Source organism: Neoarius graeffei, chromosome 17 (genome assembly GCF_027579695.1).
Source record: "Neoarius graeffei isolate fNeoGra1 chromosome 17, fNeoGra1.pri, whole genome shotgun sequence".
NCBI classification, from domain to species: domain Eukaryota; kingdom Metazoa; phylum Chordata; class Actinopteri; order Siluriformes; family Ariidae; genus Neoarius; species Neoarius graeffei.
The window spans coordinates 42841263-42913351 of record NC_083585.1 but is presented as its reverse complement, the minus strand read 5'-3'; the positions used below and the strand labels follow the sequence as shown (position 1 = coordinate 42913351).

The 72089-nt window shown below is 41.3% G+C and overlaps 2 protein-coding genes across 3 annotated transcripts in view; one reads left to right on the top strand and one right to left on the bottom strand.

Moving 5' to 3' along the window:
- Window positions 1-11217, bottom strand: part of lsr (lipolysis stimulated lipoprotein receptor) — an 18161-nt gene extending 6944 nt beyond the window's left edge. The window contains exons 1-4 of one of the 2 annotated variants that reach the window (XM_060944245.1): window positions 10981-11217; window positions 7156-7482; window positions 5921-6040; window positions 5557-5613 (exon numbers count right to left, since the gene is read on the bottom strand). In XM_060944245.1, coding sequence (XP_060800228.1) covers window positions 5557-5613; window positions 5921-6040; window positions 7156-7482; window positions 10981-11023 — 547 coding nt within the window. In that variant the 5' untranslated portion in view covers window positions 11024-11217. The remainder of the gene's footprint in view (window positions 1-5556; window positions 5614-5920; window positions 6041-7155; window positions 7483-10980) is intronic. The other variant, XM_060944246.1, reaches the window with a different exon arrangement.
- Window positions 11218-27174: 15957 nt separating this feature from the next.
- On the top strand, window positions 27175-68093 carry tmem106ba (transmembrane protein 106Ba). The gene is made up of 8 exons (XM_060944244.1): window positions 27175-27558; window positions 45832-46032; window positions 47120-47183; window positions 49068-49227; window positions 55466-55606; window positions 63849-63898; window positions 64035-64088; window positions 67077-68093. The coding sequence occupies exons 2-8, from the start codon at window positions 45834-45836 to the stop codon at window positions 67195-67197; spliced, it is 789 nt and encodes a 262-aa protein (XP_060800227.1). The 5' UTR covers window positions 27175-27558; window positions 45832-45833; the 3' UTR covers window positions 67198-68093.
- Window positions 68094-72089: the final 3996 nt, after the last annotated feature.

Sequence of the window (72089 nt, the reverse complement as noted above, 5' to 3'; positions counted from 1 at the left end):
TATTGCAAACTCATTCTCTTATTGTGACTTTTCAGTTATAATTATTGGTCAAGCAAGTATTTCAAAGAAAGTTTAAAAAAAAAAATTTAAATTGCTGCTTGCATTCAACCCTCCAGGTTGTAGAAACTCCAGATGAAAGATATCGTCTTAACGAGAAGACAGTAGACTTGGGGTGTTTTCACACCTGGTCCCCTTTAAAGGAACCAGACTCAGTCCTCTTTAAGTGGACCAAAAAGTGGACCAACAGAAAAAGAACTCAGTTCTTTTTGTGTTCACACTGAATTTATTACAAAGAGGACTGGGTTCTCTTTCTGGTCCAGTTAAGCTTTGATGGGGCCTCAGTCCTCTTTCTGTTCACACCAGGTCCTCTAGAGCCCTCAGACCCCCAGTGCACGGAATTCTGGGTAATTTTCTCTTGAATCAAAATGTCTGCTTGCCCTGCTGTATTCTTTGATCAAAATAGTGCGGATTAAGGAAAATAAATGTATATTATTGTGGCCGACTCATCAGCTAGTAAGTTCAGAGAACTGTAAAGCGGCTGTGGCAAGTTCCAAAAGGAAGTTGAGTTTCCCTGCTACAGTCACGTGACCAACTACGGCAAACGAAGAAGGTTAAACTACAGTGAAAAAGGCGAAGTGAACCCGGTGCGCTTTTTGTTCACAATGCGCAGATTAGGCGAACCGTACCGTTGATTTTTAGCGAACCGTACTGAGACCACCTCCTGAGGTAGTCTCAGTTCGGTTCGCTTTAAAGGGGTCTGGGTACGGTTGGAGTGTTCACATATGCGCAAAAAATGCTGAGTCATCGATCTGAGTTCGGTTAGATGGCTGAAAGGGACCAAGTGTGAAAACACCCTTATAAATCAGCCTTCACCTGTGAAATACTACAACAGCTCCTGTTTCTGGACAAAATCCAGATCAGTGAAGAGTCTGTCAGTCAGGAAAAGGGTAAAAACTAAGACAAAGGAGCATTCTATGGAAGTTAAAGATAACGTAGGGGAATTTTGTAACTTTGGAATAGGGTGTAAAATTATATCTGAAAGGTTTGCCATCCCTGTAATCACTGCTGAATCGATAGTGAGGACGTGAAAGTTGCATCACACCCACGCACGAGCTCGAGAAAGGTTGTGTCTGAAATCACTCACTACTCACTATATAGCGAGTTTGCCATTTTGTAGTGCTGTCTGAATGTATAGTGAGAATTATTACATCCTATATAATGGACTCAGTGTCCCACAACGCACCGTGAAAAGTAGTGTACAACCGATGGTCACTAACCAAGCAATATATACACCATCATGCATTGCGGTCGCGCGAAAATGGTAATAATATTGTAGCGTGCTGGGGCGAATGGATGGAGGAAGAAACATTATAAATGGACATTCAAGTACAATTGAAAATAGTAACAGAATGGAAAATGAGCTAAACTAGAATAAGACAAAATACAAGAATAAAAGTTACAGTGCAGAATGAGGAATGAATCAAAAGCCTCAAATTTGAGTGTAACAACGTAAATAACGGCGCAACGGAGTAGTGTCTGAAAGTGTTTTTTCATTTTAACAATGAGCTCACTCTAAAGTCCTCTATATAGAATTCCCTACAGAGTGAATAAGTGAGTGAGTGAGTGAGTGATTTTGGACACAGCTAAAGCCTTCCCTCAAATACAGAGACTGGTGAGGGAATCACAGTGGGGCCAAGTCACTCTGCCACTGTACTCTAACTCCATCAGGGAGTGGCGCGAAGGAGCACCAGACAACCATTTCAAGAGTTCTGCATTATTGAGGACTGTATGAAACCGTGGCTAGAAAGAAACCTTTGCTGAAGAGCCATATAAAAGCATGAGAGTAACCCAGGTAGTTTCAAAGTACTGCATGTGGCACAAATGTAAGCCATTTCTACAGTGAAATATAGTGGTGGTAATATCATGCTCTGGGGCACTTTCATCCTCAGAAACTGGGCTTCTTGTAAAAATTGAAGGGACAATGGCTGGAGACAACACAGGGGATATTACAACAGAACCTTTCTCAGTGTGCGCTATATAAAAGATTGCGAGCAACGGCACCTTTAGCAGGACAACAGTACCAAACACAAGGGCAAAGCAATGCAGGAAAACCAAAAAGGTAAATGTTCTACACAGGCCAATTCAAAGTCCAGATCTGAAACCCACCAAGAATCGAGGTAGTGTTTGGAAATTGCTCACAACAAACACCACCCAACCAAGCGGAACAACCCGGAGCAAACCTCCAGGGAAGAATGGGTGAAAAATCATTCTAAAACAGTGCACAAAGCTGGTAAGAACATACGTATCCCAACAGACAGCTGGTTTTGCAGCAAAAGATGACCCTATCAAGTATTAGTCTGAAGGGGTTGAGGTTTTTTTTAATCTTAAAATAATAATAATAAAAACCAAATCAAACTTTTACTTCAAAATCTTTCTTTAGGAGCATATTGGTTTGGGGGGGGGGGGGGGGGGGGGAGAAATGGCTAGAACAAACTTTTGTAATTCACACAAATCTAATGACTACTTTTGCAAGGCACTGTATAGATACTTAACTACACATTAACGTCATCTATTCTGCCTACTCAGAACTACGTGGGCATGTCAGATCGCATCATGATGGACAGTGGCGTCTCTCCTCTAACAAAGAACTCGAAGTGCTAGTACTAGAAAAGTACGCAGGAATGACCTGGAAGAACTTAAACACTGACCCTCTCAGCACAGATTTATTTAACAAATATAATCCAACTACTCAAATCTAAAGGCTCATTATTTATTCATGCACTTTCCTCTCACACAACAGATTTTTAGTAAAAATGAGATTAATCTTAATTACAGGCCTACTTGTTAACGCAAGTCTCAGAACTCAATAACAAATATAATAATGGGTTGTGAAGAAGACACAAGAGCGTGTGTAATTTTATATGCAGAGATGCCTACCCCAAATTTTGAATTTCAGTATTCTTGAAAACATTTTTCAGTATTTTGGAATGACTTTCAGTAACATTAATTTATGCGCATTTCCATTATAAAGAGGTGTATATACACCAATATGTTTAACATTTAAATTATTAAAAAGAACTGTTTTGTGTGAACTGAATAAACAAAACGCGAGCAGCCATCTCAACTGAATTTCCACTCAACAAATTTCTAGAGCATACAATATATCACGACAGCACGGTGGTGTAGTGGTTAACGCTGTCGTCTCACAGCAAGAAGGTCCGGGTTCGAGCCCTGTGGCCAGCGAGGGCCTTTCTGTGCGGAGTTTGCATGTTCTCCCTGTGTCCGCGTGGGTTTCCTCCGGGTGCTCCGGTTTCCCCCACAGTCCAAAGACATGCAGGTTAGGTTAACTGGTGACTCTAAATTGACCGTAGGTGTGAATGTGAGTGTGAATGGTTGTCTGTGTCTATGTGTCAGCCCTGTGATGACCTGGCGACTTGTCCAGGGTGTACCCCGCCTTCTGCCCGTAGTCAGCTGGGATAGGCTCCAGCTTGCCTGCGACCCTGTAGGACAGGATAAAGCGGCGAGACAATATATCACCTTTTTATAAATACAATAGTGTTCCCTGTTTGCAGACATTACGGTTGACTACCAATCATTGGTATTGAATGTAACTCCTCAAAAGTATTATATTATATTACCTGGCAAAATGTTCTACCTGTTAATGGATTCTAATAAAATTAAAAAAAAAAAAAATTCTTATTTCATGCCAAAGAGAGTCCGACATTGTTATCTTAATGTCCCAATATATAAATACTTCAGCATAATGCTTCAGATGACACATTGAATAAAATGACATTTATAATTGTATTTAAAACAGTGGAATGATCAATTTTTTGCCACAATCCCAACAGCACTAATCATAAAATTCTGTTTTTGATCATACTACATGTACATTTGCACTTGCAACACTGAAAAGACTTTGAATTAAAGAAGTACAGCCAGTGTTTGATATTTCAGTGAATAAAAATCATACATGTAAAAAGAAACTGAATAAGTTTAACTCACATTTCATGGCACTAATTGGCAAGTTCAACTCCAAGCATAGGGTCAACCATCACCGCTTCAGCACGGGTCACGTTCCGTGTCTTTTCATCCACAGATTTCGTAAAAAACTGCTGGATACCCCCAGATTTACTTTCCGCCTGACTCGCCATTTCAGCATACTCCATATGTTTTTTGTAGTTGACATGCCGCGTGCAGTCATCGCGACCACCATGAGTGATGTTAATGTCAGTTCTACACAGTTTGCAGTGCGCGTATCCATTGCCCTTTTGACTGGGTGTAATGCACGGCCATTCTACCGTATCGAAAATAGCGCGAACAAATGTGCGGAATCTGCGCATGTCACACACAGCATGTGCGGAATCTGCGCATGTCACACACAGCATGTGCGGAATCTGCGCATGTCACACACAGCATGTGTGGTTGTCATAAAAATAAATAGCCGTGAATCGCGCATGGATTGAAAAAGTCGCTTGGACATTTAAAAACAACTCACTGGAATTTAAGACTTTATAATAATTCCGTACAGAATAACACTGTTTGCCGTAACATCGTATTTACGTAACTTTTCCGTACAAAATACGGCCAATCCGTACTAGTAGGCATCTCTGTTATATGTATTTCTATATAAAACACTGAGAACCATGTGCATAGATGCCATGCAACTACTCTGAGCACTTTTTCTGCATCAACTGACAAGGCTCAGTAGCCCCAAAATTTAAGTAAATGCATACTTTAATAAGCTGCTTAGTATATTAAAGCGCTCAAATGGAGTTGTTTTTAAAATGCTTAAAATGTGAAATATTTGGAAAAAAAAAAAAAAGCTTTTAAAATGGTGAAGCTAATTCTGAGGCCATAATAGAAATGCATTATGCACTCTGATTTTCATGATGGAAAACCATTATGATGTTCGGTTTTTTAAAGAAACCTCAAATTTAGACACAAGGTGTCTAAATCAGATACTGCCAAGACAGAAAAAGAAAGGATGCTTATGCGAGATTGCGCCCCACCAATGACATCTTTAGGGTAAGAACATGTGGAAAAATTTGTGGACATTCATTTTATAATGGAAAAAGGGGTCCGTGTCCATTTTCCATTGCAATGAACGGAGTACACCACAGTACGGTGCTAGAGATCATGAGATTTAAAAAAAAAAAAAGAAAAGAAAGAAAGAAGAGAAACAAGCTTGACAGGTCTGTCTCATCAGTTGTTCTGCCAGCAAATAACAACTATTTCAATCACAAACAGCATGCGCACATTAAGGGACAGACTCATGCCTGAACATTTACACTCTCAATCCCTGATGTAAGCAACTTCAACTGCAGGCTGAGCTGTTTCCTGGAGTTTAAGGGCATCAACCTTCCTTTGTCCAGACCAATTTTGCCTTCTGAAACTTTCATCATCATCTAAGCAGCTTTTGTATCCAATTTGCAGATTTTTGAGCGTTTCAATGACCTTTAGCTCATTTTATCTGAAAGTAGCTTCCCTGGTGAAGGAGGTAAATGTGCATAACACAAGTGGGTTTCTCGGACTACAGAGGTGCACTTAGTGTACCTTCCATGATCAGTAAGTCAATGCCAGGCAGCAGGTCTGTAGTATTTGACTTTCTCTCTGTGAAAGAAGGAGGACAAAGCCATGATTGAAAAAGGTTTTGCTGTAACTATCCAAGCAGAAAAGTTCTCTCTCCTCTTAAAATGTTCTACTCTACAACTCAACCATGCGACTGCTCAATGCCAGCTAGTATGAACGTCTCCACAGAAGTAAGAAAGCGACTTCACCTCCTCTATAAATGTTTTAAGACACCCTATCACATCAACAGAAAGAAAAAAAATGCATAGGTGGCAAAAAATTACAACCTAAGGTATAGGTGTGTGTGCAGATATTAACTTAAATAAATATATACATCAATGAACCTTACCCAAAACAATGAGTTCAGTATAGTCCTCGCCATTTCCTGAGAGGTCTTGGGATGAAGCAACACTGCACACATACACACCACTATCACCCCATGCGGTCTGAGCAATGTTGAGATCAGCATCTGAAAGTAAGAAAAGCCATGCTATTAGTGAAACTGCATTATTAAAGGGGAACAGAGGGCAATATATAGAGTAAATATAACAATAAAACACACATTAACGAACCTTATTCAAGACTTACAAAAGTTTTTTGTTCTAAGGTTGGAAAGTTATAGTGTTTTGAAAGTAGCTCGAGCAAACTATTTCCGCAGTTTGAACAGCCCGCCATGATATTAATTTTATCCAATCAGAATGCACGTTCATTTTCTCTGCGTAACACTCATGACGTATGTATGTGCCCAGCTGTGTCGGCTCATTGAGGTTGGGAATAGCACGTGTGAATCGGAAAGTAGGATGAATTGTAAGTGATCGGCTACTCAATGCCACAGTGTGTTGCTTTCGGGCGTAATAACAGGACCGATGGAAAGCAGAACGATCCTCCAGATGTGTCTTTTCACTCGTTTCCGCTGAAAAACACCAAGCGAGTTCGAGCTTTCTTCTCTTCTTTCGTCATCACCGGAGTCGAGAGTACCTCTCCTAGGTTCAAACTGGTACCCTTCTAAGCCATAGCCTGCTTGCAGTGTGTCTTGCGGGATCTCTTTGTATGATTCGACAGAGCTGTCGCTTTCACTTGATGCGCCCGACGCCATGATTACACGCTTCTCTCCTAGTGCAGTGGGTAGGGCTGACGTCATGGTCTTTTAAAAATGGCGACTCTTGTGCCGTTTAGCGTACCGACTGTTATATTTACAATTACCAAGATATTTCGTTGTTTTCTAGTATATAAATTTGATAGAATACGTTACTTTGTCACATCAGCAACTGTATATATTATATTTGGTACCTCTTTAAATTCGTGAACATATCTGGATATTCGGTACTCGAGTAATATTTATCTATCAGCTTAATCATTTTCTTCTAAAGCATGCTGAAATAGTTATACTGCATTTTTTGTTTCTTAGTACTTTAATTATATAGCCTATACATTTAATTGCGTCACCTGACTGCATTTTCTTAACGTCCAAATGTGTATAGTTCTAAACTAAATTAGCGTTTTACCATTACAGTGACAATGACGCCATTGGGGGTGGGGGGTGTACTTCTTTTGAAGCCTCATATCACAGTCATTGTTTCTTACTGTTAATGATGCTGATCTTGCGACCCTGGTATTCAGTTCCCAGCGTGACTGCAGTCTGCTTCGAAGCCACAATACGTATAGTCCTTGAAGTGTCTGAGCACTCGATGTTGGGGTTGTAGTTGGGGTTGGCCTCGGCCAAGGCGTTCTCAGCACTGCTTGGGTTCAATGCAGCTTGGATCGGATCTCTGCAGAAGGACTTGTACTTCCAGGTGATAAGAGGGGGCACTGTAGATGTGGTAGTGTAATCACACCTAAGAGTGACCGGCTGGAACAGGATGACCACATAACGTTTCACTGGACAGATGACATTGACCCCCGTGGTGAAGCCTGTAGGAAAACAACAACTTTATTCATCACACGCTTGTGAAATTCCTCTCTACATTTAACCCATTTGAAGCAGTGAACACACTATAGCAATCCGAGGATTAAACCTTTAAGCACCCATTCTCATTCATACATCATTATTAAGCATGATCTCACAACCAAATCATTTCAGGAAGCAAAAATATGTGACTGCTGCAATCATAAAACAAACACTCAGGAGTGATATGCAGGGAACTTTAGCAGAAAACTCTAAGGCAGAGTTTAAAGGGGGGGGGTTAATTTATTTTGAACAAGAATATTATTGGCTATACAAAGGGTAAGTTCCTTTACTTTGAGCACATATTTAGTAAGACACATTAAGGTGATCACTGCTGAAGGCTACTAAAATGAAGATAATGTACAATAAACCTGTTTATTATGAATAGTCAAATCAAGCTTTATATGAATAGACTACTCATAGACATCTTAAACACTACTACTACAATAACTTTTATATACAGATTGACCTTATAGACGTCATATACAAAAAACAATTTGTGTCAAATAGCACGCAATCACCAAGTAGAAAGTAATATTACGTGAACTGTAGAGACACAAAAGCCCTTGAGGTGCTGCACTACAGCCCCCAGACAGACACATCTGTATATTCATTAGAACAAACACAGCTTTTCTTTTCAGGCATGATGGCTTCATGAATGGATATACAGATCACTTAAATGGGTAGTGCTTGTTAGTTTACCAAGTTTTAGGTGGGGTTTACATTAGACCGTATCAGCGGATCATCAGATTAATGTTTTTAAAACGATTAGCGTGCACATAGCAACACCAATACACGGATACGCTCGGCTCCGCAGGCATCCTGCGCTCCAAATCACTCCGCCCTGAACAGCGAGTGCCCTCTGGAGGGTGCGCACTCCGGCCCTGCGCAGCTCAGAGAGCGCGCGAGTATAGCGCACAAGCAGTGATTCGGGACTGAGCCGCTGTGTGTGTGATCCCAGCGCATATCACTTACCACTTGCAAGTGGAAGGATGGCAAGCCTAAAGACAATCATAACTACACAATGGGCAGTATTTGCATCAGTATTTTCATACTTTTATACTCTTTAATGAAAGGTGATACAAGGCGGAAGTCTGCGCCATTTTTCAGCAGTCGCGTCACATGACCAACGCCAGCGAATCAGGAAGGTGGATGTCACAGTGACGTTGTCCAATGACGACGCCAGCTAGAGTTCAGCACAGCGTATCCACGTATTCTCAATGTTTACACAGCACCGGAGCTGACACGATCTGGATTGAATACGTGGACCCTGACAGATTCCCGTTTCCCAGCATTTCAATGTAAACGGACAGTGCATCCGTGAAGAAAACGAGACAGATACGGTCTAATGTAAACTTGGCCTTAATCTTGCAGGATGATTTCATGGTGCATAAATATTGCAAGTCACGTCACAAAGGTGAAAAAAAAAAGTAGTAAATGTGGGGATTTCTTGAAAGACTGTGGTAACTGAAACTAGGTAGTAACTATGACTCACATGCTTAAGACAGAAACCACTGAATGGGTCATGCAGCAAGCCTCTTTCACACGAGCTAATCTTAGAGGTTGGAATGTACCACATTTGTCAACATATAATAAATCTCAGAATTTTTAGTGTCACTTTGTCAATCATATAACTTTATGTAATTAGCAAAAAAAAAGGTTCCACTTGAGTAAGTTTGAGTTTGCTCTTATAGCCTAATATAGTCACTACTTTATGATTTATTTACACTGTGATTGTAAGGAAAGGTTAGAAATAATAACATAGGACCTAAGATTAAAAACTAAAAAACACAGTAGTGACACACAACATACATTTTACACACACACACACAAGGGTGCATCAGTTGCCCCCTAAAAATGAAAAGTTCCTCCGATCATGATGCATTTTTGTTTTTATGTTCTTTTGGTAAGAAAACACACTGGGCGAAATATTTTGACAAAATTCAAAAGTTTAATGGTGGCACCAGGAGTTCAAAGTTATGGAAAAAGTTGCTATTTTATGACTTTTATGACAAAATTTTCGATCACTTTTCATGAAACATTATGGCACCTTATAGAGTATACCAAATATCTTAGATACACATTTTTAGTACATATTCTAAATATATTATCAAGCACAGTTTGAGTTTTAGCTGTTCATTGAATCATTGTTCAACTACTTTTAAACAATACAGATGTATTATGAATCACATTAACGCTTCTCAATCCCTTGCAAAGGTTCTTAACATGATCTCTGGCTCACAAGAAATCAATAAATGGAGTCCAACATTGTGATTCAAACCTTACGCGAAAACATAAAATAAGCATTTTTTGGCAAAAAAAATGAACCTCATGGTGCCACCATTAGACTTTTGAATATGGTCAAAAAATTTTACAGGATGTCTTTATTGGTGAAAAGGAACACCCAAACAAAAATGCATCAGATTTTATGAAAGTGAGGGCAACTGATGCACCCTAACATACATACACACGTTGTGTGTGTGTGTGTATATATATATATATATATATATATATATATACACACACACACACACACACATACATATATACACACATTCATACACACTACTGTTCAAAAGTTTGGGGTCACTTTGAAATGTCCTTATTTTTGAAAGAAAAGCACTGTTCTTTTCAATGAAGATCACTTTAAACTAATCAGAAATCCACTCTATCCATTATAATGTGGTAAATGACTATTCTAGCTGCAAATGTGTGGTTTTTGGTGCAATATCTCCATAGGTGTATAGAGGCCCATTTCCAGCAACTCTCACTCCAGTGTTCTAATGGTACAATGTGTTTGCTCATTGCCTCAGAAGGCTAATGGATGATTAGAAAACCCTTGTACAATCATGTTAGCACAGCTGAAAACAGTTGAGCTCTTTAGAGAAGCTATAAAACTGACCTTCCTTTGAGCAGATTGAGTTTCTGGAGCATCACATTTGTGGGGTCGATTAAATGCTCAAAATGGCCAGAAAAATGTCTTGACTATATTTTCTATTCATTTTACAACTTATGGTGGGAAATAAAAGTGTGACTTTTCATGGAAAACACAAAATTGTCTGGGTGACCCCGAACTTTTGAACGGTAGTGTGTGTGTATATGTAATATATGTTGTGTTTATATACACACACACACACACACACACCTCAAATGTGGAATTAATAGCAAATCAAAGGGGTCAGTCTTAAAATAAAAGTATTAAAAAGAGGTATACTGAATAAATAATAAATATCTGCTTGAACAGGTAGAAAACAGAGTTATTAATGTTGCACTGAATAAACATGAGCTGATCTCAGGCCTAGAAACTCACTGCATGCCAAAGTCAGTCAAAATAACCTTGTCAGTCGGTTAAAGAGTTCAAAACATAAAGCAATAACTTATTAAAAGAAGAAAATGGTGGAAAAGACAGAGGAAAATAAAGCGCAGAGCTGTGAAGAGAATGTGAATGTTGTGAAGAGCCCTACCTGTCACCGCCAGGGTGAGGAGGATCACACACAACAACCGCATTTTTAAAAAAAAATTAGAAAAATTTCTAAAACAAGTGAATAATAAAAAAAAAAACACTTCAAACTGACTTAAAACAATGACTCGCGAGAAACTCGACAAAACATTTATAAATACTTGTGTCTATAATCTTTTCCTTGTACTTGTTTTCCCTCACACAGGTGAAGCCGCCATTTTGTCAGTGTAGTGTAGGTGCCTCAAACTGAACAGGTGAAGGAGGAAGGGCGACTGAACCAAGCCGCTGTTACTGAAACTCACAGGGGTGCTGTGGAAAACATGTCGGATATATCTCTGAGCTGGTGTTCTACAGGACGCGATATTATTGTTTAATGTATCGAAGAGGATTTAATATAGTTCACTCCTCCTGTTGTTTCGGCGTAAATCCAGTTTGTATTCCTTTTTACAGTCGAGTGGCTACGCCCGGTATTCCTCAAAAACAGTGAAATGGTTTAGTCCTGGTACACAAACGATAAGATTAATGATTGTTAAAAGAGTGAAACCCATAAAGGCGACCATCAGACTCGGACACGACCTCAACTAAAGAGCAGCTCAGGGATAATAAAGCTACTAGTAGTTACTGTTTATTGGGAATTTTGTCCACTAAAGTTAGTTTGGGTTAGTTTGTGTAATGAGACATTTTCTTCCTCGTATGAATCAGAGTAAACAGCCCCCCCCCCTTAAGGAAAATTCAGTTTTTCTCCAAGTTGAAATGAACCATGTGTTTAGTTTTAATCATAGTTTTTGACAACAGTGACATGAACAATAATGCCACCTAAAGTTTGCCTAAAGTTAATACTTAATTTTTTTTTTAACAGAAACAAACATTGTGCCAAGGGGGCCTTTTACACACACACACACACACACACACACACACCCCCCAGTGGGGTAAAAGCCCTCACTCAAAAAAAGCTGTTTGGATAGCAAAAGTGTTTACTTAAGCCTATAATGTGAAAGAAACAAGAAAATATCCCTGAATTAATGAATAGATGCATTATTTTATTATATTTTGCATTTTAATTTCAATTTTTTTAAATTTCAATTATTTTTAATATTAAGTTCAAATTACTTGCTTTACTCAACCAGGTAAGCGAGATGTTATTAAAAACTATGTATCTGCTGTTCAGAAATGTATGAAATACAGTAATTATGATAAAAGGAAACGATGCCCCCTGGGGGCCATTTACCCCGCCATTAAGGGGGCGTTTTACCCCACTTTTACAAAATAGGGTCTTACTTTCAAAATGTGATTCAACTTTTTATACCTAATGTATTTTTTTAACGTACTGACTTGTCTACTCATACCACATACACAGCTGTGATATTTGACGAAATAGCAGCTATCTAAATACAGTTTTATTGATATCTGAAAATTCTATCACTTACCATGAAATTTGATTTCTCTCCGCTGCGTTGCTGATATGCGATCCACAGTGGATATTTGTATATCCCCGTTGTCAAGCCAGTCCATAGCAACAATAGAAATGTAACTTTGCGCCATCTGGTGGTTATTTTGGGTAAAACAGGCTGGGGGCGTATTACCCCACGGGGGCGTATTACCCCACTCTACTATACCTGTAATATAATTTCATCCTCGATATTCTTTATTTAGACGTTTTAGAGATTAGATCATGGTACACTGCAAAAAATGATCTCTTGTTGAGAGAAAATATCTTTAATATGGGTGAATTTATCTATTATTTCTTATTAGAAGTTTACTAGAACTCAAATACAAGATTATTTAGCTTACTTTGAGACGCTTTTACTAATTTCAAGCCTTAAATTTTCTTATTCTATTGGCAGATAATTTTGCTCATTTTAAGCATTCAATTCTAGAAAGAAGCAAAATTATCTGCCAATAGAATAAGAAAATTTAAGGCTTGAAATTAGTAAAAGCGTCTCAAAGTAAGCTAAATAATCTTGAGTTCTAGTAAACTTCTAATAAGAAATAATAGATAAATTCACCCATATTAAAGATATTTTCTCTCAACAAGAGATCATTTTTTGCACTGTAACCTAATGAGATGGTGGATTTCTCAAAACCTTTATAATATGTTTTATTAAAACAACAAGAAAAATAGCCTCGAAAACAATTGTATACCAGCTTGTGTTTACTGAAACTATAAAAGCTTCTTTTTTCCTCTTTAATTTTCTACCTACAGAACCCAGTTCCACTATTAAACTGTAGATTAGTAGACTCGTAATTTACCCAGTTTTATATCCAGTTTCATGTTTGTTTATTTATTTATTTATTTAGGCGAGAGCAGGGTTGGTTGGTTGGTATAGTGTTAAAGGAGAACCAAAGGCAATTTTTTTTTATTATCAAAATTCTATTTATCTCATTTTATATAAAATGTAGGGCAGCTCGGTGGTGTAGTGGTTAGTGCTGTCGCCTCACCGCAAGAAGGTCCGGGTTCGAGCCTCGTGGCCGATGAGGGCCTTTCTGTGTGGAGTTTGCATGTTGTCCGCATGGGTTTCCTCCGGGTGCTCCGGTTTCCCCCACAGTCCAAAGACATGCAGGTTAGGTTAACTGGTGGCTCTAAATTGACCGTAGGTGTGAATGTGAGTGTGAATGGTTGTCTGTGTCTATGGTGGTGTTTACATTAGACCGTATCCGTATCATTTTCGTTACAGATGCACTGTCCATGCACATTAAAACGCCGGAAAACGACTCCACAGGCAGAACAGTTTGAGTCCGCCAGGGCCCACGTATTCAACCCAGTACGTATCTGATCCGGTGCTGTGTAAACATTGAGGAACGAGGATACGCAGTGCTGAGCTCTAGCTGACGTCGTCATTGGACAATGTCACTGTGACATCCACCTTCCTGATTCGCTGGCGTTGGTCATGCCACGTTGGTCATGTGAATGAGTAATACAGGAAGTGTGTTGAGGAAGTCATTAAGTGAATGAGCAATACAGGAAGTGTGTTGGTTACCATAGCACTAAATAGTCTTGTTGTAATTGCAAAAAACGGCCGTTCTGCGAGGTGAAGAGTGTACCGAACACTGTTAGATCCTTCTAGCATAAACACGAAGGCCATACACGGTGTAAAAAAGGTGTCATTGTAGTACCAGTACCGCCGATAACAGACTGGCATACTTCATTTTTTACAACGACATCCTTCCACTTGCAAGTGGTGAGTGACTTGCGCATGCCCGATATGCACTGGGATCATGTGACGTGCCATCTAATTAGTCATGTGATTAGCGTATCCGTGTATTGGCGTTGCTGTGTGCACGGGGAACGGTTTTGTTGCGGGCACAGAAATTTTGTGTGTACGCGAATCGTTTTAAAAACGTTAATCTGATGATCCGCTGATTCGAAATAATGTAAACAGGGCCTATGTGTCGGCCCTGTGATGACCTGGCGACTTGTCTAGGGTGTAACCCGCCTTTCGCCCGTAGTCAGCTGGGATAGGCTCCAGCTTGCCTGCGACCCTGTAGAACAGGATAAAGCGGCTAGAGATAATGAGATGAGAGATAAAATGTACAAATGCATTTCTGACAGTTATTTTGTCACTGCTATAGCAAGTTTTCTTCTTCTTTTGGCTGCTCCCGATTAGGGGTCACCACAACGGATCTTTCGTCTCCGTTGATCCCTGTCTTCCACATCCTCCTCTACCACACCTGCCGCTTTCATGTCCTCTCTCACCACATACATGCATCTCCTCTTTGGCCTTCCTCGTTTTCGTGTGCCTGGCAGCTCCATCCTCAACATTATATATATATAAATGATCTACCTCAGCGTTTCTCAACCTTTTTTCAGTCACGGCACCCTTCAGAAGTATGCAAATTCTCAAGGCACCCCCAAATAAAATATATGCAGTCACGCTGACCATACGCTGACCCCGGCAGTGACGTTGTGACATGGGAAAGGGGGCCGTGAGAAATTTTGGTGACGCATGAGGCGGCGATGATCTGCATTAGTGTAACTATTGTTTTTTGGAATTTTAATTCATTTTATTTATTTCAATGTTAGAATATATAATTATTTGACAGCACCTCTAACGAAGCCAGACTTGAGAGAGGCTGATCTACCTGATGTCTGTCATAGTGTTAACATCCAGATGTATGCGGATGATGCAGTAATTTATACACATGCTAAAAACACCCAACAAGTTACATCGACTTTAACATCTGTAATGACTCATATTCAGGACTGGCTAACTGAATCATGCCTATATCTGAACACCAAAAAAAAAACAGTCTGCATGATGTTTTCTAAACAGGCTACTACTGTAAGTTGACACATTCTAATGTGTTCTTTAGAGGAGAAGAGCTTGATCTTGTTAATGAGTTTAAGTATTTGGGAGTAACCCTGGACTCCACATTAATCTTCAAAAGTCATGTTAAAAGGGTCTCAAATAAAGTAAAATTCCACATTCACAATTTCAGGCAAATTAGGCCATTTCTCAACATGAATGAATGAATGAACCCTTTATTATCACTGTTGCCAGTGAAATTGACCATCAACCTGTCCTTACAGAGGGGGAACAGAACAGGAAGACAGGGATAAAAGAAAAGGAAACGCAATAATAACATGAGGAGAGATGAGGAAAAAAGAACACCCCCCACTATGCTCCTGTCAGGAGTACAGTGTGGGAACATTTAAAAACCTCTGCATAACATGAAAGCTGCTAAGATGTTTCTACATTCTATGATTTTTTTTTACATATTGAGTACTGCTTCATAAATTGGTCATTAACTAGTACAGCAACACTTAAACCAATAGAATTGCTTTTTTAAAAAGCTATAAAAATATTTGATAAGAAAGCACTATCATTTCATTATTGTGATATTTTTTAAAAAACACAATATTTAGAGTTTTGAGAATTTTAAGAATTATAAGTATACATGTTTTATATATAGAGCCTTATATGGGCTTGCTCCACCTCCATTAAATGAAATTTTTAAAAGAGTTGATGGTGGCATTACAAGGGCTTTGAAAAAAGGTGACTGTATTATACCATTCAGACATACTACTTTTGGGCAAACTGTACTATCTGTCAAGGGTTGCAAATTTTGGAACAGCTTACCACTTACATTAAGGGAGTACCCTACATACCACCAATTTAAAGTCCATGTCAAATTATGGCTGATGGTAAACCAGAATTGCACTCATTTTTAATATGTCATATATCTGATACGGGGCGGCACGGTGGTGTAGTGGTTAGCACTGTCGCCTCACAGCAAGAAGGTCTGGGTTCAAGCCCAGTGGCTGACGAGGGCCTTTCTGTGTGGAGTTTGCATATTCTCCCCGTGTCCGCGTGGGTTTCCTCCGGGTGCTCCGGTTTCCCCCACAGTCCAAAGACATGCAGGTTAGGTTAACTGGTGACTCTAAATTGACCGTAGGTGTGAATGTGAGTGTGAATGGTTGTCTGTGTCTATGTGTCAGCCCTGTGATGACCTGGCGACTTGTCCAGGGTGTACCCCGCCTTTCGCCCGTAGTCAGCTGGGATAGGCTCCAGCTTGTCTGCAGAACAGGATAAAGTGGCTAGAGATAATGAGAAGAGATAATTGAATAACACATTAATTAAGAAATAATGCAAGTTTAAAAATGACTGCAGTTTCCCTTTAAATTCCACGTCTCTCACAAAAGTGTAGCTAACATAAAAATGGTCAAAGGATTTTTTTGTGGCAAACAATTTTCCAATGTCGGGCCTAATTATGTGACATAATCAAATAACAGTAGTGTTGTGTATGGGACGCCCCATGACATCCTGACGAAAATGACCAAAGGGAGTTTGACAGTTCCTACGATGTATTCTTTGATATTCCTTCTATACCCATGATTAACCATTTCTTGACCCTCCTCCCCAGGCAACATGCAAGGATGTGAACGATGATTGGTCAAAGTTAAACTTGCAGTATTGCCAGTCTCCGGAACAAGATACGACAAGAATTTATGGCACTATGCTTGCCTAATCTGACATGATGACCACTGTGAAAAACAACAATATCATATAGTCTGATCCTGGCATTAAAGCAACAAAGTTACAAATATGAAATGTGAGCATCATGAGTGATATGCAAAGCATCCAGGTGATAATCCAAAGGTTGAGATGTATACTGTGACATATCCATATCAATACTCTCACAATCAGCAGCAGCTGTGATTCTTGCCTTTAGATCATGAAATGAAGAAAACCTGTCAAAATTAAGTATTCTGAAAAACGTAAGTTGTTCATTAATATACTAAAAATGTAAAGTACGAATGAGTTTAATGTAAGCCCAGTCAAAATGACTAGATTTAAAAAAAATTAAAAATAAGCCATATAATTATATCAAATAACCAACACTGCTCAGTGAGAATGTACGCTATGAGAAAGGTTCCCCCAATGCGTGCGCACACACACATATGCCACTATATGCAGTGTTCAAATAAACAAATTATTACCGTTCAGAAATGGAAAAAAAACTAACATTGAAAGGCTACAGGAAAATAATCAGTAACAGTGTGGTGTGATGCAACGTTTGTATGACTAATTCCAGTACCGTAACAGCACACCCTAAAGTCTTTTATCTATTTATAGGTAGATTTTTTTTTATCCATTTATAGCATACATGTCAACTTATACGGAATGTCCGTATTTTATACGGATTTGATTCAATAAACGTAGTATACGGGCGTACAAATAAAGTTATACGGATTCTTTAAAAAAACTTAAATATTTATTTAGAGCTGTAATCAATTCCCACGATGATAAAAGAGCGCATAACATTTACAAATGTACTGTACACCACAGACAGCCAGTAAAGAGTCTTATGAAATCGCGCGTTATCTTGTGGTAGCGAGACTTCGTTCCACTTCTGATCATGCGCAAACCGCATTGCGAGAATCCCGCCAACCGGGAAGTAACATTTTGTTTGAAACGTGTATTTCCACCTGAGCGACTTTCACTAGCGACTGAAAAGATTCTGAATGGGCACTCCGGCAAGATCAACACAGACACTTGCTGTGACATGCAGCCTAGTGAGGTATTGGTGCAGACTGCTAAAAAAGCTGTCATGGAGTACAATTCAGAACATTAGAGTGACACTTTGTGTTTTTGTCAAACATTGGAGCTTTGTATTCATTCTGAAGGTTTATTGTTATTAATATTGAATAAAAAGTAACTGGGATATATCATTGTTAATTATCATTCAAATTTTAGGTAAATTATTTTAATTTGCATCTTATAAGGATTTTATAAGGGAAATATGGATTTTGGAGGTTAGTTATACAGGTTTGATTGACCAAAGGTTGACATGTATGTTATAGTTATATTGTGGAATGTCAGAGACAGATTAGTTGCTGTTATTACTTAATAGCTATAAACAGCCATTGCCTCAACTGCTTCTCTTTTTTGTTTCATTTGAAGTTAATAAGACAAAAACAGAGACAGGCACCTTTTCCGTATAAATGTGCCCCCCCCCCCCCCCCCCCCCCCCTTTGGTAAATAATTAGGCTTAGATTGGATTGTAGATTGTCCACAATACACCTTGTGAATGAGCTGTTGCTATAAAACCATTCGGGGGTGGATTTTGGGTTTGAGCTCAACCGCCCCCCCAAAAAATGTCCAGTTCTGAACGCGTATTCCTGGATGGTTAACACAAGACACATCCATCCACCCATTATCTGTAACCGCTTATCCTGTGCAGGGTCAGGTGCAAGCTGGAGCCTATCCCAGCTGACTATGGGTGAGGTACACCCTGGACAAGCCACCAGAGCATCACAGGGCTGACACATAAAGACAAACAACCATTCACATCTACGGTCAATTTAGAGCCACCAATTAGCCTAACCTGTATGTCTTTGGACTGTGGGGGAAACCCACGCAGACAATATACAAACTCCACACAGAAAGGCCCCTGTTGGCTGCTGGGCTCAAATCCAGAACCTTCTTGCTGTGAGGTGACCATGCTAACCACTACACCACTGTGCCCTACAAGACATATACAGCACAGTTTACTATATATGCACCTTTGACAAACATCATTATACAACATTGTACAACAGTTATTTCTGGTCCACTAATCTGGCCTGAGTTTCCCAAAAGCATCGTAGCACAAAGATCATCATTAAAGGAGAACTTTAGTCATTTTTAAACTTGCTTTATTTCTTAATTAACGTGTTTTTCAATTATGTTTTTGCTTTTGTTAACCTTATATCGTGACTCGTATTGACATATTATATTACACTTATCGGCCTTTTCAGTTTTTAGCCGTGTTGAATGTAGTTCGTATGGTCCATGGCAGGCGTCGTTTATCCGCACGATTTTCACAAGACTTGTGCGAAACTTCAAACGTGAAGTGTCAGCGCCGCCATTTTGAAAACTGTTTACACAGCGGCCAGATCGCCATATCATTCCAATTTAGATTAATTTCAAGATTTTCCAGCTTAGTCAGTGATGGAGATTATTCCATACGACTTCGAACCAACGTGGAGTAGAGAAGAATTGGAAAGACGACAGGATAAGGACTAGTCCGTCACGCTGGTATTTACATCATTACTGTCACACAATTAAAACGTGCCAGATCAGGCGGCTGGTGGGTTTTCAAAATAATAATTACATGCATGTATTTTTGTGATAAATACATATTATACTGAGCGCATTTCCCACATAATCCTCACTAAGGTTTCGGACAGCACTACAAAATGGCGTCCCCACAATATAGCGCCTTATATAGTGAGTAGGGAGAGATTTCGGATGCAGGGAAAACTTCCAGCTTGATTACGTCAGTATTCGAAGGAGGGCGCGTGCGTCTTTTGACAATGTTGGCAGATGTTGGTCACTTTGATTTCCGCTGTACATTTTACTTCCATCCTACGATGTCTTGCACAGGTCTCAATGAATCTTGTTTACAGCCGTTGCTTTGACATATGGACTGATATATTACGTAGCATATTTCAAACACTCATAACTTGCTATAGCAGTGATAAAATAGCTGTCAGAAATGTGTTCCTAAATTTTATAAAATGAGATCAATAGAATTTTGATTAAAAATTTGCCTTCAGTTCCCCTTTAAATGGTAGCACAATGAACGCTCTCTCTCCTAGTTAAGATGCTCTTAGCATTAAGAGGCTTTTTGGAAACCCACCCCTGATTGATTGGGTGCACCAAAAGTGCTTTATATAATAATTTAGTGTAACCACACTAGGATACACTCTGTATCACTTCACTTTTTTGCCACATAAAATCCTACATCCCAGTTTGAAACAGTTACTGCAGTAATGTTAGTGAAGTCAGCAGTGGACATGGCAAACATTACTTTTCTGGAATATAACTTTTGACTTAAAATATGAAAGCTCGTCAAATGAAGAGGAAGAAGGCATGCCAATTTTACCGGACACACCTTTAACAGGAATGTAGAAATCAGTGTGAGCTAGCTCGCCCACGTGCTAAGTGAATGTGACCTATTTCTGCTTATCAGAGTAAGAATAAACAGAACATTTGGCCAAATTGTGTCTGAAATGTCACATACTCAATATTAATTTCTTGTTTATAGACCTGTTATATAAAAGCAATATCACACTCACAGTCGTTCAGTTATACTGAACATCAGGATGGCTGCGATTACCTATGGCATTTGCTGTGTGTGCCAATAATCAGTATACCTGCTGTTTTGATTATGCACGATTGCTTAATTATAACATGATTACTGCACAAAACAATGTTATTCAATATCAGATAACATGTTTTGTAGAGTAATTGCTCTGAAATGATGTTCATAAACAGTTATCATTACCATTCGACAATCCATTTAACCACATCAGACGTCAAATGAATTCACCCTTGAGTTTATTTAATCATATTTTATTGGCTACCAGCTACTCTGGTGAGAAACAGGATTAGACAAAGGTAATCCATGCATTTTCTCAATTTCTGTTAGAAAATTAGATTATAATGATGATACTGAGATGACACCGTGTGAAGTACAAGAGGTTTGCCGAAGGTGGAGAAAAATAATTCCTGATCAGGTTTTATAAGATAAAATATAATTTCCTCCCTTTTCCTAACATCATATTTCATAATTTTCAGCAGAACTGTCATAAAGGTATTTTATGGTGACATTATAAATATGGTGATATTAGTTGACAGTAGATTGTACCATAAATGATTGAAATATATATATATTTTTAAAATTAGCACCATGGCCGTTTTTAATGCTATCTGGCATTCATCCAAAGTACATGACTGGGTTGGGCTTATCAATTTAATTGTAAAGATTACACAATGTTTTTATTTAGTATATTACCTCATCCATCCATTATCTGTAGCTGCTTATCCTGTTCTACAGGGTCGCAGGCAAGCTGGAGCCTATCCCAGCTGACTATGGGCGAGAGGCGGGGTGCACACTGGACAAGTTGCCAGGTCATCACAGGGCTGACATATAGAGACAAACAACCATTCACACTCACATTCACACCTACGGTCAATTTAGAGCCACCAATTAGCCTAACCTGCATGTCTTTGGACCATGGGAAAAACCGGAGCACCCAGAGGAAACCCACGTAGAAACGGGGAGAACATGCAAACTCCACACAGAAAGGCCTGCTGGGCTTGAACCCAGGACCTACTTGCTGTGAGGTGACAGTGCTAACCACTACACCACCGTGCCACCCCATATTACCTCATAGCCCCTTGAAATTAACGAAACGTAGCCTTGAATTTGGCTATGCTGCTGTGTTAGAGAAGGAAATTCTCATTCACTGAGGTGTACAAGTAGCCTGGATTTTCAATAACTACAAAAGACATCATGTGTGCTGTTTTGTGAAATCATTTGATTTGATTTTATTACATGGCTGTTTCACATATTACAGAAAATGATTATAGACAGTGGAATTTACGTAAATAGCATACCATGTTTCCACTGTGCTTGCTGGTCGATTTAGTAGGGTGTGTCTTGTTCATTGAATGTTTATGAAGTTTGTTCACTGAATGCCAAACAACTGCACATAAAAGAAGACAGGTCCTCTGTTTGTTCATTCTCTGTTTGCATGTCCGGATAAAGCTAATGCTACATCCACATTACAAACCTAATTGTTCAATTCCAGTTTTTTTGCTCAGATCAAATTTGCCTATTTTGAAAGATCATATTCATAATTAGAAATGGCCTGTATCCAACTGTTATGTGAATTAATCTGTTCTCCAAAGTGGCCCACGTGCACATTGATATGTTTTTGTATAAGTCATCTGCTTCACCAACAACAAAACACTTCATACTTGTGAGACGGCTCATGGTATTACAACCGACTAAATGGACGCGCTAGTAGCTAATGCACGCATTGCATTTTGGTCTGGAGGATGGAAAACAGTTCATCAGGTGTACATGATCAGGTTGAAAAGGCAAAAAAAAGCCAGACTGCTAACTTTTGCTGTTTTCACAGCTATTGTAGCTCTCCTTCATTGTTGTTTTGCTGCGATGGTGGATGAAGATGTCTCAGTGCATGTGTATAGGTTGTATTCAGTCATGTGACTTTTGTTTGTTTGTTTACTTCTGGTGAATAAAGTGGTGGTTTGGAAAACCAATCTGGCTGCCATTATGCAGAAAGCTAGTGAAACCGTCTCCGACTATTTTCGCAGTTTAGAGGGCAATGCATGGTCAAGATACCTATAGAAAGCTGCTCTTTGCAATGGGATAGATCCTAACACGCTAGTAAAGAAGGATTTTTCTGATGATTTGGAAAATTATCTATAAGTTGAGTTCCCTGACATCTCAGACTACCTGGTGCTGCAGATGTCATCCTACACAGAAACACAGATGAAAACCTGGAAGAGCATAGAAGCGTACAACTTATTTTTATATGTGGCTGGGTTAAAGATCTGGGGATCAAGACACTACAAGATAAATCCTGTATCATTTTTGCCTGGGTAAGTCGGCATTTTTGGGCTTTTTGTACGCAGCTTTGTGATGATTGCTCAGACGCTACAAGTTTTAGTATCAGGCAGGGCTTTGAACCGGTTCAAGGAACGAAAACGAAAACCGGGAACTTTTTCTATTTCACATGGAACAGAAACGAAACCAGAAACTTTATTATTTTTTATGTTCCGGAACAGAAACGCTTATTAAAAATAATGGTAACCGGTTAATACCGGTTTTTATGGGGGCGTCGTGGCTCAGGTGGTTAAGGCGCCATACCATGAATGCGGGCGACCCGGGTTCGATTCCGGCCCGAGGTCATTTCCCGATCCCTTCCCGTCTCTCTCCCGCTCATTTCCTGTCTCTACACTGTCCTATCCAATAAAGGTGCAAAAAGCCCAAAAAAATATCTTTAAAAAAAAAAAAAAAAATACCGGTTTTTATTTCGTTCCTCAAAATTTCCGTAGCCTACAAATAAAAAAGTCATTCTTCTCCTGCGCAAGTTTCTATGACCCGCTGGGGTTCACTTCCTGTGTGACGGTCGCTGACTGAATGGAGAGAGCGGGAAGGTGGACTACTATCACGTCTCCACGTGATAATAAGTGAATTACTGAGTGTCTGAGCAAAGAAGAGCCTGAACGTTGCAACCTCCCTATTGGCTGTTTGTAAAAATGTATCAATTGTTGCCCCTCCCACGGGAATCATCGCGGGCTCGAGAGACGAGACCTGACGAGTTAGTTCGTTGGTAGTAGAACAAAATGTCTGGACACAAATCGGGTTTTCAGAAAAGGAAAGAAAATAAACGGAGGGTCGAAAATACAAAAAAGGAGGCAGAAAATGCAAAACGAGTTTTAAGGTAGGACAAATGGTTACTTTTCTGAGGCAGCCCGCTGTGGCTGCAGGCCTTCAGTTGTGTCATTGAATGGTTACTTTTCTGAGGCAGCCCGCCGTGGCTGCCTGCAGGCTTATTTATTATAGCCCATTTAGTTAAAATAGTTGATATAAAATGTTTATAGTTATAGTTATGTGATGGTTGTCCTGACTTAGACTGGTTTTTTTTTTTTGGGGGGGGGGGGGGGGGGTTGCGCGATGTTGCACCCGGGTCCAGATTAGGGCAGAACCGGCCCTGGCTACATTTCAGGTGTAGTTTGTTTTATGTATGTATGTACTTGCATAGATGTGTACTTGGTCTTCCAATATGGCGCCTAACAAAATCTCGCGGCGCGGTGACGTCATGCGGTAGCCCTCTATAGGGCCTGACTAGCCTATGGTAACACACTAAACGAATTATCTTTCATTTTTGGCACTTTTTCTGTTTGTGTAGATGGGAAGACATACTGAGAATCCAAATCGCCAACATTTGAAATAATAATTGTTTTGAATTATTTCTTGTCTTATTTAATGAAGGTTGTAATAGAATTAGCCTACATTTGGCTTAAGCTGGATGAGACAGAGACATAATTTTATAGCCATTTGTTAAACAGCTGACAGGGAACGTAATTAACCGTTCCGGGAATGAAATTTTTTTGTTCTAACCGGTTCGGGAACGTCTATTTAATGGTGGAACCCCAAACCGGAAACGTTAAAATTCCGTTTCTGTTCAGAACAAACCAATAGGAAAAAAATTCTGGTTCACAGCCCTGGTATCAGGTATAAACAAACCACAGCCGCTTGATTCCCAATCCTCCCCGCTCTTCTCTTCCAGGTAAATCAGTCACAAAGATCCAGAGAACCTCTAAAGACCTGGGTATTGGTAAAACAGGACGGAGAAGTTATCATGGCTCACTGTAACTGCATGGCCGGGGAAGCAGTTTTGTGCTGTTAACTCATGAGCTCTGCTTTTGTGTTTATGTGGTTCGTCTCGATTGAATTCGGTATCTATCTAGTTCAGCGTAGGAGCCCAATCTACATCATCGTCCTTGTAAAGATTGCTAGGACGTACTGATAAATAAAGTGAAAACATATGCATTAGTTTACAATATAGTGGCCAAAAAACCACATGACTTCTGATCAGACTGTTCTCATTCATGTTGTCTCTCGTGGTTACCAGAGGAACAGCCGCCCACTGTAACCCTAGCTATGTAATAGGCGAGAGGTCAAGGGCTACAGAAACAGAGATCGGCACTGCCTAATGCACCATATGGTGTGGGAAGGACTTTAGAATTAGTTCTCATTCATGTTGTACAGCCACAAATTGGATACATATCCAGTTTAGGAACACATATGAAAGTGACTCAAATCTGATTTGAAAAGATTCTCTTCCCTTGGGAAGAAGGTTTGTAATCCCAAGGTGTAGAACAGGTATAAAAATAGCTTTGTTCCAGCTGAGTAACAAGTCATAGAACATGGCAGTGATAAATTGTACTTTTAGTTTTTGATGGTCTTAGAAAGGATTGGAACCCTGAGAACTTTTATTAAGAAGAAGAAGAAGAAGAAGGCTTTATTTATCAAACGTGCACTCAAGCACCAGAGGTGGATAAAGTACCCAACTTCATAACTTAAGTCAGAGTACAGATCCCACTGGTCAAATGTTACTCTGATACAAGTGAAAGTTGTCCAGTCAAATTTTTACTTAAGCTAAAGTACTGAAGTACTTGCTTTTAAAAATACTTAAGTATTAAAAGTACATTTTCTGTTAACACATCATTGTATTATTGCCACAACGCTTACAAAACCTAATGCCGTTACCAAAGACAGAAATATAAATTCACAAAATGAACGCATGCTGTGCCATCATGGTGGTTTAACGTTAAGCTAGCTAGTCAGTGAAGCTCCACCTGACATGCTAGCAAACTCTTTTCAAACTCAAAATCATATTGGGTAGCTAACGCTACTAGAAAAGAAAGAGTTCTACATTCTGTTTATTTGGCAAGATGATGCTAAAACGTATTTCTGAAAGGACTTCAGATAAGTTGACGTTATTCATGTTAGCGTAACTCTGTTTTTACATGCTAACTAACAGTGTCCAAGTTAACTAGCTATGTGTTAACGTTAGCCGTGGACAAGGCTACGGCAACTTGGCGGGCAAATCCATAGAAAGTCATTTGACTAACCAGACTGCATAGCTACGTTTGCAACGTTATCGCTACTGTAGCTCTAAAAGCACAGACAACTTCGTTGCAAGCTTTCTCTTGGAATAAAACATTTATATCCCTATGCTTCCGCAGGTTGGAAGGCGAGTTTTCGTAGGCCGTGAAGTGGTTTGTTTTCGGCAAACAAAGCAAACATTTAAAATGAAACAAATCTTTAATCCTTTTAGGAAACTGAAACATGGGTTCTAGCTATAGCCATGAGTGCGTGCATTCCCCAGAAGAACTGCCTCCTTCCATTCTGCCATCAACTGATCGAGTTAAATAACGCTTCTGAGGAATCACTGAACTTGATTTTACACAGTCTATGGACGTCACGTGACCCTAGTGATTACTGATAGGGTGTCTCAGTGTCACCTGTGAAAAAAACAATCACATTTTAGAAAAAAAAAGAAAAAAATATCCACTTTCAAAGCTGCTTCATAGTAATGAGGACCTTGATAGAAATGTAGTGGAGTAAAAAGTACAATATTTGTCTTTCAAATGTAGTGAAGTTAAAGTCATAAGTTTAAAAAAAAATACTCAAATAAAGTAGATCCATCCATCTATTATCTATAGCCGCTTACCCTATTCTACAGGGTCGCAGGCAAGCTGGAGCCTATCCCAGCTGACTACAGGCGAAAGGCGGGGTACACCCTGGACAAGTCGCCAGGTCATCACAGGGCTGACACAGACAACCATTCACACTCACGGTCAATTTAGAGTCACCAGTTAACCTAAACTGCATGTCTTTGGACTGTGGGGGAAACCGGAGCACCCGGAGGAAACCCACGCGGACACGGGGAGAACATGCAAACTCCACACAGAAAGGCCCTCGCCGGCCACGGGGCTCGAACCCGGACCTTCTTGCTGTGAGGCGACAGCGCTAACCACTACACCACCGTGCCACCCTTGACAATTTGTACTTTTTTTATTTTTAATGATTTTAGAAAGGGTTGGAACTCTAAGAGCTTTTACTACGTGTGTTAATTGTCTGAGCTGTCTGTACAGTTTGTGGATCTTAAGTGTGAAAATGTGTCAACATGGATGACGACTCTTCTATTGCAAACTGAATCGGAATCTGAACCTATCCCCTCCTGCTGCACCAGGCTCCTACGATCATGCCGCAGTTGCTTGATTGACATGCCAGTGAGCCAATCAGTCTTCAGATTTAGGAGGGGCACGAGAGTCAGTCAGTGCGCGAGAGCTTGCAGACAGTAAAACGAGTTCGACTGAATTGAATCGTGGATCGGTTCGTTCGGGTGATTCGTTCGAAAAGATTCATTTGTTTATCTCGCACCCGGCTGCTGTTTTATAGCAGAGCGGTAAAGAAACATGGAGGTGATACACTTCAGTAAACAATAATGAGGCAACACGTGACGAATGAATGACTTTTTGTAAAGTATCGGTGTCAGGAAAAATAGCCTCGGTCACGTAGCGTCAACATTTCTTGCGCGATATATTAATACACAACACGGTCGCGTGCGCGTACAGTTCTGCACATGCGCGTTAAGCTTCACGCGTCAGGTTCTCTCAGTGGCTGTTATTTTCGTAACAGCGGGATTATAGGGGGAAGGAGATAAATCGGGCGTTCGCAAATATCAACACGGACAAGAAATAAACAGAAGGTAAGAACTGGGAAAGGCTTTGTTGATTTATTTTCCCTGGGTTTATTGGTTATTTAAATATATGTGTGTCTACAACGCATTTTGAAGATGATATTTATGCCTCCTTGCTCTGTAAATGGTTGAATGACGATGTTAAATCAACTAAATCATGTCAAATCCAGTATAAAACAGAGATAACACAACTAACACATTTACCAAACGGGCGGATTTGACGCATGCGCAGTATGCCTTTTCTGTTGTAATAAAAGTGAAGCAGGTCCTCATTGAGCCTGAAGCTGAAACCCTTCCAGCTGCGGTGCACTGCTTATGTTCAGCTTTTAGCCTTTACTTCATAACCATTTCAAGATATGGTTCATATTTGCTTTGCATTTATATTTATAAATGAGCAATCCTTGTCAAGTTTATTTGTATAGCGCGTTTAACAATAAACATTGTCCCAAAGCAGCTTCACAGAATTTGAACGACTTTAAACATCTCCACCATCAGGAGAACACTGAACAACAATGGTGTGCATGGCAGGGTTGCAAGCAGAAAGCCACTGCTCTCCAAAATGAGAAGCGTTATGTTTGGAGAAAGGAAAACACTGCATTCCAGCATAAGAACCTTATCCCATCTGTGAAACATGGTGGTGGTAGTGTCATGGTTTGGGCCTGTTTTGCTGCATCTGGGCCAGGACGGCTTGCCATCATTGATGGAACAATGAATTCTGAATTATACCAGCGAATTCTAAAGGAAACTGTCAGGACATCTGTCCATGAACTGAATCTCAAGAGAAGGTGGGTCATGCAGCAAGACAACGACCCTAAGCACACAAGTCGTTCTACCAAAGAATGGTTAAAGAAGAATAAAGTGAATGTTTTGGAATGGCCAAGTCAAGTTTATTTGTATAGCGCTTTTAACAAAAATTGTCGCAAAGCAGCTTTACAGAATTTGAACGACTTAAAACATGGGCTAATTTTGTCCCTAATCTATCCCTGATGAGCAAGCCTGTGGCGACGGTGGCAAGGAAAAACTCCCTCAGACGACACGAGGAAGAAACCTCAAGAGGAACCAGACTCAAAAGGGAACCCATCCTCATTTGGGTAACAACAGACAGCATGACTACAACATTAACAGTTTTAACATGAAGTCAGTTTCGTTGATGTTATAAACTCTTCATTGATGGAAACTTGAGTGCGAAACTGTTCATGACAACTGCAGTCCTAAAGTTAGCAAGTCAACTGTAGTCCTCAGCCATAAAAGCATTACTGTAAGAGTCCAGAGCGTCCTCCAGGTTTGACTTTCAACTGTCCACATGGGGCCGTCCTCTACAGGAGCGATGCGATAAGACTCCAACCAGACACAGGGCACCAGGATGGATCAAGCAGGTCCGAGGGGCAGAAGAGGTCAGCACCTCGATCCCAGGACCGACATGTAACTCTGGGGGAGAGAAAACACAGGTTGTTAGGTGTGCCCTAAAAATGACACAAGTATTAAGTCTGTGTGGTAGGCTTGCAGAGACGAAAGTCTTGACATCAGGCATAATACACAACAATGGCATGTTAATATAGTTAAAAAACATCATGACCTGCTCTGGCTGGATGCTTGATTGGGTGATGGGAGCACAGTCCTCAGCAATGATGGGATGCAGATGGGACCCTTAGGGCTGGCCAAGACAATTCAGTTACATTTCACCGGGTCTGGGACATGCGACAGAATGTCTGGCGGCCAATTCCCTGCAGGCTACGATAGCCAGTCGAGGTCTCCACCAAAAGATTTCCTGTTGACTCCATGTAACTCAGAGGGACAGATTTGGGGGGAGGGGGAGAGAGAGAGAGGGAAAGAAAACACAGGTTGTTGGGTATGCCCAATGTCACCTGAATAAGTAGGAACAGTGTTACATACTGCACTGAGTACAAGCAGGGTGTAGGTGCAATCAGTTAATTATTGAAATTAAGTGATCAATCTCATTAAATCAGTCTCATTAAATTTGAAGGTTAATAATTAAAATGAATCAATCCCATTGAATCGTTTACTTTGACTCATTTGAATTGAATCATACCATAGAATCAGTCTCATTTGAAGTGAATCATTCAGTGAATCATTTAGTGAATCGTTCAGTGAATCATTTAGTGAATCATACCATTAATCCTGGATAAATTACCGAACAGCTAGATTATGGTATATTTCCAAATTATTATTGATCACTTACTATATTACATAAATCTGCACCTTTTTGAATTCTTTGCGACTGGGGACTTCAGATATTGTTCACACCAAGATGAATACACACAGCTTTGATAATAAATGAATTTATTATACAAAGATAAAAATAATAATCAATATATACAAGCAGTGAGGTGTGTGTTAGGCCCCTAGGCCTGAGCCAAGGTGTGTGTGTATGAGGGAGCTATAAAATTTGGAATGTTCTTATCTGATGTTTTGGTATGTTGAGTGTGGAGGAGGGGCTTGACCATGTGTTTAGACAAAAGGCTAGTTCTGTATAGCTAACCAAAATGTGTTTGAGCACGAGGTAGGCCCAGATTAGCTTCGTGTTGCTAAGCTAAGACAAAAGGGAAGCTATCTAAAGTGTATCAGGCCTGGTCAGGCCTGTTGAGCACGTGTTTCTAAGTAACAAAAGGATTCCACACTCATTACATTACCAAACTCACTGAAATCTTAAGGTCAAAATGTGTGTTTAGGAGATTGAGGATATTAGTAAAAAGAATAAGAAAGAGAGGCATGCACAGCCTATTAAAACAAATGAGATTAAACAAACAGAACAATTCAATTCGACACGCTGCGTGTCTAATAGTGTAATGAATAAACCTGGGTTTAAATTCACACTTTCAATAAAGCAACTTCCTAAAACTAGCTTAATTATTATGCCCAAATATATTTTACTCAATATCTTGCCTCTAGCAAAGTTCTGAGAAGATGTTCGCTGTTGCAGAGCTTCGCTGTTCATGAAGCACGTGAACCGCTCGTGTAGAAAGCGCGGAGAGCTTCCTGGTCCAGCGGATCACTTGGGTCGTTTCCGTGAAGGCAGAGGATTCTTGGTCCGAACTTCAGCGTTCGTGAGGAAAAGTCTCTGATCAGAATAATATGCACAGCGCTTTAATCAGGAGGAATCTGGTCGCTCCTAATTATAAATTAAAACTGCGTTTGAGCGGCAGTCGTGACGCCGCTTCTAATACGAATAAACCGGTTGTAACTCAGGTTGAGTTTAAAGATCGCGCGACTCTAGAGTTTACCTTGGCCAAGGGTAAGAAATCGCGCTGAATGATGGATCTTGCAAGAAAGAGGTGTTTTCGGGTTTGAGAGCATCTCTTTATGCGTCTAGATTCCTTGGAATCCGGACGCGAGAGACAAAGGGCTGAGGAATTCCAGGCGGTTTATGCCTTCCTGGAGGATGACGTAGATGATCCCGCCCCGGCGTGACGCAGGTCAACGCGGAAGTGGGCTGATGGGAAATGTAGTTTCTTAGTGGAATGTACCTACACAGGGACTCCGGCAACTAACCATGACAGCATAACTAAAAGGGGAGAGCCAGAAGGTAATACAGGCATGAGGGAACCCCGGGACATAAAGCAGCAGCCACTACACCGTCAACAAACTCGAGTGAGCAAGCGAGTGGGGACTGACAGCATCCATACATCCCAGTTTACCAAAACACTCTATGTCTGAGGATCCTCCAGATCTACACCTTTACCTCATAAACACCATTAACAAAAGGCTTGAAAACAGATATGTTTTCAGCCTAGACTTAAACACTGAGACTGTGTCTGATTCCCGAACATTACTTGGAAGGCTGTTCCATAACTGTGGGGCTTTGTAAGAAAAGGCTCCGCCCCCTGATGTAGCCTTCACTATACGAGGTACCAGCAGATAGCCTGCACCTTTTGATCTAAGTAGGCATGGCGGGTCATAGAGGACCAGAAGTTCACTCAGGTACTGTGGTGCGAGACCATTCAGTGCTTTAAAGGTCAATAGTAGTATTTTATAATCAATACAAAATTTGATTGGGAGCCAATGCAGTGTGGATAAGACAGGGGTGATGTGGTCATATTTTCTAGTTCTAGTAAGGACCCTTACTACTGCATTTTGAACTAACTGGAGCTTGTTTATGAACTTATTGGAACATCCAGACAATAAGGCATTACAGTAATCCAACCTGGAGGTAACGAAAGCATAAACTAGTTTTTCCGCATCATGTAGTGACATTAAATTTCTTATCTTAGCAATATTTCTGAGATGAAAGAAAGCTATCCGGGTAATGTTATCAATGTGAGTTTCGAATGAAAGACTGGGGTCAATAATCACTCCGAGGTCTTTTACTGCTGCACGTGAAAAACAGAAAGGCCATCCAGAGTCACTGTGCAATCAGAAAACTTACTTCTAGCTGTATGTGGTCCTAGTACAAGTACTTCAGTCTTGTCAGAGTTAAGCAGAAGGAAATTAATAAGCATCCAGTGTCTAATGCCCTTTACACATTCCTCAGTTCTATAAAGCTGGTGTCTCTCATCAGGTTTTACAGAAACATACAACTGTGTGTCATCAGCATAACAGTGGAAATTAATACAATGTTTACAAATAAGATCACCCAGAGGTAACGTGTATAGAGAAAAAAGCAGTGGACCCAAGACAGAACCTTGTGGAACACCAAACTTTACCTCGGTACGTCGAGAAATATCACCATTTATATCAACATACTGATAACGATCAGTTAAATAAGAGCTGAGCCAGGAGAGGGCTGTTCCCTTAAAAGGATAGTTCGGGATTTTTGACATGAATCTGTATGGCATCCCCATCAATAGTGTCGTGCAAACACACTGACTTACCCCTGACAGCATCCTGTGAGTCCAGTTCTTGTCCAGTTTTGGTCCAGACGAAAGTATTCCGGCAAGTTTGTTGGGGTCACGAAAGTAAAACGTTTTTCGTCTCAAAACAGTATGTGTTCAAAAGAGTGATATATTTGCATCACAAAACCGTTGCCAAATAAAAAGTCAGACCTCGAAATCGCTTGGCACTATTTTCTCTCCCTTCTTATCACTGCGCGCTGCCGCCAGGTGACAGCCACGGCTGTTTCATCCATTGTTTTAGTGATGGGAATTTCGGCTCTTTTTCGGGAGCCGACTCTTTTGGCTCTTCTTACTATAAGGAGCCGGCTCTTTCGGCTCCCAAACGGCTCCTGAGAGTTTATTTTTGATTTAATTGCTGCAATTAACTAGTTAATTAATTACATTATTATTTATATTTTATCAATAGGATGTTTTCCATTTTATTTTTTAGTTTTTGTAGCCATTGTAAAGCTTTGTAAAGTATAGCAGTGTAACAATGTTCTAGCTATAGAAATAAAACTTACTTACCAATTAATAAATTATTTTCTCACAAACATAATGCAAAATTGTTGCTGTATATTACCAATATAAAATACACAGAAGACATCAACTGTTTATCCTTTATGGCTTTATTTCACACTCGACCTTGAACAAAATGCCACAAATTAAATTATGAAGTATAAATCAGGCCTAAGAAACTATGAAGCAAAGTTGGAAATTATTTTAACAAACACAGAACAATGTGCAACAAAATATGTGGCACCTTGAGCGCATGTAAAAAGAGAAAAAAGTGCCGCACTCCGCTCCACCAGTAATGAGAAGCCGCTGGAACAGCAAATATGCTCCTGTTATAATGACTGCTGTCTCGTTGTATACCGCAGATTAATCTGGCCATGCCAAGGCGGTTGCCGACCGAACCTGTCAATTTATGAGTGACAATTTATATCATGAGCTTTAGGAATTCACGGCAACAAAACAATGATCATGGTTGTCAAATAGACAATCATCCTTCAGCTGAGCTGAACTCTGTCTCTCTCTCTCTCTCTCTCTCTCTCTCTCTCTCTCTCTCTCTCTCTCTCTCTCTCTGAGGCACCTAAGGACAAAAACTGATTCGGTTCCCCAACTCGGCTCCCACCGAAGAGCCGGCTCCCGTCGTTCACTTCAAAGAGCCGGCTCTTTGAACCGGATCGTTCGCGACCGACACATCACTACGTTGTTTACTGCTAGCAAAGTTAGCGACAACATGTCTGACTACGACGGTGAAATGTGTGCGGAGATTCAGCCACATCTTTGTTGCTACAGCCTGGATAGTCGCAAGTGTGCACCATTTTCACAAATATATTATTGTATAGGTTATAGAAGGTGATAAATTTGTCACTGTTCTTGCTCTCAAATTAGCTTGTTAGCGCCGCTGATCTGAACTCCTAATCACTGCCAAACAATGGGAAAGGTGCTGATTCCTGCGCAGATGTCAACATGACAGCGCGCAGTGATACCGAGGGAGAGAAAATAGTGCCAAGCGATTTCGAGGTCTGACTTTTTATTTGGCAACGGTTTTGTGATGCAAATATATCACTCTTTTGAACACATGCTGTTTTGAGACGAAAAACGTTTTACTTTCGTGACCCCAACAAACTTGCCGGAATACTTTCGTCTGGACCAAAACTGGACAAGAACTGGACTCACAGGATGCTGTCAGGGGTGAGTCAGTGTGTTTGCACGACACTATTGATGGGGATGCCATACAGATTCATGTCAAAAATCCCGAACTATCCCTTTAACTCCCACAACATTTTCTAGTCTATCCAGAAGAATGGAATGATCAATGGTATCAAATGCTGCACTAAGGTCAAGCAACACAAGCAGCGAGACACAGCCCTGATCAGACGCCAACAGTAGGTCGTTTACTACTTTAACCAGAGCTGTCTCTGTGCTATGATGAGGTCTAAATCCTGACTGATACATTTCATGGATGTTATTCCTATGTAAATTTTTTTTTTTTTTTTTAAAGATTTTTTTTTGGGCTTTTTTCACCTTTATTGGATAGGACAGTGTAGAGACAGGAAATGAGCGGGAGAGAGAGAGAGACGGGGAGGGATCGGGAAATGACCTCGGGCCGGAATCGAACCCGGGTCCCCGGATTTATGGTATGGCGCCTTATCCACCTGAGCCACGACGCCCCCATCCCTGTGTCAGTGCTCGAAACTAACGGTGTCCCGACGTCCCGGGGACCATAAAAAATGTCATCGGGACACAAAATTATCATATCTGGGACAATCCCGGGACAATGGAAAAAAATAGATCTAGAAAAAAAGTCCTACATGGGGGAAATTGTGAGAGTGATGCAGTGCGTGTAGCAGTCACAATTGCAGGGCCTGAGCTGCACTCTGTGAATGAATGATTTGTGTTGAGGCGACAAGCCTGTGTGTCTCTGAGAGGGAGCAGCGCGCTGTGTGTGTGTGTGTGTGTGTGTGTGTGTGTGTGTGTGTGAGAGCAAGCAGCCCCTCCCCCACCCGCACGCTGCGCTGAGACACACAGAAAGGGCAGTAATTGCTCAGAGCGCTCCCTCCAAACAACGGGGATTTAAATGAAAACAGAAGGAGATAGTCACAAAATTCTTTCACATTGAGTGCCACAAGGCTCTCCTGAACACGATGTAATTTTTTTGTCTGTAGTGTAAAAATTGAGGTCACTAGAGCGAGTTAAAAACGAGTTTTTGCATGAGAAGGCTGAAAGTGAGGAGAGGACGGGCGCTCAGCCCCATAGACTGCCATTATAAACGTGGCTGCGCTGTGACTGCAAAATCAGAAAAGTCACTGTAAATAATGTAAATGATTTCTATGACTAAAGGTTACAATAAAAAAAAACTTGCATTACATTGCTTTGTTTGCACTTATATGATATGACACTTTTATCCAAAGTGACTTTACAGTTTTTTTTACAGTGTTACAGTCCCTGTAGCAATGCTGGGGTAGGTGCCTTGCTCAAGGGCATTTCATCCATTGATGGTATGGCTAATGGCTTTCAAAACATCTCTGAATGGGGCAACAGGTATATTACATAAAAATGGATAACGGTAATGGTGAAAATGATAAGTTGGCCTTATATATGCTAACAGATATTCAAGGTATAAGTAGATGAAATGAACATAAAAGGGGTCTTATTTTCAACTAAAGTGTACTGCAGATGTAGGGAGTTGAAACATTTTCTGAATGAGCTAGTTGGCCCCTTTAAATAAACGGGTATCTATTCATACAGTGAGATCGCCAAAGTTTAATAAACTGAAAATGCAATAACTAATTTTGAAGTAGATGATGTATAGGACATGTGTCACTTGTGTTTTGTGACTTATTGTAAAAATGATATAAAGGGTTCAAAATCGCATAGTTATAAATATAATAGTAACTTCATATGATAATATTAACCAATGGTTATTTCAGAGAGGAAAAAAAATGGGGACACTATTGCTTCCATTCGGGACAATACAACACAGAATTCGGGACCACTGGGGGACACAAAGAAAAGTTAATTTCGAGCCCTGCCCTGTGTAAATATGAGCATAACTGCTGTGCCACAGCTTTTTCAAGGATCTTGGAGATAAAGGGGAGGTTTGATATTGGACAGCTGACAGGGATCAAGGTCAGGTTTTTTAATCAGGGGTTTGATAACTGCTAGTTTAAAGGATTTGGGTACATAGCCAATCGTGAGAGAAGAATTTATTATTTTTAGAAGCGGTTCAGTTACTTCAGGTATTATCTGTTTGAATAGATGTGTAGGTAAGGGATCTAGTACGCAAATTGAGGCTTTTGATGCCGAGATTAATGAAAGTAATTCAGTTTCTTTAAAGTGCCATTCCACCATTGGATGTATTCTTTGGCATAAAATACAATATATTTTATGACAACATGACTAGACAGAGAAATCTTTTAGCTTCAAAATGATATATCAAACATAATTTTTTGCCAACGACAAGTATATTAATTTTGCGACCAAAGTCACCTTACCCTTTTAATTTCCGCGCGGTAGTGAAACGTGATGTCATCGGCAGGTTCCCCTTCTTGTGTACCACGTGTCGGTCTATTTTTAGACCAGGAAACCCCCAAAGTGAGAGAGTCATTTCTCCTCGTATATGGGGGCCAAAAAAATTGCGAAAAATTGAGTTAATCTTTCAGTTAGCTAGATTTATTGGTATTAGCTAGATTTATTGGTATTATTTTTATCGCGTTCTATCCGCCATTGCTGATAATATGTGCCACGTCACGCGTCATGTGGTACACAAGAAGGGGAACCTGCCGATGACATCACGCGCGGAAATTAAAAGGGTAGGTGACTTTGGTCGCAAAATTAATATACTTGTCGTTGTCAAAAAATTGTTTGATATATAATTTTGAAGCTAAAAGATTTCTCTATCTAGTGATACCATTTATATATGTTGTCAGAATATATTGTATTTTATGCCAAAGAATACATCCAATGGTGGAATGGCACTTTAAGGGGAGTAAAACATTCTAATTGCTGATCTGATACAGTTATATGGTTAACTACAGGGTCACTTACATTGTCTGACCTTAAATTAGTAGTTTGAATTTTGTCGGATATTCTCAATTTTGTCATTAAAAAATTCATGAAATCGTTACTATTATATACTGCAGGTGTGCATGTGTCTATAGTGGACTTATTCCTGGTTAATTTTGTTACAGTATTAAATAGGAATCTAGGATTATTTTTATCTTCTATTAGGGAGGAGAAATATGTTGATCTCGCAGCACTAAGAGCTTTTCTATACTTCAGGAAGCTCTCCTTCCACGCTAATTTGAACACTACCAATTTTGTTTGACGCCATTTACGTTCCAATTTTCGAGTGGTCTGTTTTAATGTGCGAGTGTCATTATACCAGGGTGCTAATTTTTTGTCTCTGACCATTTTCCTTTTTAGAGGAGCTACATTATCTAAGGTATGGCGGAATGTTGACGCTAAGCATTCAGTTGCCTGATCAAGTTCTGCAGGGGCTGACAGTGACCCAATCAAAGTTGCTAACTCTGGGAGATCATTTATAAAGCTCTGTGCAGTAGTTGGCGTGAATGTACGTTTAATACAGTAGCGTGGTGAGGTGCATATATTATTGCTCAGACATAGTTTGAATGAGATGAGATAATGATCTGAGAACTTCAGACTGTGGAAGTATGACTATATTGTCTACGTTTAACCTGAATGTTAGTATTAGATCCTTGTAGAAATATTGACCTGAAATATTATATAACATTTTATATAACCAGATCTATTGTCTGAAATTACATCCATTAATTATTTACTTTATAATTTCTGTTTGCTTAATTTTTATTTATAGTACTGTGCAAAAGTTGTAGGCACTCTATTCATTTTTATAGTACAATCTTTATTATAGATTTTAATTTTGTGACTTCTACATTGCTGAGTCAGGGCAAACATTTTGGATTCCAGACATTAATTTTCCAGCACAAAGTTAAATGTTAGAGGAAAAAAAAATGTTTGTACAGTGGTGTTTGAAAGTTTGTGAACCCTTTAGAATTTTGTATATTTCTGCATAAATGACCTACAGCAATATCAGATTTTCACACAAGTTCTAAAAGTAGATAAAGAGAACCCAGTTAAACAAGATAAAAAAATATATATACTTGGTCACTTATTTATTGAGGAAAATGATCCAATATTACATATCTGTGAGTGGTAAAAGTATGTGAACCTTTTGCTTTCAGTATCTGGTGTGACCCCCTTGTGCAGCAATAACTGCAACTAAACGTTTCCGGTAACTGTTGATCAGTCCTGCACACTGGCTTGTAGGGCTGCACAATATATCGAAAAAGTATCGATATCGCGATATCATAGTTTGCGATACACATACCGCAAAAATTACTTAAATTTCGATAAAAGGCACATTTTTCTGTGTCGTCCAATCACATTTGAATGTCAACAAGCGCCGTGGGATAACTCCGCCCCCTATTGCAAAACAAGTAAAAGCCTCGTGGTTATGGCGGAAGGTGGGAGCGGTAGCAAGTGTGGTGAGACAAACTTGTGTGAGGAGGAACTGGTTTCCAAAAAAAAAAACATGCACGTCTGCTATTTGGAAGTACTTTGGATTCAGGAGGGATGACGTCAGGGCTCGAATTTAACTTTTTTTCTTTGTGTCCCCCAGTGGTCCCGAATTCTGTGTTGTATTGTCCCGAATGGAAGCAATAGTGTCCCCATTTTTTCCCTCTCTGAAATAACCAGTGGTTAATATAATAGTAACTTCATATGATGATATTTGTAACTATGCGATTTTGAACCCTTTATATCATTTTTACAATAAGTCACAAGACACAAGCGACATGTCCTATACATCATCTACTTCAAAATTACAGTTATTGCATTTTCAGTTTATTAAACTTTGGCGATCTCACTGTATGAATAGATACCCGTTTATTTAAAGGGGCCAACTAGCTCATTCAGAAAATGTTTCAACTCCCTACATCTGCAGTACACTTTAGTTGAAAATAAGACCCCTTTTATGTTCATTTCATCTACTTATACCTTGAATATCTGTTGCCACTTATAAGGCCAACTTATAATTTTCACCATTACCGTTATCCATTTTTATGAACTTTCTGTTATCCATTACCGTTATCCATTTTTATGAACTTTCCGTTATCCATTTTTATGAACTTTCCGTTATCCATTACCGTTATCCATTTTTATGAACTTTCCGTTATCCATTACCGTTATCCATTTTTATGAACTTTCCGTTATCCATTTTTATGAACTTTCGCTGCCGAAGCGTGGGTACGAATGTTAGCAACATCAGCATAGTGGCAGGTCCGAGCCTAGTTGTGCTGCTGACTGACTAAACTTTCTGAACTAGAAAGACACCAAGAAAACTCACTTATTCTGTTGAACGCTATCTTCCGTCAATATCATCCACATCATTCCTGTTGTATTCTATAACGTGTCTAACAGTGTTCATTCAGTTCATTCAGTTGCTAGCGTTGCCTGCAGACCAGGCGATGACGCTTTGGATCCTGAAGGTCCCGGAGACGTTATGTCTGGGCTTTCAGTTTCTTCCCCGCGGTCGGTCCGCTTCAACCACTTCAGCATTTTTGTTCTGGCAAGAGTCGGCGCAGCGTGTGCGGTAGCAATTCCATTCCAAGTCCATATAATGCGGACTCCGGCCGAAGATTCTAGAACAGAATGCGCTGCTCTGTAGCCTACGGATGCAGGTGCATCGAAAGTGTAGCTACTATGTATTTTTCGCTGTTAACGTTTTAAAATTAAAATTGACAAATTAGGTGAATGTCTACGTATGTGTTACGGCTTTGTAAATAATATTAATGTAGAACTTTTTTTCTAGATCTATTTTTTCCATTGTCCCGGGATTGTCCCAGATATGATAATTTTGTGTCCCGATGACATTTTTTATGGTCCCCGGGACGTCGGGACACCGTTAGTTTCGAGTGCTGGATGACGTACTGCAAACTCAGGTACTTTGCAAGACATGTACCTGTAAAACAGTGGTGGGGCGGCTCACTGGGACAAACACTGCTGTACAGAAGCATAAAAACATAAAACCGCGCTCTCTCTCTCTCTCACTCTCACACACACACACACACACACACACACACACACACACACACACTACCGCTCGCTCGCTCACTCACACACACACCACTGCTCTCTCACCCGCATGTGTTATTAACAGATTGTGTTTGAGTTTATGGTGAATCTGTGTCGCTCACCTTCATCTCCCGGGAGCCGCTGAAATTGCCATTTTGAATGCTTTATGTTAATGTAATGTAGTTTTCAGTTTTTTGTTTACTTCAACTTCAGACATTTTCTGCTGCGCTCACAAAAATTAAGAGATTTAAAGATGATTGATGGACACCATTGCAGGTGTAGCCATGTTTTTCCAATAAAAAATAATGTTGGAATGGAAGCGATGCATTGGGTGTTTTTTTTTAAATGCTAGATACAGGGCAGAACGGCGAGTAGAGGTAAGAAAAACAGTATATATTTAATTATCGTGATACATATCGATATTGAGATATTCAGTCATGTTATCGAATATCGCATATTTTTCTGATATTGTGCAGCCCTACCGGCTTGGAGGAATTTTAGCCCATTCCTCCGTACAGAACAGCTTCAACTCTGGGATGTTGGTGGGTTTCCTCACATGAACTGCTCGCTTCAGGTCCTTCCACAACATTTCCATTGGATTAAGGTCAGGACTTTGACTTGGCCATTCCAAAACATTAACTTTATTCTTCTCTAACCATTCTTTGGTAGAACGACTCGTATGCTTAAGATTGTGGTCTTGCTGCATGACCCACCTTCTCTTGAGATTCAGTTCATGGACAGATGTCCTGACATTTTCCTTTAGAATTTGCTGGTATAATTCAGAATTCATTGTTTCATCAATGATGGCAAGCCGTCCTGGCCCAGATGCAGCAAAACAGGCCCAAACCATGATACTACCACCACCATGTTTCACAGATGGGATAAGGTTCTTATGCTGGAATGCAGGGTTTTCCTTTCTCCAAACATAACGCTTCTCATTTAAAGCAAAAAGTTCTATTTTGGTCGCATCTGTCCACAAAACATTTTTCCAGTAGGCTTGTCCACATGATCTTTAGCAAACTGCAGACAAGCAGCAACGTTCTTTTTGGAGAGCAGTGGCTTTCTCCTTGCAACCGTGCCATGCACACCATTGTTGTTCAGTGTTCTCCTGATGGTGGACTCATGAACATTAACATGAGCCAATATGAGAGAGGCCTTCAGTTGCTTAGAAGTTACCCTGGGGTCCTTTGTGACCTTGCTGACTATTACATGCTTTGCTCTTGGAGTGATCTTTGTTGGTCGACCACTCCTGCAGAGGGTAACAATGGTCTTGAATTTCCTCCATTTGTACACAATCTGTCTGGCTGTGGATTGGTGGAGTCCAAACTCTTTAGAGATGGTTTTGTAACCTTTTCCAGCCTGATGAGCATCAACAACACTTTTTCTGAGGTCCTCAGAAATCTCCTTTGTTCGTGCCATGATACACTTCCACAAACATGTGTTGTGAAGATCAGACTTTGATAGATCCCTGTTCTTTAAATAAAACAGGGTGCCCATTCACACCTGATTGTCATCCCATTGATTGAAAACACCTGACTCTAATTTCACCTTCAAATTAACTGCTAATCCTAGAGGTTCACATACTTTTGCCACTCACAGATATGTAATATTGGATCATTTTCCTCAATAAATAAATGACCAAGTATAATATTTTTGTCTCATTTATTTAACTGGGTTCTCTTTGTCTACTTTTAGGACTTATGTGAAAATCTGATGTTTTAGGTCATATTTAGGCCACACCAATTCGATTCGTTGGTTCCCGGAATTGCCGCTTGAAGAAAATACAAAATTCAAAAAAAAAAATCGAAATCAAACTCCCGCCAACAGAAAAGGTCACGTGACGTGAGATCACGTGACGTCGAAAACCAATCAAATCGCCCCTTTCACTTTCGTTAAAGACTTGTGAAGTAGCCTACTCCTGGTCAAATCTTTTTTTTTTTTTTTTCTGTTCATTGTAGATGTTCAATTGACTGTAATTCAATCGTTTATTTAGCCTATCTGTTTACTGGTTTCGCCCGCTCGCTTCATATTTTTCCTGAAAAAATCAGAGAACCAACTAATTAAATTGGTGTGGCCTTATCCAGAAATATAGAAAATTCTAAAGGGTTCACAAACTTTCAAGCACCACTGTATGTCAGTAAAGAAAGCAGTATATTCAGTAAGAGACACTTTTCAGACAAAAAACATAATGAAGGCCGCAAAAATACGAGGGATGTGCGACAATCTAAGTTTCCAGAAGAACTGAAGCCTTTATTCGTCACATGTACACTCAAATACAGCAGAATTCCTCCTCTGCATTTAACTTGTGTGCACGCACACACACACACACACACACAAGTGAGCAATGAGCACGTGCCCAGAGCCATGGGCAGCTAGGGTTTGGGGTTCGGTGCCTTGCTCAAGGACACTTCAGCCATGATAGGAAAGTGGAAAGTGCTGTTCATTCACTCAATTTCCCTCACATATTTTCCTGCTGGTTCCGGGAATCGAACTGGCGACTCTTTGGCCCTAAGACTGCTTCTCTAACCCTCAGGTCATGTCTGGTTTTGCAAGATGCTCAGAAAACTTGCATCTCATTTCCTTATAAAACTGCACACATTGTGCCTGAAACTAACCAGATATTGACTTTGTTTCATTTATTACCGTTTACTGCTTGTTGTAGTATTTTGTTTTTAATGTAGAAATATTTAATTCCATTACTTTTGCTCTACAGTATTTCTTTGTATGCATCTAAGGCTTCTGAACATACTGTAGGGCAACGGGGGGCATTAGGAACCACACTTTTTTGTTTAAAAAATGGTATAAAGAATGTAACTTTAACAGTGTAATAAGGGGAAAAAAAAACACTCTCACACAATTACAAATTAACTGACACCAAATCCAATGATCAAAGTGAAACAGTTTGCCAACAAGTCAATTTTTTTTTTAAATTATTATTTTTTTAACAGTAGAGCAGACCTGGGCATTTTACGGGCCGCATCCGGCCCTTTGGTTCATTCTGACCGGCCCGCGTAAGGTTAATTAGAAATTACAAAATAAACGTATTTTCTAATTTTACCTCATGCATGGACTGAATGTGCATTGCTTTTATTTTGAAGTTGTGTTCAACAAAAACTCAATGCACGCGACATGAGCATGACATGAAATCCCACGAAACCTAATCCAGCAATAACTACTTCCGTAATTTGTCCAGACCAACCACAAACTTGTACGTCATCCTTCAAACGGTCCAGCCAATCACATAGTGTGACGTCACCAGCAGGCGCCGGAGCCCGAGCCGATCTGTAGATCTGATTCCTACACCGAATCGACGTTGTTGCGAGCAGATCACAAGAAGACTTTAGTCCCCAAAATGTCCGCAAAAAGAAGAAAGGTAGATGCCAAATGCAGGGCTTTCAACAAAACATGGACTGCTAAGTATTTATTTACTGAAGTCAGAGATGAAGCCCTGTGTTTAGTTTGCAGAGAGCAGATCGCAGTGTTCAAAGACTACAATTTGAGTCGGCATTACCAAATGAGAAACACCAAATGAGGTGATTAGACTACAAATGTGGGCATCATTATTATAATATGATGTATCTTGCTTGATATTTGGAGTAGAAAGACAATATTGTGATGTCTTTATTGTGTTTTGGGGTGAATGTGACTGAAAAAATGGTACAAACGTTCACATTTTGTTAACCATTGTTTTGGGAAATTTGATTGAATAAATGACATTTTTTGTAAGGCAACCTCGTTTTTTCCATACTCTTACCAGTCTTAGCAGCTTGTAAAACAATGTTATTTACTGCTTTATATAAAGAAATACAATTAATATTATGCAGAATTTAGTTCAGCCTTTTGGTCCGGCCCTCCACAAAATTTTCTGTTTCTCATGTGGCCCCATGGAAAAAATAATTGCCCACCCCTGCAGTAGAGCCTATTCCCCACAAATGCGGGTCAATAAAGCCCCAGCAGAAGAGTCCAACTTTCTGTTTCATGTTACCAAGTTCAGTTCTCACGCATATGGATCGGCTCCTGAGTAATCTGCAATAGTGTCCGACATGCTGGTGATAAATTTCATAGTCTTCAATGTCGCAGGGCCGAATATCCCACAGGGCCTAATGCCCTCTTTTCTCCTGTATTAGGTCAGTGAGTCAGTGATAGAACAAAACCTATCTGTACGAAGAAAGCTGACAAAGTATGATCTAGAAATAAGTCCTCTGCCGCCCCGGAGATTCTGCCTCACGGCTCGATCTGGGAGCAAGAGTCACTGACTCGGGCACGGCTGTTCAGAGAGTTTTCTTATTGAAAGACAAACATGAGTGTATATCCACACTCAAGAGTTTGTGTAGCTAAATGATTAATTGGAAGATGTAATTTCAGGAAGCAGAGTTGTCGGTGTGTGAAGGTAGCTTCAATGGGTGATGGAGCATTACATTACTGACCAGGATAACTTTATAAAAAACACAGAGCAGATGTTCGAGTGAAGATAAGTTTCAAGGATTTAACTGAAACTTGCCAAAACAAGTAGCAAGCAAACTGGCCAAAACCAGTTGCAAGCATGCCGAACAGATATCTCTCTCTGTCAGAAATAAAGTTACTCAGGAAAAGGTATTTTTTTATGCCTCCGCCACTGTAAGGTGCAGGAGGCATTATGTTTTCGGGTTGTTCGTCTGTCCGGGCGTGCGTCCATCCCGAAACCTTGTGAACGCGATATCTCAAAGGCTAATGAAAGGAATTTCACCAAACTTTCACCATTTGTGTGCTTTGGGACAAACATGAACTGATTAGATTTTGAGATCAAAAGGTCTAAGGTCAAGGTCACTGTGAGGTCAAATGTCTGTCCGCGTGCGGCCGTCCCGAAACCTTGTGAACGCGATATCTCAAAGGCGAATGAAAGGAATTTCACCAAACTTTTTCACTATTTGTGCATTTGGGGACAAAGATAAACTGATTAGATTTTGAGATCAAAAGGTCTAAGGTCAAGGTCACTGTGAGGTCAAATGTCTGTCCGAAAACCTTGCGAACACAATGTCTCCAAGGCTGATACAAGTAATTTCACCAGGTCACGGTTACTGTGAGGTCAAATGTCCATCCCCAAATCACAACTTAATAAGGCGTGTAGTCTACCGGGCGGAGGCATCCCCATCGACGCTGTTGGCGTCGAGTTCTATCTAGTTCTTCCTACTTTGGTGCTACTGTCACCAAAGGGACATGTTTTGCACCTTTAGTCCTATCTTTAAGCTGGAAACTTGAATATACTGTACTTTAGTGTTCCATAAAAATAATTTAAGGTACATAATTGGACCTTTAAACATAAAAGCTAATGGTACAGCACATGCACCTTCACAGGTAAAATATATAGTACATAGTCAGTTTATACAACATGCATCCTTTATGGTGCCACTCCAGCAACTGGGCAAAGTACAGCTTGGTTTCTTTATTTCTGAGACTGCAGGACATTTTCTAGATTATACTGTAAGCTTTAAGAGAGTATTAACAATGACGTTTAAGAATATTTTATAGGTGTGCAAAAATAAAGCGTGTCTGAAAACTGTGATGTGATCAAACACACAAATTGCAACTTCAGTTAATTGAAAGAAAAAGAAAAACAGACAGTCCATTATTGTTGCTTGAATATTTAATTTTTTTTGTGCCAGATATGCTTTTTGACGGAACATTTTGAAGCTACGGTTATCTAAAAAATCAGATATACACATGATGTTCTAAAGCGACATGTTTTCTCAATTCTATTATTCATTTTACAGATATTACCAGATGTCCTCTGCTTCAACAGTCTGTTCTTTTCTCTCTTTTTTTTTCTCTCTTTCTCTCTTAAATGCAGTCATGGGCAAGTCCATTTTTTCTTTGCCAAAATACAAAAGTGACAACGAAGAGAAACTGACATCTAATGGTCCTGACTCTCAATCAGTAGAGAAGGATAAGGAGGAGGAGGATGACGTATCGCAGTTCCCTTATGTTGAGTTCACAGGCAGGGACAACATCACCTGTCCCGCTTGTCAAGGAACAGGAAGAACACCACGAGGTAAAAACAAGTGTCAGTATTTCCTTAGTGTTATTAATTAGAAAGCCAAATACTATTAAATTGGCTACTTTTTTCCCCCAAGAGAATTTAGTATGTATTCTCTTCAATCATATTGGGTTTAAAGTGCATATCACGGGTAAATTCCGGAGCAAGATCAATGCAATTCTCCTATTTTATATTAAACTTTGGTCAAATATCTGTAACATTCTGCATTCTTTGCAATTTTTTTTACCTTCCGCAATACCAGAAAAATTCAGTTGAAATCAAGCCATTTGAGGCGAATTGGTCCGCCTCTGAAAAAACCTGGCATTTGGATTTCCCGGGAAACATTGATTTTCGTGACGTCGCGTGCGGGACGCCTCCTTCTGAATCCTACGTCAGTGCTGGTTTGTTTATAAGAAAACAACCTGGTGGTTTTCTGCAAATTTCTTCACGTTATCGCATAATTATTAAAATGGTTAACAGATGTATCGTAGGAGGGTGTAGCAACACCAATCTTGATGGGATTAGTACTCCTCGCTTTCCAAAAGACCGGACAATGAGAGAGAAATGGGAGCGCTTGGTCTACACAGGCTGTGCACTGAAACCGTGCAAAGCTCGCGCAGCCTGCTTTTATTTTTTTCTGCTGTAGACAGATGGCCTTGTGCAAAATTACCCTTCTGGATGAGTGTATAAAGGGACATACTTTCATATAAACCCCCCCCCAAAATTGGTCCAGAATATGCACTTGAAGTAACTAGCAGTGCTTGAGTTAACTATGGTGCCGATTTTAATTATCTACGATTGGTTTAATAATACTTATGTCAAAAGTTTGGAACTACATAAAGACATTTAATAAGATGTACAGTGTCTAGCATCAATTTGTCAACACTGAAAAAATACCCAGCACTGTCCGATCAAAGCATCACCAAAGTTTGCTTTGAACCTCAAGTTTCTCAAGTGTCACTTAACACCCTTCTGGTTTGAAGCTTTCATTATATTGCACTGTAACCCTAGCCCTTAATATCCCATGAGCTTGATTTGTGGCAAATGGAGAGGATTTAAGCGCAAGCAAATTAGCTCATGGTGTGTTTTCTTTCCTGCTCAGAACAAGAAAATCAGCTTGTTGCCTTGATACCATACAACGACCAGCGACTGAGGCCAAGACGAACGTATGTTTCACCAGGACACACCCCAGATCTGTTAGCTATTTAAGAATTTAAGAGTCTGAATACCTGTCAGCTAAATTCCTAGTTAAAATAGTCAGGCTTTGTCATGTGTCCATTTTTTTTTTCACCCAGAAGACTGGTTGATGCAAATTCACTTCCATGAAAGTTTATTGAAATGTATTATGAATGAATGAATGAATGAATGAATGAATGAACCCTTTGTCACTTATGGGCCTTTTCCACTACCCTTTTTCAGCTCACTTCAGCTCGCTTCAGCTCACTTCAGCCCGACACGGCTCGCGTTTCGACTACCAAAAAACAGCACGACTCAGCTCGCTTCAGCCCTGCTTAGCCCCTAAAACTCGCACCGTTTTGAAGTGGGGCTGAAGCGAGCCGAGTGAGGCTGGGGGCGTGAGCAGACACTCCCCTGTGCGCTGATTGGTGAGGAGGAGTGTCCTCACATGCCCACACACGCCCCGCGAGCACGCTGGGATCTGTAAACACCGTAAACCCGGAAGAAGAATTACGAATTACGAGAATTTCTGAAGCCTTATGCGCCTCGCCTCATCTATACGCTCTTGCCAGTATCTGTTGGCGTTGTCGGTGACAACAAGCCACAGAACCAAGACCAGCAACACTAACGACTCCATGTCCTCCATGTTTATTGTTTACTATTCGGGTCGTGAGACTACCGCTTAAAAGATCACTGATGTCACTGTTTGCGCTGCTTAACGACGTCACGTGACGTCCACCCACTTTCGCTAACTCCACCCAATGTGTCCACCCACTTCCAGCCAGCACGGTTCAGCGCGGTTGTAGTCGAAATGCAACTCCAATAGCCTCACTCAGCTCGACTCAGCACGGCACGGCTCAGCCCGACTCAGCCGCGTTTGTAGTGGAAAAGCGGCATTAGTCACAAGTACCAGCGAAATTAGCCGTCAACCCGTTTGTACACATATGTACATACATACATACAATTAACACAGGTAGACAGGAAGACAGGGATGAAAATTACAGAATAACATGAGGGGAGAGGAGGAGAAAAAAACAACCCCCACACTATGCTTCTGTGGGGAGTACAGTGTGGGAACATTAAAAAAAAAAAAACTCAGCACATAAGCACAAAAAAACACAGTACACTTTACAACATGAAAACTCGGGACTCGAGGGGGAAGGGGGTGAGGGAGGGGCAGAGGTATAGGTAACCCAGCGCAAACAAGCAGTCCGGTCCTGCAGCCAGACGGCGCTTACCCACTTGTCACACTGGGGGTAAAAATTATTATATATATTACAAGATTTATGACTAAAATATGACCGCAAGAAGCATGACTCCCTGAAGCCCCTTTGACAGACATCCATCCAGCCATTATCTGTAGCCGCTTATCCTGTACAGGGTTGCAGGCAAGCCAGAGCCTATCCCAGCTGACTATGGGTGAGAGGCGGGGTACGCCCTGGACAAGCTGCCAAGTTATCACAGGGCTGACACACAGAGACAAACAACCATTCACACTCACGTTCACACCTACGGTCAATTTAGAACCACCAAATAGTCTAACCTGCAGGTCTTTGGACTGTGGGGGGAAACCGGAGCACCCGGAGGAAACCCATGCGGACACAGGGAGAACATGCAAACTCCACACAGAAAGGCCCTCGCCGGCTGCTGGGCTCGAACCCAGAACCTTCTTGCTGTGAGGCGACAGTGCTAACCACTACGCCACTGTGCCTTTGACAGACAGAAATCTATTTATTACCATGTCCTACGTATATTCTGTTAACTCATTAACCCTCTAGAATCCTGACTGATTCCTAGAGAGAAAACTGATTGCATAATTCTCCTATTACTCATACTTGTAAGTGACTATAATGAGTGAACCTGTGTTTTTACAGTAAGCTGTACGTGAGCTTGTCAGTTGTGCTGTGTCTCCTGCTTTCTGGCCTGGCTGTGTTTTTCCTCTTCCCCCGCACCATCGATGTCACCTACGACGGTGTGAAATCCACGCATGTCAAGTTTGATACAGAGCAACAAATCATCTATCTCAACATTACAGTGAGCTCTTTTGTTTCTTCTGTTTCATTGATGGCTTGGGTCAATCTGTTCGTCAGTAACAGAAGCTGTATTATACAATATGTACTGAACAACAGCCTGAAAGGCATTTGGGTAGCAATTTTGAAGGGTTCACATTTACAGGATATAGAGAAGCATATATATATTAGAGGTGTTTGTCAATATTTGCAAAGATAACATGAGATGTCAATATAAGTGTTAATTAAGAAATAAATAATGCATAATACCATAATATTACTAGGATTATTAGATAAAGAAATTTGGCTAATTTCTTTCGAAAGAAATTTCCTCATGTACTATTTTTGTAGAATTTTTTTGACTCCCTTATGAAAGCTGCTTTAGGTGTCGCGTTACTGTATGAACAGTAAATACCGTATTGGCTTGAATATAAGACGGTGTTTTTGTTGTAAAAAATAGCTCTTAAAAAGGGGGGGTCGTCTTAAATTCGCGGACTAGACAAAATGCCGCCAAAAACGAAAGTGAAAGTGAGGACAGTGAGAGTGAGCAAAGTGAGGCTGCGGATCTCTGTGCTGAGTAGCTGTAATTTAGCAAACTACCCTTTCCATTGTTTCAGTTGTTTATTATTGTAAACCTTAATGTATTGTTTAATGCATTGTTTAAAACATTTGCACTGTTCTGCAAATTTATTCCATATACCCGTAGGCTATGGGAAGTTAATGCATTGACATTCTGAAGTTTATGAACTTTCAATCTAAACCTGACAAATTTGTTGAATTAATGCAATTTAAATGTTTTAATTTGGCTTGTCTAGTAGCCTGCAGTTTAGCCTCTTTTTTTTTTACTTCTATGAAAAGTGTTCACGGAAATGAGACTGAAATGACCTCTATTTAAATGTGAAAAACAAAAGCCTCTAATTTTAAACAGAATTTTGAAATAAATACGCGTTATATGAATGAACATTTGGTCTTCAAAAAACTTTTTCCCCAAAGATGAACTTGGAAAAGGGGGGGGGGGGGGGGGGTCGTCTTACATTCAGGGTCGTCTTATATTTGGGCCAATACGGTATACTGTGCGAAATCATTTGGCTTTATTGGAGACAACCTTGCACAACTGGAATGACGTTACTCCGTGTCTTTTGAAAATATCCTACAGGGCCATTATTCTCATGCATTCACTGTATATACTGAAATACCACATGAAAACTAAACCTGAATAACGTATTCTATTGCGATATATGTGGTTTGATCAGTTGCACTCTTGTCATCAAACCACCAGTTGAGGGAATATCTTTTGGAAGAATGATGTTCATGGCACGAGTCCATTTCCAGAGACTTGTACATTGTGGAATCTTTGGCAAGGTGTATTGATGTTCTGGTAGCTGGTGCTGACCTAAAACCTTAGTAACGCACTTAATATTGTTGTATACAGTACTGTGCAAAAGTCTTAGGCATCCTATTTTTTTTTTTCATACAAACTTTGTTTTATGACTTCTACATTATCGAGTCAGTACAAAAACATGTTCGAGTTCCAAATGTTCATTTTCCAGCACAAAATTAAGGGTGTATTCAGACCAGGATAGTTCGATAGTTCACTTGCTTTGGTCCGAACCAAATGTTTTTTTTTTTTTCATTTTGGTGCGGTTCGCTTTCACACTGTACATTTTAGTAAGCGGACCAAAATCTGTCAACAAAGCCACGCGCCCTGAGGTCGTTCAGCTATTGGTCAGAGACGACACGCGCACAAAGCGTTAAGTTCAAAAGTAGGCATGGAGGCTTTTTGTGCTGTTATTCTTTTTAATGTCATCAAAGCTATATGTTTTTTCCAGTTTTTACTGTTTTCACAATTGTGCGATTACTATGCTGTTGTAAGTAATTTATCAACGACAACGACAAAGGGCAAGGCGGCTACGGAGGATAGCGCTGATGAGCGCACATCATGTTGTGACAGTTCTGGCTCTTCACGCAATAGATGAATTTCTTTTTTGCGTCGCTAGTACCGCCACTTTTTGAAAGAATGTCCCTGATTTTAATGTAGGTCTGACGGAGTTTCTTCACTTTTAGCCGACATTGTTCTGGGGAGCGCGTGAACCCCTTCTCCTTCATTTTCTCACTGAATACAGCAAACACGTCGGCATTTTTGTGTGTTCTCTCCAAAAGCTCAGATATGTGGACATCTGCCCATATATCCACAAGGGTACGCGTTTCTTCCTCAGCCCACGTTTGCCCCTACTCGTTTTTTGTAGTCTAGCCTACCACTGGTCTGAATGACTGAACGACTGTTGTAAGGTTCCCTTGACAACCGAAACGGTGTTTGCGCTTTGCAGTGGAGTGTCAAGACTCTGTTTCCCATAATGCTCGACAAACGACGGAAGCCCCCGAGGTACAAAAAAGCAAAACTGTCAGATTAGGTCCGGTCTGCTTTCACACCTCCAAAAGATCCGCACCAGGGTTCCTTTGGTCCGGACTGAGTCCGACCTTGCAACTCGGTCTCGGTCCGCTTGTTTGGTCCGGACCAGAGTTCGGTGGTTTGTATTCAGACCAACCCAAAAGGTCCGGACCAAGGGAAATTTGGTTCGTTTGGTCCGGACCAAACAACGTAGGTGTGAATACGCCATAAATGTTACAGGAAAAAAAAAGTTTGTATCTGAGCAGCATATTACCTAAGAGAGCACTTTTCAGATTGAAAAAGAAACCATAATGAAGGCTGCTGGGTTTTGGTGCAAAATTAAAGGTGCCCTTCCACCAAAAACGTTTAATACCGGCTCTTTTTGAAATACCATAGTTCACTCCGAGTTGCATATGCATGCTGCATGTGAAAATGTAATTCTACCCCCATGCCCTGTATTAGCTTATGAAAGAAAATAGTCGGAAAAACGAGCGAATCTGAAAAAGCCATACGATCTTGCGTCACTTCGTAAATTAGTATTCATGGCCTCGCCCACCTTGGCTTGCGACCACCCACGGGAAGGAAGTTCGGATTTAAGCGCGAGGAGAGATAGCAGAGCCAGTGTTGCCAGATTGGGCTGTTTTAAGTGCATTTTGGCGGATTTGAACATATTTTGGGCTGGAAAACGTCAGCAGTATCTGGCAACACTGAGCAGAGCCCATCTCGTCAGTAGCTAACGAAGAGGACCTAACAGCAAGTTGAAAACATGTCTGAACAAGTTCGTGCCTGTGTTATTTGTGGCAGTAAGACATCAGCGTTGCATTTCTTGCCCAAGATGGAAGAGGTGAAGAATAAATGGTTGGAATTTATCTTTGGAACACCACCAGCGAAGTATAATGCAGTAGGGCTGTAACGATATGCGTATTGAAATCGCGATACACAGAGCCACGATCCGTATCGCGATACAAGAAGGCAGAATCGTGGTACACCCTTTCAAACTTCTCCTCAGCCCAAAAACAGAGGCGCTTCCAAACTTCAATTTATGAATACTTTACTTTTTATTTAAATTACATTTTAAACTTACTTAAATTACTTTTATTTTTTTATATCTATTAAGAAGTCATTTTTTCGCCGACCTGCGACAATCTTCTGCGAGTCACGCAACGTCCACACTCGCCACTGGCAGAGCATTCATTTCTTTTAAGCGGTCGCCATTCTGGTTGCGACGCGGGGAGCGAATCTGTAAACAAGCAGCTCATTGGCTGGCTAGGTGTGCCACAAGCCAATCACAATCATTTGACCGGAAAGGCATGCAGTGTTGCCAGATTGGGCAGGTTTAGGTGCTTTTTGGCTGGTTTTGAACATATTTTGGGGTGGAAAACGTTAGCAATATATGGCAACACTGAAGGCATGTCTGCTTGGGTGGAAGCCTTCTGCAGCAGTTACATTTTGACACGCGAGCAATGTTTCACCATAAAAATTCCGTAATTTCCATCTGTTTTCCGCGATCACAGAAAATCATTGGCCCTATGAGAGTGAGACAGTGAGAGAGCCACCCCCCCCCCCCCCCCCCCAAAAAAAAAAAAATCTTAACGGATTTACACGATTTGGAAAAATGACTTTTTCAGAACCGAAAAAAACAGAGCTTCCGGCTGAACAGTATTATTTTGAGAAATAAAACAATCTTTGGATATACATTTGTTCATTTTTACGCATACATATTACTCATTCTCTGCAGTGGTCTGAATTGTTATTAAATAGTTAATGTAAGTAAATGTTAATAAGTCAAATTTACTACTTTAAAAAAAAAATTTTTTTTAAATCGTGGGCGTATCGAATCGTGGGTCAAAAATCGCGATACGAATCGAATCGTGAGTTGGGTGTATCGTTACAGCGCTATAATGCAGCGTTAGTACTGTGTTCTGATCATTTCAACCACAGTGACTTTTCAAACTTTGGTGCCTTCAGTAGTGGTTTTGCTTCGAGGTTGCATTTAATCCCTGGATCTGTACCGTCAAGACGATCGACCACCAGCTCACAAGCTTTAAGTAAAACATGAACTTTTTGTTCGAAGGTTTTTGTTACAAAATAGCATGTTCATATTCTCCACGTTAGCATGCATGACATGGTCACAAGCTAGGCAGGGATGAGAGTTTTCTGCTTTTTCTGAGTAAAAAACAACCTTTTTATATCATGCCAAATCCGTTGAGAATTATTTTTTAATTAATTTCGGTGGGTTGGGGTATGTTCCTTCATGCTGTTCAAACTTTATTAACTCCAATGATGTTTACACATTATTTGTAAGTCGCCATCTTTAGTCTCGTTTAAGTCTCGTTGAATGTGATGTAAAATTCGTGTTCTCTACATTGTTATTGGTCAAAACATCGACGTCAAGACCATAATAGCCAATCAAAACAGTTTTTACCAAGACACCCACATTCTTTTTTTTTTAAGTCACTCGTTCATTTTATTCGTTTGTTTGTTCAGTAAAAACCCAAACATTTGTTGAATTTCTCTTATTTCCTTGCGTCGCACCTCAGTGACGTCAGCGCGCGGTATTTTCCCCTTCGCGGTTTGTTCCTTCTCTCTCGCTGTAGTAAGACACCCACATCCGCTTGTTCTGACCCACTGGAGGTAGCGTCACAGTGCTCTTCGCCAATCAGAGGTAACACGTTTACATGTCATGAATATTAATGAGTATGAGCTGAAATCCTGTCGTTCTCCCGCCACCCACTCCTCCAGCAAACTAGAACAGCCTGAAACAGGAGAACCACAGCTTTTTTTTTTCACCAAAACCGGCTCACAGGGCATTCATTCATACTAGAGGCCACCGCACAATTGATGAAAAAACGATGCAAGGAGACCTTTAAGAAGTGAGTGTGACAAATGCTGTGTTCACACTTCTACCGGTACGATAGTGGTATAACTGTATCGATACAAAGTATACCGGTACAGTTTAGTGCATCTGTCCACACTAGCGAGAAATGTTTGCGGTTTTCTTTCACGGTAGTTGAAATGCGCGTGCGCAAAATGTTTCCGTGGTTACCGAGTAACTTCTTTCCGAGGAATATATGGCGGATGAAACAACGCGTGTGTGCTTTTTGTTGTCAGTGTACAGTCTGTATTTCTGGTGGTCATTTATTCAGTCGAATCGTATAAAACGCGCGAGGCAGTTGAGAAAGAAACAAACGAATCTCTGTTCTTCACCATTTTATTCAGCGAAGACATCGATTGAGGTGTGTGACTTTGCGCATGCGCATTATATTTGTATCGATACAGAACCGCTTCATCTGTCCACACTACGTGAAGCGCTACAGTACTGGTACGAAACCCATACATTTGTGGGTTTCATACCGCTACAGTACCGGTATAGTTGCTAGTGTGGACAGGTGTTGCGGTACGAAAGTAGTTTCGTATCGGTACAAAATCCCTAGTGTGGACAGGGTAAAAGTGTCCAGAAGAGCTGTGGCTGGTTCTGTAAGATGCTCAGTAAAACCTATAACTCATTTCCTTATAAAACTGCACTCACTGGACCTGAGACTTCTATTTTTTTTTTTTTTTTTTTTTTAAAGCAAAGGGTCGTCTCACACCAAATATTGACTTTATTGCATTTATTATGGCTTACTGCTGTTTATAGTTGTTTTTTTTTAATGTGAAACATTTCATTTCAATATTTTTAAGCCATTTTTGGTGTACAGCATTTATTTATATGTACCCAAGACTTTTGCACAGTTGTGTGTGTGTGTGTGAGAGAGAGAGATATTTTAATTTATTTGCTTGCTTGCCCTTTAATTTGTCACCTGTGTGATTGTTTTTCTATATTGTGAGGTGTGTGAGCTATTTGGAATTAATGAAGTTAATTGTCTCATTACAGAACACACTGAACATTACTAATAACAACTACTATCCAATACAAATGGCAAACATCACAGCGCAGGTGCAGTTCTATAAAACAGTCATCGGAAAGACTTGTGTGAGCGATTTGACCAGCGTAATGCCCCTAGACATGCATCAGGTGCGTAAGTTCTTCATTCATGCCATGTTTTCAGATTTAACTTTCACATTAGGTTTACTTTCACACCCACATGCAAATATGACCAACTTCCCTGAAAGAGCGCTTCATGCGCCATAGGCTGCTGTTTAACCCTTGAAAGTCCCGGTTGTTATTTAGTTATTCATATTGAAGCATATTATTAGATACAGTGAGATGAGCCGACAGCTCCTGGGAGCTTGACTGGTGAGGGAGGCAGGTGCAGTGCTCACACTGGTCAAAATGCAATATCTAAAAGGTGTAACATGTAAAGGATTAACTTAACCCCGAAAGTAGCAGTTTTAGTCAATTATTCATCTTAAATCACATATATGAGGTGGGAAAACATTCAGTCTGTATCAAGACATCTGAAAGCTTGCGAGCTAAATGTGATTTCTTTACATAGTTAGGCATGTAATGATGTATTGCAGTGCAAATTTATGACTCTTTGGATAGATGAAATAAAAAATTAATCGTGATCATCATCAGGCTGTGTAATCTTAGTTTTTGCTAGCTGTAATTGTATGCTCTCTGCTGTCTGTACAATATAACAATGGGAATGCATGTGACTTCACCCTAGACGGAAGTAACTACTGCTGTGAAAGTGTGTGCGCGCACACAAAAGATTTAAAATCAGAAAGATCTGTTGTGCGTTTGACTGAACAAATAGATTTATCGAGAAGTTGACTGTCAACCAAAAGAAAAAAGAAGCAAATGTTTATTAATAACCTATTTGCTAATTTTTTTTTTTTAAATAAAAGGAATATTTTAGTTAAAGGTGCAGTACGAGATTTTGGAATAACGGTTCCCGCAAGCCATATTTTGAAAAGAAACACGCCCACCCTCGCCATGCTCCCACCCCCCGCGTCTCCACCCCTCCTCCCCCTTATAAAGCCTGAGAAATTCCGGCTTTATAATGGGTGTCTATTGCGTTACACACCAGTGGAGCTCGTTAAGTTAGAGTGTAGAGAGCTTGGAAAAATAGCTCAAACTTTCTCATTTAAACTGTTTTCAGCCCCAATTTTCACTCCACACACAATTTTCTCAAAAGTAGTAGCCACACTTGTCCTGATTCACACAATGTGTCTACCTACACGATAGGACTTGCAGTTTTTGAATGAGAAGCCTGAAAGTGAGGAGAGGACAGGCGCGCAACCCTATAGACTGCCATTATAAACTTGGCAGAAAAGTCACTCGTCTTTAACTCGCTCTAGTGACCTCATTTTTTACACTACAGACAAAAAAATTACATCAGTGTGTTCAGGAGAGCCTTGTGGCACTCACTGTGAAAGAATTTTGTGAATATCTCCTTCCGTTTTCGTGTAAATCCCCATTGTTTGGAGGGAGCGCTCTGAGGGAAAACTGCATTTCTGTCTCTCCCTGCTCAGCGCGCGGGTTGGGGGAGGGGCTGCTCGCTCTCTCGCGCGCACACACAGAAGGGCCGGGCTGCTCGTGGGCTTCAGTCTGATTGACGTGTCAGTATCCAATCATTTTGAGGTGGTACCTCGATATGATTGGATGGCGTTTTTCCTTTATTTTACACTGTAGACTGGATTAAAATATTTCGTTTTTGGGTCAAACCTTCTATTGTACTGCTTGCAGCATGGGTGTGAGGAGCTTTTCAAGCAATATGGTAAAAAATACTCCTGAAAAAAATCTTGTACCCCACCTTTAATAGGCTATTATATTTTACTCTAACCAGTATACAAGTTGATAAAGAATAGGAAAATAAATGTTGTTGTTTTTTTGGTAATAACATTTTCATTTAAAGCGATACGGCCTTTCGATTTCATAAAATCGGTGAAATTTAGTTCCCTCTGAAATTTGGTCATTATGAGATGTTTATTTCTGCAATATCTCAAAAAAACAAAACGGGTCTTTCTGTGGCTGGGAAGTAGAGGTCTGCGCGGGACAGAATTTTCAGGCCCGCTCCCGCATTGTGCAGTCCCGCTCCCGCGAAGAATTATGATTTTCAGTCCCGCTCCCACCCGCGCCTGCCATATTTTGTCCCGCTCCCGCCCGCAAATCCCACATGATGCAGACATTCGCGTTATTTCTCACGAAAGTTCTTGTCATTGGCTTGGGTAATTAAACATGCTGAGCTTAGCTGAGCTCTCCACTGACCGATCCTTCACCTAGCGCACGTAGCGAGGGTGTGCGTTGCCAGGCACCTCTTTTTAAAGCAGCACTTACTTCTGAAGCACTGTGAGCTTCACTAGAGGAGCTCTGCTCTTCTGCCATGATCAGAGATCTCAAACACGGAAGAGCGGAAAGGAATCGGAAACGTACGCGAGATTAGACCACATCCGCAAATTTAGGCATCTTAAAATGTTTTTATTAATGCCAAATAAAATATCCAGCACAAATTATATATGATAGACATAAATTAATAATTTATAAATTTTATTTTAAACACGTTTTTAGTTAGCGGGACTGCAGCTTATCACCTCTCCCGCCCGCGCCCGCAATGAGCTTTCAAAATTTGTCCCGCGCCGCACTGCTTTGCGTCGGGTCCCGCGGGAGTGCAGGGCTCTACTGGGAAGTCATTTAATTTGAGGGGAGTCCCGAGCAAATAATGTGCATGAAATCGCTCACTTCGCGCAGTCAAGTAGACAGAGGAAGTCCATGGTGCGCATGCACAGGTTTACCACCTTCTTCTTTTGGGTTTTACGGCAGCTGGCGTCCAGTGTTACATTACCGTGCACTGACAGTTACATCATTCTGTCGCTAAATGAACAGCTGATCATACCGAGGTGCTCGCTGAGCGCTGATATTTATTAGTTTGATCCTGCGTTTCCTTTCCTTTGCAACATAACGTCTTCTCGCTTTCCGTTACTGTAGTCGGTCTTTCATGTTTCATTCACGTCCTCCATTTTTCTCTCCTGTTTCAAATTTGTATCCCACAATGCCTTGCGTGAACGGGGAAAGACCACCACGTGATGCATGACATAGTATCTTGAATTGGGTCATGATGAAGCAGGAAAAAATAGCGGAGAATTTAGGGCCATGTGGTCCTAAAGTCATTAATTGTTCTATAAAAAAAAGCCTAATAAAATTGGAAGTACAGGTAGTCGTCGACTTACGACCTATGCGACTTACGACCGATCGACTTTACGACCGTCTGGTTATGACTGGCAAGTGTTTCCCAGCTGAGCTGGCTGAGCGTACAACAGTTTCCGCCCCAGCTCCCAGCAGCGCCTCTCGCCGCGTACAACAGTTTCCGCCCCAGCTCCCAGCAGCGCCTCTCGCCGCGTACAACAGTTTCCGCCCCAGCTCCCAGCAGCGCCTCTCGCTGCGTACAACAGTTTCCGCCCCAGCTCCAGGCACACGCGCAGTCTCTCTCACGCGCCCTCGCACACTCCGTCATACAGTTTCCGCCCCAGCTCCTGGTTTATGAAACGAGCAAATGCTCCTGCCAGCCCGAGCGCTGCAACAGCTGATGATGACGTAAACGACCCACAGCCAAGCACCAGTGATGCCAGCGGTCACTAAGTTTTGTATTTTGCTATGTTTTACATTTGTATTTTGGTATGTTTCAAACTAAAATGTTTTCTATTTTTCACACCTGTATTTCGCATTTTTTGTTTTGCACATATTAAACGAACCCCTCCTTGAACTGCCACCTTATTGTGGTGGAGGAGTTTGTGTGCTTGAATGATCCTAGGAGCTATGTTGTCGGGGGCATTATGCCCCTGTCAGGGTTTCCCAAGGCAGACAGGTCCTAGGTGACAGGCCAGACTAAGAGCAGTTCACCAAAACCCCTATGGAGAAAAATCCGAGGACCGTGACGTCGCCCGGGATGACGCAGCCGGGGCCCCACCCTGGAGCCAGGCCCGGGGTTGGGGCTCGTATGCGAGCGCTTGGTGGCCGGGCCTTTGCCCATGGGGCCCGGCCGGGCTCAGCCCGAAGAGCTGACGTGGGCCCGACCTCCTGTGGGTTCACCACCCACAGAGGTAGCAGTAGGGGACTGGTGCAATGTGGATTGGGTGGCAGTCGAAGGCAGGGGCCTCGACGACCTGATCCCCGGACACAGCGGCTGGCTGTTGGGACATGGAATGTCACTTCGCTGGGGGGGAAAGAGCCTGAGCTTGTGCGGGAGGTTGAGAGGTACCGGCTAGAGATAGTCGGGCTCACCTCCACGCACAGCTTGGGCTCTGGAACCCAGCTCCTCGAGAGGGGCTGGACTCTCCACTTCTCTGGAGTCGCCCGTGGTGAGCGGCGGCGGGCTGGTGTGGGCTTGCTTATAGCTCCCCAGCTCAGCCGCCATGTGTTGGAGTTTACCCCAGTGAACGAGAGGGTCGCCTCGCTGCGCCTTCGGATTGGGGAGAGGGCTCTTGCTGTTGTTTGTGCCTATGGCCCAAATAGCAGTATAGAGTATCCGGCCTTCTTGGAGTCCCTGGGAGAGGTACTGAGGAGTGCTCAGACTGGGGACTCCATTGTGTTACTGGGGGACTTCAATGCTCACGTGGGAGATGACAGTGACACCTGGAGGGGCGTGGTTGGGAGGAACGGCCTCCCCGATCTGAACCCGAGTGGTGTTTTGTTATTGGACTTCTGTGCTAGTCACGGTTTGTCCATAACGAACACCATGTTCGAGCATAGGGGTGTCCATAAGTGCACGTGGCACCAGGACACCTTAGGTCGGAGGTCAATGATAGACTTTGTAGTCGTTTCATCTGATCTCCGGCCCTATGTCTTGGACACTCGGGTGAAGAGAGGGGCTGAGCTGTCAACTGATCACCACCTGGTGGTGAGTTGGATCCGCTGGCGGAGGAGGAAGCTGGACAGACCTGGCAGGCCCAAACGTATGGTGAGGGTCTGCTGGGAACGTCTGGCCGAGCACTCTGTCGGGGAGGTCTTTAACTCCCACCTCCGGGAGAGCTTTTCCCAGCTTCCGAGGGAGGCGGGGGACATTGAGTCTGAGTGGACCATGTTCTCTACCTCCATTGTGGACGCAGCTGTTCAGAGCTGTGGCCGCAAGGTCTCCGGTGCCTGTCGTGGCGGCAATCCCCGAACCCGGTGGTGGACACCAGAAGTAAGGGATGCCGTCAAGCTGAAGAAGGAGTCCTATCGGGCCATGTTAACCTCCAGGACTCCCGAGGCAGCTGACGGGTATCGGCAGGCCAGGCGTGCTGCAGCTCGGGCAGTTGCGGAGGCAAAAACTCGGAACTGGGAGGAGTTCGGGGAGGCCATGGAGAAGGACTATCGGTCGGCCTCGAAGAAATTCTGGCAAACCGTCCGGCGCCTCAGGAGGGGGAAGCAGTACTCTGCCAACACTGTTTACAGTGCGGGTGGGGAGCTGTTGACCTCGACTGGGGACATTGTCGGGCGGTGGAAGGAATACTTTGAGGATCTCCTCAATCCCACCGTCATGTCTTCCACTGAGGAGACTGAGGCTGATGACTCAGAGGTGGACTTGTCCATTACCCAAGCCGAAGTCACTGAGGTGGTTTGCAAGCTCCTCGGTGGCAAGGCACCGGGGGTGGATGAGATCCGCCCTGAGTATCTCAAGTCTCTGGATGTTGTGGGGCTGTCTTGGTTGACACGCCTCTGCAACATCGCGTGGCGGTCAGGGACAGTGCCTCTGGAGTGGCAGACTGGGGTGGTGGTCCCTCTTTTTAAGAAAGGGGACCGGAGAGTGTGCCCCAATTATAGGGGAATCACACTTCTCAGCCTCCCAGGGAAGGTTTACTCCAGGGTACTGGAGAGGAGAATTCGACCAATAGTCGAACCTCGGATCCAGGAGGAACAATGCGGTTTTCGTCCTGGTCGCGGAACACTGGACCAGCTCTATACCCTTCATAGGGTGCTCGAGGGTTCATGGGAGTTTGCCCAACCAGTCCACATGTGCTTTGTGGATCTGGAGAAGGCATTCGACCGTGTCCCCCGTAGTATTCTGTGGGGGGTGCTTCGGGAGTATGGGGTTCGGGGCTCTTTGCTAAGGGCTGTCCGGTCCCTGTACGAACGGAGCAGGAGTCTGGTTCGCATTGCCGGCAGTAAGTCAGACCTGTTCCCAGTGCATGTTGGACTCCGGCAGGGCTGCCCTTTGTCACCGGTTCTGTTCATAATTTTTATGGACAGAATTTCTAGGCGCAGCCAGGGGCCAGAAGGAATCCTGTTTGGGAACCAGAGGATTTCATCTCTGCTTTTTGCGGATGATGTTGTCCTGTTGGCTTCTTCAAACCAGGACCTTCAGCATGCACTGGGGCGGTTTGCAGTCGAGTGTGAAGCGGCTGGGATGAGAATCAGCACCTCCAAGTCCGAGGCCATGGTTCTCGACCGGAAAAGGGTGGCTTGCCCTCTCCAGGTTGGTGGAGAAGTTCTGCCTCAAGTGGAGGAGTTTAAGTATCTCGGGATCTTGTTCACGAGTGAGGGAAGGATGGAGCGTGAGATCGACAGGCGGATCGGTGCAGCCTCCGCAGTGATACGGTCGTTTTACCGGTCCGTTGTGGTGAAGAAGGAGCTGAGCCAAAAGGCGAAGCTCTCAATTTACCGGTCGATCTACGTTCCGACTCTCACCTATGGTCATGAGCTTTGGGTAATGACCGAAAGGACAAGATCGCGGATACAAGCGGCCGAAATGAGTTTCCTTCGCAGGGTGGCTGGGCGCTCCCTTAGAGATAGGGTGAGAAGCACAGTCACTCGGGAGGAGCTCGGAGTAGAGCCGCTGCTGCTCCACATCGAGAGGAATCAGCTGAGGTGGCTCGGGCATCTTTTTCGGATGCCTCCTGGACGCCTCCCTGGGGAGGTGTTCCAGGCATGTCCCCCCGGGAGGAGGCCCCGGGGAAGACCCAGGACACGCTGGAGGGACTATGTCTCTCGGCTGGCCTGGGAACGCCTCGGTGTTCTTCCCGAGGAGCTGGCCGAGGTGTCTGGGGAAAGGGAAGTTTGGGCTTCCCTGCTTAGACTGCTGCCTCCGCGACCCGGTCCCGGATAAAGCGGAAGAAGACGAGACGAGATATTAAACGAATTGTACTGTACGCAGTGTTTGACTTAAACCAAATACTGAGCCAAGGTAATGAAATAAGAAAATGTTGATTAAATAAGACTTAAGATGATTACAATATCATTACACATCACAATATACTTGCGTTCATTTAACATGGGCCGACTTACGACCAGATTGGTTTACAACCGGTCAGTCGTAACCAAACGCAGTCGTAAGTTGACGACTACCTGTATGTGATTTGATTTCAGTAGCTTTCAGTCCACTAAACAAAAATAACTGGGTGGCAGGGACAATTCTTTTTATGACCTACATTTGAAAAATCTGAAAGGCAGTATAGCTTTAATTTTTTTTTTTTTCACAAAAATATTGTGGGGGAAATTGAATTGTGAACCCAGTATCATGAATCGAATCAAATCGTTAACTGGATGAATCATTACATACCTATATATAGTGAATGTCAGGATTTGGTGAAGTTGTAACATTTCTAATCAGTTCAGCTTGGATCAGATACTGGGTGTCGGTGTCTGCATCTTTTAAATCCTCCCCCCCTTTCACTTATGGGGTAACCAAATTTATAAAATAGTACTTCTGATTTTAGAAGGTTAATTTACCCATCCAGCTTATTGTATGCTTGAGGTTATGGTACTTTTTCTTTGCCTGTGGCTATAGTGATTGTGTCCTGCTGTCTGTCAGTCATTAACTTGTTTAAGGAGTGCCTTTACATGGTGTGTTTTTTAGCACCGGTTCAAAGTGAGTCATTAACTCCATTCTGAAAGCAAGATAACAATGGAGTAAATACTGGCCAGACGCGCAGCTTGTGAACAGGCAAGGCAGGCAACTGCTTGGGGCCCCCCCAAGAGTTGGGGCCCGAGGGCTTATTTATTTTGTTTTTTATTGTTCTTTACCATTGTATTTTCACATTTGGAATTTAAAAAACGTTGGTTTCATACATTTTTCGTTGGTGTCAGATTATTTATAACATATTGGTGATGAACACTGATCAGAAGGGCCCCCTGGAAATTTTTGCTCAGGGCCACAACAGACTCTAGAATCGCCTCTGATACTGGCAGTATACCGTATGTATTGTTAGATTTTACAGCAAGCATCTGACTTTTGCCTTTCCTTGCACTCTTATTGCCTTAACATTGACTAATCAGATGGCTCAATGCTGCACAAATACTGGCTCAATGCTGTGTAAGTAACAGCCTGGCACTGACTGTGTGTGTGTGTGTGTGTGTGTGTGTGTGTGTGTGTGTGTGTGTGTGTGTTCCTGTTCAGGTCGATTTCTCTGTTTCCACAGTCATAACCAATGAGATGAGCTACATCTAGTAAGTACTTTGAGTTTTGCCATATGGTTTCCTACCAAAACACATGCAGCTTTCATTACTGTGTTTTTCTTTTTTGTTGTTGTTTGTTTGTTTGTTTGTTTTTATAAATGTGTTAACATTTGTTTTTGTCTTTTAGTGACTTTTGCACCATGCAGGCCATAAAAGTGCACAACATTGTAGTCATCATGCAGTAAGTACAGATTTTTGAAATATACTGACAGAGTGTGACTGTATTAACACACTCCACCTTATGCATGATAATTCCTATAGTAACAGCTCACACGGTTTTGTATGGTGGACATGCTGCCTAAATGGGATAAAATTAATACTGTGAAGTTTTCTGGGAGGAGATGTTTATATAACAGTTATGGAAAGAGTCTGAAAAATTACAAGCTGCATTTTTTTTTCCTCTTCAAGAAAGAGAACGAGAGGGTGGTGAGGGAATTAGGATTGTTTATAGCTGTTATAACAGAAGTTCTAATGTATGTAACAAGTGTATACATGGTATGTTTTTCTTAATTAATGAAAAATTATAGTGGTGGTATAAGAGGAATAAAGCACTTTGGGACGTGCTGTTTAGGGAAATCAGTCATCCTGGTGTCCGGCTGCATCGCAGCACTTTGTCATTGGTGACTTTTCTAACTGCAAACTCTGTTTTATTATTATTATTATAATTATTATTATTATTGTTAGTATCACTCATTTACACTAGTTGTAAGTTTAAGTATTAAAGTGTATGTAATGCCTCTAAACCCCACTTTTTTCCCCTTGTACAAAGCAACAATCATGTTAATTGACCATGTGTTTTCGAACCATAGCTGATCCAAAAGGCCATAAATTAATGGAAAATCAATAAGATCAGCCGATTTTCACGGAATCTGCCGAGACTGAACCGGTAGCTCCTGAAGGGGTGCGTGACCTCACACGTGTAACAATTTGGGTATCAATTTCGTTCATGCTTGCAGCCGTGGTTAGACCAGTCTCTAATATAGAATCACGTTTTGGAGAGAATTCTGATAGTGATTGGGATTCTTATATGTCGGATGAAGGGGCAGATGATTATCAAGGATATTCTGGAGTAAATGGTTATCTTTTCGAGCCCCCAAGATGAGAAACTGCCACTTCACTCAGTTCACAACAGCCTTCCTCTGTAGCGTGAGAGATGGACAGGGATGCGCAGAACGCAGTGATTACCTTTCATCATGTTTTCCTGAACAAAACTAAAAACAAATCGAGTTTCAATATTGCAATCTGAGAGCATTTAACACGTTTCAGTTAATAATTAATGATTGTGTGCGCGCATTTTTCTTCCTGTTAAAGTGCATCAGATATGATCAGATCGGATATTGCGAGCATGTAAATGTTGCTCATAATCCTGCATCTGGTGCACTGCGTGTGTGCGTGTGATAATGGGGGAATTGACGAACTGTCCCAATGTCAGATCAAATGCCATTTATTAAATAAATGGGTTTCTTTTTTGCTCCATTAATTCCCATGTGGTCGTTCTGGTGGTGATGAACGCTTGATGAATCAGATTTATTATTAGTAGGCGACACGAAATCTGCCCACTTCGTTTGCACAAACCTCACCCACTGTCGCTTTAGATTAGTGTCATTTCTCGGAAATTCGTGAACCGAATGTCCTGTTGTATATGGATTTGATTCGAACATCTAAACACAACGCAGCACTTTCATATTGTTATTTTTGTAAAATTCCAACAACAATGTCCAATTTCAGTGAGTAAACAAGCACGGAGTCGGATGAACCGAAATGACCCATATAGCCAAGGTTCCACGTGTGACTTCATGCGAGATTATCCCTGAGGCAAGTCTGCCTTTTTCTGGGCTCTGGAAGTCGTGATTTATCAATAGTTTTGTGCTTGATAATAAAATAACAAATAATTATTTTTTTCTCCGGCTTTATTAATTCATTTTGGCTGTTGCTAATGGTATTCATTTTAAAGCATTACAATAAGACATTACATACACTTTAAAATATCTTATGCGATATTGATTCACGGAAGCCTTTAATATAAAATAAGCAGCATTTATAAGCAATATTTAAATAAATACTTTTTTGTGTTCTATTCTTATCAAACTTTTAATGGTTCCAGATAAGTTTTATTGGCATGTTTGATAAATGGTGTCAGGAAAAACAATTTGATCAGATAAATGCAGGCCCGAGATTAATCATGATGGATCACAGGGTCACTATGCTTTAAAGTGCATATCACGGGTAAATTCAGGAGCAAGATCAATGCAATTCTCCTATTTTATATTAAGCTTTGGTCAAATATCTGTAACATTCTGCATTCTCTGCAATTTTTTTTACCTTGCTCAATACCAGAAAAATTCAGTTGAAATCAAGCCATTTGAGGCGAATTGGTCCGCCTCTGAAAAAACTTGGCATTTGGGTTTTCCCGGCAAACATTGATTTTCGTGACGTCACGTGCGGGACGCCTCCGTCTGAATCCTACGTCAGCGCTGGTTTGTTTGAGAAAACGACCTGGTGGTTTTCTGCAAATTTCTTCAACGTTATCGCGTAATTATTAAAATGGTTAACAGATGTATCGTAGGAGGGTGTAGCAACACCAATCTTGATGGGATTAGCACTCATCGCTTTCCAAAAGACCGGACAATGAGAGAGAAATGGGAGCGCTTGGTCTACACAGGCTGTGCACTGAAACCGTGCAAAGCTCGCGCAGCCTGCTGGCGCTTCCGCAGGTGACGTCACGAATCTGGCTCCAGACTCCCTTGGGATTTTTCCAAACGCGTTTTATTTTATTTTTTTCTGCTGTAGACAGATGGCCTTGTGCAAAATTACCCTTCTGGATGAGTGTATAAAGGGATGTTCTTTCATATAAAAAAAAAACCCGAAATTGGTCCAGAATATCCACTTTAATATATTATGAGTCATTACAAGTCATAACATGATCAGAGTACGCAGCAAGATAGTCACGGTTTTGATTATATGTCGTCAAAAACACTCATACCTTGGTCCAGTTTTCCAAATTCCTCATAAAGGCCGTAAAGATCAGTGTTCAGGTAGAGTGTGTTTAATGTGAAGCTCGTTCTAGTATATCATGTTAACCTTTGTGCTGCAATGCTTTTTGGAAACTCAGCCTTGTACTTCAGTTTATTTCATACCTTCACCTTCTGATGTGGTCTGTGTTCCTCAGGATGACCATCACCACTATTGTCTTTGGCCACGCTGAGCAGGTCTATCAGGAGAGTTACCTGTACGTGGACTGCGGCTCAAACACCACCAGTCACAACGGACGCGTGACCGTGATACAGTGACACTTTACACCTTGAAACTAAGCTGCAGCGTGCACTGTGTCCACACTGGTGGATATCAGAGAGTCTCACTGATAAGTTCGAAGTGCTGTACAGGGTCATTTCAGAAAGATGGCAAAGCTTCAGCGAGAATGTTCTCCGAGTCATTCGTCGATGATTTTTGTAGATAGATGTACTTTAGAAGAAGTTTCTTTGACACATGACTGCAGTGCTTTGCAGGTCCACTGGGGGTCTTACATCTTTGAATACCTCAGTTTGTCCAGGAAGAGCTTGTCATGTAAAAAGAACCACAAATTAGTGTCACTCACTGTTTCTTGACTGCAATCACATAAAGTTAGTTTCTGTAGGTTATATGAACCACTAACCTTTTTTTCCCGTTCACGGTTTATAATTTTTACAGAGCAGTAAGAATGGAGGGGAATTATTTGCTTCATAGATGTCCATGTCTAGACAGTGAATTTTTTTGAATCTAAGCTGCCTTTTTTTTTTAATCTATGTTTTACAAGTATTTATTGGATGGAAAAATAGGAAATAAAAAAAAAAAATCTGTGTCATCTGTGCTATGGGGGCAGGGGCTATTCGATACAACAACCAGATGTAAAATGATATAAAAAATTTTGAGCTAAATATTTTTACTGGAAATGTGCAACATGCCGAATTATGTGAAGGTGAGATATTTTGATTTTAATTTTATGATCAGTAAGGCTAATATATATAAATTCCCCCCCCCCACACACACACACACACTGTAAAAGAAATCAAAGAAAAAAAAACACTGTACAGCTTGACATATCAGACTAAAATATTCTTATTTCAACCAACAGTTTTTTGAGTTGTCTTTTTTTTCTGTTTTAATTGATGTAAAATTAAAAGAATGCCTTACTGAAGATTTTTTGTAACCATGCTCGGATTATTTGGCTATTTGTTTTCTATTCAGTTTGCCAATTACAGAATAATATTTTGAAAAATAATTACATTTGATTTATAGTTTGATGATATTAATAATTATTTAAAGCAGTTTATTTTTCCTGCTTTTTGCTTTTGTTGTGGTTAATCACCATGGATACAACATTACCGGATAAACTCGTAAATATTAATAGGCAGTGCACAGAAATGAAAGAAAGAAAGCACAACTTTCTTCATCACACACTTGTGAAATTCCTCTCTGCATTTAACCCATCTGAAGCGGTGAACACGCACACATACCCAGAGCAGTGGGCAGCCATGCTAACAGCGCCTGGGGAGCAGTTGGGAGTTAGGTGCCTCGCTCAAGGGCACCTCAGCCCAAGGCCGTCCCATATTAACCTAACCGCATGTCTTTGAACTGTGGAGGAAACCCAAGCGGACACGGGGAGAACATGCAAACTCCACACAGAAAGGTCCTCGACGGCCGCTGGGCTCGAACCCAGAACCTTCTTGCTGTGAAGTGACTGTGCTAACCACTTACACCACCATGCAGAAGTTAGATGTGACTAAGACAACATTGTAGGAGTAAACTGTACAGAAAAAAGTCCAAATCGGAAACATTGTATTGCTAGGTGTGTTCACAGAAATCGGGTTTGGTCTGGTGCTAGTGTGCAACATAAAAATGCAGTGCAACAAACAAACAGGGTAACAACATCAGACTACAGGAGCCACAAATTATACAGTGGATAAGACATCAGACAGGAGACAACAGACATTGCAAGTCTGAGGTAGTTGTGTGGAAAAGAAGTATAGTGGGAGTCTTTATATTTGAATATGTTGCAGTTTTATGTAACGTACTACATTTGGGATGATTTGTGATCTATTCGAGATAATGTATGTTATGTTCTAGACAGTAGTGAGCTTTGTGTGCATCTCTCATCCTCTCATTTCCACCTGCCCCATCCACCTCTTAATGAATGAATGTTCTTGGCTGTAATTGAATCGAAAGATTTGGGTAGAAAAGCGCTAGTCTCTGTTAGTCCACTAGGGGGCAGAACATGGCAAAAAAAGCGACTGACAAACTGTACTATCCGTCCATCCATCTCATTATCTCTAGCCGCTTTATCCTGTTCTACAGGGTCGCAGGCAAGCTGGAGCCTATCCCAGCTGACTACGGGCGAAAGGCGGGGTACACCCTGGACAAGTCGCCAGGTCATCACAGGGCTGACACATAGACACAGATAACCATTCACACTCACATTCACACCTACGGTCAATTTAGAGTCACCAGTTAACCTAACCTGCATGTCTTTGGACTGTGGGGGAAACCGGAGCACCCGGAGGAAACCCACGTGGACACGGGGAGAACATGCAAACTCCGCACAGAAAGGCCCTCGCCAGCCACGGGGTTCGAACCCGGACCTTCTTGCTGTGAGGCGACAGTGCTAACCACTACACCACCGTGCCGCCCAAGTTATGGGACATTTTATGTAAATTGATGGCAAAATCACACTTAAATCTATTTCAGTGGTAAAGTTTATATATTCTCCAGGCTTTGGCTGATTTTTTTTTTAAAATGAATATTAATGTTCATAGGAAGTGTACAGACCAGAAATGTGAATGTCTGTCTGTAGCAAGACCATTTTGCAGAGGTAAATCATATGGGAAAGATCTACAGTAATTGTTATAGTACACTATTTACATGCAAACTTTTTCTATATTTATAACATTATTAGTAATAATTGTAATTTTTAACAGTTGTTGATTTGGTGAGGTCCTTATGGGATTTATACAGCTTATATGCACTGATCCACCATTGTATTAATACTACTGATAGGTGAAGTGTGAGTAACATTGATTATATAGTGGTCAGTTGTGCTGCAGCACCCAACCTTTCTCAAGGGCACTGTTCCTGCTGGTCCAGAGAATTGGACCAGCAACCCTTTGGTCCCAAAGCTGCTTCTTGACTCTTTAGGCTATAGCTTCCCCAATTCCTCATTATCTTGTTACAGTGGCACCTGTCAGTGGGTGGGATAGATTTGACAGCAAATGAACAGTCAGTTGTTGAGGGTGATGGGGAAAAAATGGGCAAGTGTAAGGATCTGAGTGACTTTGATTAGGGTTAGGGGCCAAATTGACAGGTCTTGTGGGGTGTTTCTGGTTTGCAGTGGTTAGTACATACAGTGGTGCTTGAAAGTTTGTGAACCCTTTAGAATTTTCTACATTTCTGCATAAATATGACCTAAAACAACAACAGATTTTCACACAAGTCCTAAAAGTAAAGAGAACCCAGTTAAACAAATGAGGTAAAAATATTATACTTGGTCATTTATTTATTGAGGAAAATGATCCAATATTACATATCTGTGAGTAGCAAAAGTATGTGAACCTTTGTTTTCAGTATCTGGTGTGACCCCCTTGTGCAGCAATAACTGCAACTAAACATGTCCGGTAACTGTTGATCAGTCCTGCACACCGGCTTGGAGGAATTTTAGCCCATTCCTCCGTACAGAACAGCTTCAACTCTGGGATGTTGGTGGGTTTCCTCACATGAACTGCTCGCTTCAGGTCCTTCCACAATATTTTGATTGGATTAAGGTCAGGACTTTGACTTGGCCATTCCAAAACATTCACTTTATTATTCTTTAACCATTCTTTGGTAGAATGACTTGTGTGCTTAGGGTCATTGTCTTGCTGCATGACCCACCTTCTCTTGAGATTCAGTTCATGGACAGATGTCCTGACATTTTCCTTTAGAATTCACTGGTACAATTCAGAATCCATTGTTCCATCAATGATGGCAAGCCGTCCTGGCCCAGATGCAGCAAAACAGGCCCAAACCATGATACTACCCCCACCATGTTTCACAGATGGGATAAGGTTCTTATGCTGGAATGCAGTGTTTTCCTTTCTCCAAACATAACGCTTCTCATTCAAGCCAAAGTTCTATTTTCGTCTCATCCGTCCACAAAACATTTTTCCAATAGCCTTCTGGCTTGTCCACATGATCTTTAGCAAACTGCAGACAAGCAGCAATGTTGTTTTTGGAGAGCAGTGGCTTTCTCCTTACAACCCTGCCATGCACACCATTGTTGTTCAGTGTTCTCCTGATGGTGGACTCATGAACATTAACATTAGCCAATGTGAGAGAGGCCTTCAGTTGCTTAGAAGTTACCCTGGGGTCCTTTGTGACCTCGCCGACTATTACACGCCTTGCTCTTGGAGTGATCTTTGTTGGTCGACCACTCCTGGGGAGGGTAACAATGGTCTTGAATTTCCTCCATTTGTACACAATCTGTCTGACTGTGGTTTAGTAGAGTCCAAACTCTTTAGAGATGGTTTTGTAACCTTTTCCAGCCTGATGAGCATCAACAACGCTTTTTGTGAGGTCCTCAGAAATCTCCTTTGTTCATGCCATGATACACTTCCACAAACATGTGTTGTGAAGATCAGACTTTGATAGAGCCCTGTTCTTTAAATTAAACAGGGTGCCCACTCACACCTGATTGTCATCCCACTGATTGAAAACACCTGACTCTAATTTCACCTTCAAATGAACTGCTAATCCTAGAGGTTCACATACTTTTGCCACTGACAGATATGTAATATTGGATCATTTTCCTCAATAAATAAATCTCATCTCATCTCATTATCTCTAGCCGCTTTATCCTTCTACAGGGTCGCAGGCAAGCTGGAGCCTATCCCAGCTGACTATGGGTGAAAGGTGGGGTACACCCTGGACAAGTCGCCAGTTCATCACAGGGCTGACACATAGACACAGACAACCATTCACACTCACATTCACACCTACGGTCAATTTAGAGTCACCAGTTAACCTAACCTGCATGTCTTTGGACTGTGGGGGAAACCGGAGCACCCGGAGGAAACCCACGCGGACACGGGGAGAACATGCAAACTCCACACAGAAAGGCCCTCACCGGCCCCGGGGCTCGAACCCAGGACCTTCTTGCTGTGAGGCGACAGCGCTA

Bases quoted from the DNA above. Each gene is read 5' to 3' on its own strand.
- tmem106ba (XM_060944244.1), top strand. From the start codon at position 45,834: ATGGGCAAGTCCATTTTTTCTTTGCCAAAATACAAAAGTGACAACGAA. The intron at 49,228-55,465 runs GTGAGCTCTTTT...GTCTCATTACAG, and splicing joins TCATCTATCTCAACATTACA to AACACACTGAACATTACTAA. The intron at 63,899-64,034 runs GTAAGTACTTTG...TTTGTCTTTTAG, and splicing joins AATGAGATGAGCTACATCTA to TGACTTTTGCACCATGCAGG.